The following is a 72,089-nucleotide window of genomic DNA, read 5'->3' as shown; positions in this document are numbered from 1 at the left end:
CCTTCAGCGATACTGTAGAGTGTCAACAAACCAAGTTACATTTAGAGCAGAAGCAGACCCGACTTCACAGATTTCACCAATTTTGGACATTTGACTGGATACCTGTCACCACGCAGCAAAGGGACAAAGCTGTGACAGGACATGCTGTTGTCACACACACAAAAAACAACCAGCAGTTCTGGGTGCCATTGGACTAAGAAGCAGGACAACATCAGTTAAACCAAACTATTGCAATACCTGTCCAGTCCAGTGCTTCATAAAGCAAGGGATACAGTTTTCGGTACGTAGGCAGTACATTACTTAGTACTTTCATACCATACTCCACTCTGGAGGTAAAGGCATTTCAATGTAGCTTTGGTGTGTGCTGAAGTTATCATGTCTGAGCAGGAGCCAGAAGGGCATTTTCATAGCCTGAGGTGAGAAGGGCTACAGAGTCACAGGGTGTGTGTTTTTTACTGAAAATTTGGGGACAGCTATTTTCAGTGCTTTAATCCAGGAAGACTCGGGCAATTTTGGAATTCTGTCAGGCATCAATGGGGCTTGGGTTTGAAAGCTGAACAGGTTTTTAATGTGATGTTTTCAGAGGCAAACGATGTGGAAGCCCAGAGTGCCACTATTATTGTTATTACTACAACTCCAGTTCAAGCAGAGACACATTTTGAATAAACAATAACGATGCAGGAGTAAACGAGTACAGAACAGCAGTTCCAGTGAAAGACCACAAATCCATGACCAGGCACAAATCATTTTTTATGTATGTTAAAGTAATTGGAAGCTCACCTCATTTCTGTTCTTCTGCTTATTAAAGGACCTGCAGCTATGAGGACCTGTGCATTTATTTTTCAATATTGCTAGCACTCTGCACAATTTGCTGGCTGGATTTCACAGTGTGCCAGTAAATAGTTACCTGCTTGTTTCCTGGAAAAGCAAGGATCTCAGACCCTCTTTAGAATTATTTAATCTTCTCATAGGTTGTTTTGCATTTCCATAAACAGGACAGCAACTAGGGCTTGAACTGACACTAGGGTCTGCTGTAGCATTACGCTTCCTGCAGCACTGATATACAGAAACAAGGAAATAAAAGAGTGCAAACACATGACTGGGTTTCTGCCGCTTTGGCACATTACCACATGCCTGATGTGGTATCTATAGCAAAATGCGAAAAACTGACTCAACTTAGCCTATGCTGAACATGTGTCTGAGCCCTAGCAAGTAAACAAACCAATAAGTCATTCTCCAGTCGAGCTGCCAAAGGCTCTTCAATACCCAGGCAGGATTCAGTTGATGCCATGATGCCAGACTGCACTTGCAGCCAGCTGCTAAAAAGAAAAAAAAAAATCATTGCACTTGAGTTCTGGTTCATCTCAGCATGCAGTAGAGATATATTCCTGCAGATTAATTCTCTGCTGGCTCAGTCACAGAAGGGGTGAGGGGGCTTCTTAAAAAAAAGCAGCACAACTTCTCAGGGTGTTAATCATGTGTTTCACCTCGTTCAGCCCGTGAGCTCTCATGGGACAGAATTGCATCCTGTCTCAACCGTGACCTGAACGGGTTGGCCCAGCACAGCAGAAATGCTGTGCAAAAGCCGGCACATTTCAAGAGGTGGCTGGTACTTCTGCACAAACCTCTGCCAGCCATCACTCAAGATTGACTGGGGTCTATGGGTTAGCACACTCTGAGCCTGGGGATACCAAAAATCTACTTTTGCCATGTTCATGGTGAGTACCACTCTGTGCCTGGCTGGAGTCATCACCCATCAGCTAAGCAAAGAGGTATCCCTGAAGTCAATAATTGTTTTTGAGTAAATAATTCAAAAGAAACCCTGTCTGTCTAAGCTGGGCAGCTTTTCCACAGCTTGTGGCACCCAAGCCAAAAAGTGCATGTAGGCTTTGTTTCTTTGCCACAGCAAAGGCACCAAGCACCACTGAGATGCCCTTGGTCATTGCAGACATCTATGTGGGCTGGTAGGTAGGACACAGGGGACACTGGTGGCCTGCTGAGTGGTGGCTAGAGGCCAGGCCAGATGCTCAGAACATCTCATGCAGTGCTAGATGCCTCTTTGAGCCAAGGACTCCACATGCTCATACACCTTGGGGGCTTCATCTCAAGCCAGATCGTGCTCGACTTCCTCTTGGCTCCTTTTACTGCCTCCACTCTTAACAAGCACAAAGTGTTCATTAGAAAGAATAGATGTTTACAGCATATAAGAGTCTTTCCAGATTATTTTTTTGTTTTTCTAAATGCTCCTAACAGCATGACAAATTCCTCTCATAAGTCCTATTAGTGGTTAATAACCGTAGGGAGACATGCACCATCATCTTGCTGAACTCTGCTGAAATTTTCTACAGAGGTTCCCTTTTATTTCTACCCATATTTCATATTTTCTTTCCTTGCCATCAGCCTTTCTTCCCTCTTCATGCCATTTTTCCTTCTTTCCCCTTTCTTAGTGCAAGCAGTGTTTTTTATTACACATGCCTCATTCACAGGATGGGCAAATGGCAGACGAGATGAGCAGATACCATGCGGGATGGCAGGTAAGGGTAAAAACATTCACAAAAGAAACACATTTGTGCAGCTGTATTGACTCTCGCAGCTCTTGGCAGCTGGGTTTGCTGTGACGCCTGACCAGAGGAGAAGGCAGCTGTGTTCGCAGTCAGCGGAGCGAAGGCAGAAGGGGCCCTGGCTAACAACTGGTTTTGGTGTCATGATTGGAAGTAGCAGCTACAGGGCCCAGGGCTTCAGCATGGCTAACCTTGCTGGGTAACCCAGACCTCCTGCCCTGGGAGTCAGGGAGGAGGGGCAAGCAAAGAGGCATCCAGTTGCAAGGGTGATGCCATAGCCTGAATGGACCTGTCTCCACCGCAGATGAGACAGTCCAAAACGGCTGAGATTATCCAGGCATTCAGCAGGCAGGGAACCAGGTGATGCTCGCCACTGCTGGCAGAGAGAAATGCCAGGCAATGATCTATCCTAAAGCAATATATTGTGCACCCGAAACGAGGCAGCGTTGGAGGACTTGGTGCTTGGCAGTGAGCCAGCTCCCCAGGACCAGGGACACAGAGGCTAATTCTGCAGCACTCCTGATTTCCCCTGCAGGGCTGAGCTTCCTCATGTCTTTCACATTTCTTCTGGGCTTTAGGAGTCTGAAATGCAACCCAGTGAATAAAGAGGTATTTTGAGTGGCTTGAGCAACAACTCCCCCGATAATCCTCACCTTTCAACACAAGGTGGCAGGCTGTCCCCAAGATGGGAACAGCCATGGGAGACCAAACTCGCTAGAAATGGTCCTTTGTCACTGTAGAAAGAAAAAAAATGCTGTTTGTTGTCCCCCTCTTAGTGGAGGGATGAAGGACACAGTTTCCGTGGGGCTTGTGCTGATTTAGGGAGAGCCACACTGTGGTGAATGCTCATTGCTGTGAAAGGCTTCCTCCAGTTCTGGCTTTTCATCCAAAATAGCCTACAGGCTTGGTAAGAAAGATGACTGAAGGGCACCCATGGTAAGATCGTTGTGACAACGGGATGCTGCTGTGGATTCATTTCCCCTGTCTTTGGCTGCCTGGAAATCAGGCACTGTAAGGGCCCTGAGTACATCCTCCCTCCTGGAGTTTTGGCTGCTGGGGCTTGTGCCAAGGTAGCGATGGTGCAGCAGAGGGTGGCCCCCTTCCTTTGGTGACCTTTCCAACACTACCAATGTGTTCAATTTGGGGTCAATGTTTGGGTCCCATTTAGGTGCCAGTGCAAACACAGCCTTGGTCCTGCTGTCCTTTCCCAGGTGTCACTCACTGCTAATGTGCATAGGTTGCCCTAGCAATTCACATCCCTATGGTGTAGATGGCTGTTGGGGACATCTATCTGCTCTCCACCACCCTCAGCCTGTACCACCGATGGAGGAGCATTTGCTCAAGGAACATGGTACCCACACTGCAAATGCAAAGCTCCCTGCTAATCAGGCCCTTCCCACTTGCCCTGAAGTTCACAGGGCACTTCAGATTATATTGCAAAGATTGACTAAGTAAGCTCTAATGTGTAGGATGGTGAAAAGAGACAGCCTAACTTATCAAGTCTCACTTCTACAATAAGCTGCTAGCACTTTGTGACTAACATGGTACCTTTGATATTGGAGTCGGAGCCTGAATGCAATGCTATGCTGCACTACTGACTTGATGTTCTGCCTTGCCATAATCCAGCTGAGAACATCTGAAGTTCATTACGCTGATTTGCATACAGATCTATATGAAGTCATTAACAAGTGTCAGATACAAGAATGAAGCTGGATGAAAGCTTCACCAGTGGGAACAATCAGAGGAAATCCCAGTGCTGGAGCTCCAGTTTGTCTCAACAGAGGGGAATTCAATTAAGGGCTGATTTGATTTGTGTAGCTCAGAGAAAAGCCAGCTGGCTGGGTGCTGGACATTTTTTGGCTCTGCATCAGCTCTAAATACCAAGGATTGTTTTAAGCAGACTTGAACAAACGCATTGGACAAACGCACCTCCTGCTGCCAGCTGGGCAGTCAGGATGGGCACCGGAGAGAGGAGGCAGAAACATCCCTCACTGATGGAGAGCTGGTGTCAAACTGCTTCTAGTGGTCATTTTCTCCACATCCCCCTCTCCAAGAGGAGATTCTGCAGATTTCTGCTACACTGGGTCTGTCCTTCCTTCCCAAGCAGCTTATTCATGTGCCCCATCCCGTGCACCCTGCCACACTGTGAATTCTCAGAGACCTCGACTATTCATTGCACTAGAAATGCACCTTCTCACTTCATGAACTCTTGATCTAGCAATTGCCTCCCTGAGGGACTCAAAGATAATGACAGTAATTAGTTATGATCATACTCTGCAGAAGCAATTAGATATCCTGCATTACTCTCTTTATCTTCCTGTTATCATTTTCCCTTCTTCCTTTGAAAAAATATTGTTTGTTAAACCAGATGATTCATCATTTGCAGTGCACTAGACCAGCTCCTGGGGTACCAGGCAGTTTGATTTACTTCTCCCAGGTTCCTGGTTGGGTGGACTGCAGGTGGGTGGTTTGTTAGTGATCCCTCACATCTAAGCCCCCTTCTTGCTGCTGCCTGTCTGCTGGCAGAGGGGTTACCCTAAAGCTCCAGAGGCCTTCAGGGAACCCAACTTCTCTATGAATGCACTGGCAACTTTAGCTCTTATGTAAAAAAAAACTGGTTCACTGGTAAAATTAACTAGAAACTAGGTCCCTAAAGGAGATGGACTTAGTTTAGAGCCATGCAAAGATAAGCTAAGCTTTACTCCAGTCCAGCCTCAGGACCTGACTTGTCCATCCTTCCTCTTGCAAAACCCTAACTCGTGACAAGAGGCTGTCTCCGCCCTAATGCCAGCACCCTTGGTGCCCGCACGCAGACTCTTACTCCTGCTTTCTGGATGCACAGAGAAAGGCGGCAGCAGGGCTCTGGCGCCAGTGCAGCTGAGCTCGGCTTCTCCCAAGCGCTCCCCTTGAACCTGAGCTACAGCTGGAAATCTGAACAAAAATCAAGAGGCCACAAGGTTTGAGATGCTTCTGCTCCTCTCCAACTTGCTCTTCCCCTCCCAGAGCACGGCTGAGTGGTGGGAGCAGTTCCCAACCACTGTCTTCACTTGTGAGATCTGCTACCTGATGGCATCCAGCCCCACAACCCTGCTTCTCCACCTCCCTCCATCCCAGCCCTACAGCTGGTGCAGAGCTCCCCACCTTTGTTTCATGGCATCCCCAGCAATGTGCTCACTGTACACTGGTAAGCGCAGCCTTTACAGCTGAGAGACCCTGGCCTGGGGTAGAGTTTCATCTCTGTGTGCCATGGGCAAAGCCACACGGGACCACCCAAGGTGACTGCCTGCACCTTGGCCACCAGCCCCACTCTCGCTCCCATGTTTATCCCATGCACACTCACCAGTGGGGACCTGTGCAGCTCACACCCACATAAGCGCCATGCGCAGCTGTGCTGTCACATAAACAAGAGTTAGCCCATGGGACTCCCGCAGACCCTGAACAGCCGTCAAAACCCCATCCCTGCTCACATGGGGAGCAGCAAGGCACAGGGATGCCCACAGCTCCGGAGCTGTGTCCGCAGGGATGCCTGCAGACACATTGCCTCCAGAGGCATAGCCAGCCCCACCGCTCGATTGCTGCAAAAAGCACAGGGTGGCTGGAGCAGCCCCAGCTAGCAGGGCGCGAGCGTCGCTCAAAGAGCAAGCAAGATGTTCATTAATTCCCTGAGCACTGCAAGCCTATATGGGGGATTAGCGTTATGACTTCTGTGGCTGGCCCTGGCAGTCCCATCGGTGGTGGCTTCCTGCAGGGAAGATTTGTTTCCAGCACAAGGCAATCAACTGGGTTGCTAACAGAGAGCGTTTCTAAATGCCCAGGGGCCAAAACAGAAATACGCAGCACCCAAAGGGAGCAATTCAGGGATTTAAAAGGATTTGTCCTTCACTTCTTAACAAGTGGATTGGGTGAGATCACGTTAAATGTGTCTGGGCGAGTCTCTTGCTCGAGTCTGCTTGTCTGCATAAAGCATGGACTCATTGGTAGGCCATGAAAAAATTCCTCCTTAAATGAAACATTTAACTGGGAGAAATACACATTTTCTGTTAAAACCTTTGAAACAGAGAAATCCTTTTGGTGTGGGCTTGCTTGCGTTTTTTTCATCTTGCCCGTGACACTTTAGGGCTCGAATAGAGCTAATTATCTGCTTCGTCCTCCCACTCTGGGCCTTGTCCTCTCCTTTCTGCCAGCTCGGTGAGTTGGACCAGCTCTGCAGAACATCTGAGGAGCATCGGATCCAGCGCAGAGAGCATGCGGCAATGGGGCAGGAGCTGCAAGTGCAGCCACGTGTTCTTGTGGCCGGGCGAGCTGCCGCTGGAGCAGCTTGGCTTGAACGCGACGCTCAGTCCTGTGGGAGCTCTTCCACATCTCAAAACATTTCCAAGATTTGGATTTTTCTTTGTTTTCCAAACAAGTAGTTTTCTGCTTCAAATTGTTTTCCGAACAACACTTTTCAGGACAGAGTGCCAGATTTTCTAACAGAAAATGGAATTTTCCCAATGAAATACTTTCCCATTTACTGGCATTTGATTTTCACTGACACATTTTTCTGACTACTCCTTTTTCCTTAAATAACCTGGACGTCTGCAATCCACCTCCCCCAGCTCTGCAATGAGGTTTGTATAGAAAATTCAGACTCTCCCTTTCCTCAAAGGTGTGGGCGCTTCCTTCAGCTGCTGTCGTTCCTGACATCAGTAGCATGGCAAGATGGACGCTTTTTGCCCGCACTAATTTGCTGAGAGCTTTAGCAGGATTAAAGAGTTTGCTGAGCCTCAGCGAGGTGGTCAGGAAGTGGGGAAGCACCCAGGGGCAATTATGCTATTTGGAAGAGCCGTGTCCCCCAAAGATGTCAAGTATGGCAGACAACTTACAGCTCTGTGTCTCAGTTTTCCCAGTTAGAAAGGATGCCAAAAGATGGATGGAATTATCTGGGCGAATTTTTAGTCTGAAACAAAATTGTCAGGATTTGTGCAGTTATTCTAACATAGAAGTTAACAGACTGGGTATCTCTAGCCAACTACAGCAAAAGCAAAACCTGTCTTTTGCAATACTTGGCAAAGACTTCATTTAATACTAAATAAATATTGGAGTCTTGAAACCATTTCCCTTAAAACGAGCAGCCTAGATGAAAGGCTTCCCTGCCTCTCCCAGCTGCATAATAAGCCAAGATTTATTTTCTTGCTCAGCTGAGCAATGCTGGGGTACAACCATACCTCAGGTTTTCCTTCCTATCACGTCTGTTTATCAGAAATTATCACCTGTTTATTCAAGATAAGGAATTCTGCTCATCTGAGGCCTCATAGAGACATCCTATGGACAGCCTTTGTAGTCTGAACTGTACAACGTGAAAGCAACAGCTACACAACCACACAACTCAGGCTCATTGGATTTGCCAGTGTTTTGAGCAAGATCAGCTTGTGTTTTAAGTGGAACCAAGATAAAAGCTGGGTTATGCTCCACATGGAGCAGCTGGTCAGCTTTAAAGCTTTACCCTGGAAGGAGAAAGCAAAAGCTGCTCTTCACCAAATGCAGCAGGGACTTTTCCTGCATGGTGCCTCTCCCATCTGAGCCTGATTTGGGACACGTCTTGCACCAGAAAGCATTAATGGAGAGAGGTCCCACAGTGACAGTAGCCACCCCAGGAGCACTGGGTCAGAGGAGTCTGGCAGGGTCAGAGGGATACATTTCATGAAGTCTATGCTTGGAACAAGCATAGAGGATCTGATCTGTACGGTATGGTTTCAGGCCTCTGAATCTCCCCTGCAGCCTTTTCCTCTCCCCTTCACCCCAGTGTGTCTGCAGTTAGGCTTGAAATTGCAGAGTTGAGGAGCCAGAGCCAGACAGTGAGGGAAGCACTCCTGCAATTTATCACTCCCTGCACCAGAAAATCTGATCACTCAGAGGGTCTCTTTTGGGGCAGAGGACATCACTTGTTCTGGGACTGACAAACAGCAAAAGCTCCAATCCTGCCTGGTGCAGCGGGCAGCGTGGAGTGAGTGCCAGGAGCCTGGAGTGCCTGGAGCACATTCCTCGCATCATGGGGCGATGAGAAGATAAACTGCCTTTCTGGAAGTCCCCCAGGTGACAGTGCTGGGCTGTAAACAACCCCTCCACATCAGACAGGAAAAACGCAGAGGGGCTGTGTCAAACTGGCCGCGGTTTCAGTAAACACAGGCCACGGAGCTACCTTCTGTCCCAGCTCTGCTGCCTCTGGAGCTGGCCAGCGATGGGGTGAGCTGAGAGGGTCCATTCCTCGCTCAGCCAGGGAAAAAAGTGGGGGAAATACAAAGAGCTTTCTCCAAAGACTGGCGGACAATGAGATGTTTTCTACCTTGGCTTTATGCCCAAAGCCTAGACCGCCAGGTCTCCTTGAACAGTTGTGTTCATTTGTCAATATAAATTATATTAGCTCCCCTGCAGAAAGAAGCTTTACCAGCTAATGTGCTTTTCTGCTCCCTCAGAGGCGTTTGCCAGCATGGTTCTCAAGGTCATGCCCAAGCACGAACAGCCTCCATCCTGTGTGTCGGCAGTGCCACATCACGTTGTCCTCTGCTCCGTGGCTCCAGGGCCATGAGGATGGCAGATGTGGAAGATCCAGCAGCATGCTGAGCTGAGTGCTGCACTGAAGATCTGGAGAAAGAGAGAAAATAGGAGATGTGCCATGTTTGTCCAAAGAGGCCCCCCAGCGCTGTGTCCATTTCTCCCTCTGCCAGCAGCCCCAGCTTACTCTCTGGGACATCCCTCCAACATCTATCAGGTTACAGGACATTTTCCCTTCACATTCCTTTCTGAGGTTAGTATAGGGTCAATGCTTTCAAGCATACACTAGTCCCAAGAAATTTATCTGGCCAACTTCCTTTTCGTAACAGGAAGGATAATGGGCAAAACAAAATTGCAGGAAATGGATAAATGACCCAGGCAAAGGTAGAAAGTTTGCTCTGGTTCAACCTTGTCTGTAGAAGGAAACAAGGAGAAAAGCCAGAGATGAAAGCTTGAGGGTCTTCCTCATGAACCATGTTTGTTTGTTCTAAACTGAGAAATGCTGTTTTGTCACAAATGAAAAGTATCATGGAAATGTGTCCACCCTCACAAAACAATGGGTGAAACCCTGACAGAGCTACGTGTGTGGGAAGCCATCCTGCTTTCTCACTGCCTGCGAGTCCTGGCTGCCCTTGATGGTGCCTTCAGGAAAGCCCTGCCTGGCAGAGTCCTCCAGAGCTGAGGCTGTCTTGAATCCCTGCTAAGGAGCCAAGACATCTTAGACACCTGGGATCCTCAGCAAGCAACAAGAACATGCTTCTGAGCTTGGTGGAAGGTTCTCAGAGCCTATGAAAACCCTTGATCCATGGCAATTTGCTCCCAGGACTCAAGTTCTGTAAGTCTGAGTATTTACCAGTTTGGCTGATGGTAAGCTAAGAGGAGAGAAACCACCTGGAGTCATGGCTAAACCTCAGTCTTGGTCCCAGTATTATTTATCAAATAATTAAAATGACATATTTTGGTTATTTCATTTTTTTCCCACTTTTTCCTCTCCAGGAAACACTTTTATAAATTCTCCTTTGAGCTCCCCAGTGGGATATCATTCTTCCCATATGTGACAACTTGCAGTTGAAGGAAAAGTCCAGCTTTTAACCACATTTAATTTCAGCTGTTTTCAGCCTCCATCCCACAGCCACTCAGGTCCATTGGACACTCCAAAAAATTAGGTTGGGGCAAGAGCCTTGCTTATGGTCACAGCTACATCATCCCTTCTACGAGGACCAACCTGCTCGGAGATCTGGGGCTCAGTGAGGAAGAATGTCAGAGAAGGGGGCTCCACCAAAGTGCACGGCTTTGCCAGTCCACAGGTCTAGCCCCACTTTCTGTCTACCTCTGTAAACTAAGAGGAATTACGCTGGTGCCAACGGAATTATGTTGGTGCAGAACTGATGTGCAAGGAAATTCCAGCTGAACATTTGCTGTCCTCTCATTCAGCTGGAACCAGTGAGCAGGTCAATGCCATGCCCAATGTCAGCAACATCAGCTGAGCCTGCCGAGCGCACACCTTAATCAAAGATAAGGGTTTATTTTCCTGAACACAGTCCACTGTTGATATTTCTTCTCCATTTTTTGTGCTAATTATTAAGAAAGAACATCCTTTGTATTGACCTAATAAAAGGGCCAAGTGTGCTGGTGAATAAACAGTCAAAATGATTTCATCCGTAAATAGCGTTTTCAGGATATGTTAATCTGATAGTTTGGAATTACCCAGTCCTGTATTCCCCTTTTTTTTTTCTTGGCGTGCTATTGGGATCTGAGACAAGAATTTTTCTCTAGATCTGTTCTACAAGCAATATTTCTGTAATGGGACAGAATCCCACAGGCTTTCACTTCTAGAGGCAGGATCTGAATGGGAGGAATCACAAAATGCACACACACAGTCCAAGATCTTCTGCTTGCCCAGGAACAGCCTGTGATCCTCAGGGAAGCCTTCGGCAGACCCTTCACTGCTTGAGACTCCACAGTGCAATAGAAAATAACACCACCATACACCAGTGGTCCCAATTCTAGAGATGCTTCTGCTCGACCTTCATTTTTTTCCAATGACAAGTCCATCCAATCTCAATGCAATTATGCCTGTGCCTAAAAATAAGCATGTGCATCAGTAATTTTGTTCCACATAAATAAAGGAGAAAGCACATGGCCCAGATGCATTTTCCCCACCATTGGCATTACTCAGCCATGCTGGTTCCTGAAGGTTTGAAATGTCTGAATAATTCTTTTGTTTGTTATTATTCTCCTTTTGTACTTCAGCTGGAGCCTGACCCAGGGGTATCAGTTCACCCCAGCACAGGTTGTTTCCTGAGCAGCCACCCTGAGCAGGAGATCCCGAGCACCCCTACATGCCATCTCAGGAACTCGCAGCCCTGCAGAAGGTCCTGGGGCAAACTGGGCAGCAAACCCTGCTCTGTCTGCAGAACCCAGAGGGCCTGTAGCTCCATCCCATGCTATGCAAATGTTTTGGCCCTGCTTATCCCCCTGAAGGTGGATTATGTGTGGATGTGGCCCAGGTTGACCTGCTCAGGAAGGGGCCCTCAGAAACCCACAAAACTGAAGAAGGAGCTACCAAGTAAGGGCTTACCTATGGCACAGGGAAGCACCTTCTTCTACTACAGATCCTTCCCTGGAGTCATACATTTGTGCTCCTTTTTGTAGGGTGGGAAATATAGAGACTGCTTTCTTCTTGCACGACTGAAGCAAATTAGCCACGGTTTCTCCCATCACAGAAAAAAATGCATCCCCCACTAAGCACTAAGCACTTGGGTTAAGTTTGTGTCCTGTTAGTGTTTTTTCACTTATACAGACAGCTAAATGTTAGCAAAGCAGGGACCTAAAGGAATGCTTTTTCTCTACCCAGAAATGTGCCCTAACTACCAGGCCACAGACACCTCTCTCTCTCACGCACACAGTAGATCTCATTATAGCTGCTTTGTACACTGCCAAATTCGGTGTGATGCAGAAAAGCGTACCCCACTTTGACAGTCTTCTAGGATTCATGGCTGCTTGGCGTGCCCAACAAGCAGGGCTGCATCGCACCGTGACAGCCTCCGAAACATGCTGCTCCAAACCTGCTGCTGCTGGCAAAGCCAGTGAGTCAGTGAGGGCCTGAAGGAGAAACACTGATCCTTATCTCACTTCCCTTTTTGTCTAACATTTGTCGCTTTGTCCACTATATGAGAGACTCCAGCATCCACACTGACTGTAGGTGCTTTACCCACCATCAGGAACCACTAGGCACCTAGCAGGCATAGGTATCTACAGGATCAGGGAATGGCTGATCAGGGGTTTTCAGGTATTTAATGGGGGTATTGATAAAAGGCACTGAACTCAGAACCTGAAGTGGCAATTAAGTACTCACATTCCTTTGGGTGATTAGTTTTGGCTAGGGAGTTTCCTAATTTCAAAAGCATGGGGACTCTCCAGCAGGGACAGTCATTAGACCCAGCACCTCATACACATCTTTTATATTTCAGAAATACCAACACAGTCTTGAGGCATGCCCAGGAACTGTGAATCACTTGCATGAGGCTGTACCCCAGGGTTTGCCTCACCCGAACCTTTTCCAGTTCAGTTCGCAGTTATGCAACAACATCTAAATCAGCTTTGCATAAGTGGCAAAGTTGCCAAGCATAGCCCACAGGATCTAACTGGTAGGACTGCATACCTCAGGGGCAGGGTGCTGGCAGATGAGAGCACTCAGGGGCTTAACAGAAGACGAGTTGGGAAACTGGCTGCTCTGATCTGTCTTTCTCTATTAGTCTCTCTCTCTTTTTTTTTTTTCTTTTTCCTTCTGTAGAAAGCACAGCAAACTTAAGCCATTAGCCCAACCTAAGCCCCCAACTGTGGGAGAGGCCCCAAAGTGGGGATCCTGAGAGAAGGGATCGTGTATCTAGCAAGGCACAAGAGATTTGGTACCCAAATATCACTGTTTTCTCCTACATTTCACTCTTGGCTCAGCTGGATATGAGCCCCGAGGTGACTGGTCCTTCTTGTGCGCAATGCTGAGCCTGGACGCTGAACTAAGGGCAAAGTATTACAGTAGGAGCAGATGCTTAGAAGTGAGGTGCTGCCTTTTACTTCATGTTGTGTCTCCGTATCTTTGAGTTCTACCAATACAGCTGCATCTCTAGGTACCTTAATACTCTCATAATCATCCCCCAGGGATTTAGATATATAAGAGTAGGGGTTGTGGCCCTGAGAGCACCAGTAAGCTCTGCAAGGTCTTTTCTCTGCTCCTTGTGGCTTGGCTGCCTCTGCCCAAGATCAGCTCTGAAATGGTGCAACTGTGTAACCTAGGAACAGACTGCTGGGAAAACAGCTAAGGTGTGCAAGAGAAGCCTCACTGGGGACCCCCTCAGCTCAGGAGCCACGTTTAAGCTCAGGCCTCTGCTCTTGGTCCTCGGCTAAGCTGCACTTGCAGGTCTGCCTATGCCCAGCCTTGTACCTTGCTGATCCCAATCCCAACTCACTGACCTGTCTTTCCAGCTTGACCTTGGACCTGCACCTTCACTATGGACTTGTCTGGGGGCATGGACTGTGACTGACCCCAGCCAGCATCACTATTTCTGCTCTGCTCTTCTTGTTCAGAGGCCGTGGGACAGTGTCTGTCAGTGAGGGCCTCACTCCCACCTCGCTGCCAGCCTCACTTCTGGCCCACCTGGTCTTGTGGTACAGCCTGCTCCTGCTGCTCCCTGGCAGGGTTGTTCTCCTTTCGCTTTGTGTTAAGCATTCACCTAGAAAGTTATGAGCCAGATCCTAGCTCCATCAGTAGGCACCCTTCCACTGGCTTTTCTGGGAATTTGTCAATCCTTGGGAGCTCTTGTAAGTCTTAAAGAAGCTGTGCTGGAGACTTCCGTGCCAATGGAAGTCACTTGAAAGTTCAAGGTAAAATGTTATCAAGTATTTGAGAATCTCTGTTGGCAGTTCCCACTTGCAAGAGAATTCAGTTCATTATTCAGGTTGTCCAGCCCGGTAAGGAGACCTTTAAGCTAGGAACAATGGGGAAGGAGAGAGTAACAGGGAACACAATCAACAAAACAGGGGGTTAAATGGGGGCATCCCAAGCATTTGCATGCAGTCAAGGAAGTGTCTACAAGACAGCAGTATGGGCAAACCTGTTACACCCTTTCTGGGAAAGCAGCACGCTCTGGTGCCTCTCTGAAGTGCTTGTACACATTAGTGTACATGCTGCATGCAGCATGGGGAATAAACAGGAAGAATTAGAGTCATGTGTGCAGTTGCAGGGCTATGATCTCACTGGGATCATGGAAAAGTGGTGGGATCGCTCACATGATTGCAGTGGTGCAATGGATGGACACAGGCTCTTTAGGAAGGGCAGGCAAGGAGGGTGAGTCGTCCTTTATGCGAGAGAGCAGTGGGAATGCATGGAGCTCTGCCTAAGGGGTGGTGATGTGCTGCCTGAGAGCTTTTGGGTAAGGATTAAGGGGCAGATCAATATGGGTGACATTGTTGTGGGCGTTTGCTATAGGCCACCTGATCAGGAAGAAATAGACAAAGCCTACAGACAGCTGGAAGTAGCCTCATGATCACAGGCCCTGCTGCTCATGGGGGACTTTAACCACCCCAATATCTGCTGTACAAACAACACAGGGCAGGGCACAAGCAATCCAAGAGCTTCCTGGAGAGCATCAGTGACAAATTCCTACTACAGGTGATTGAGGAGCCAACGAGGAGAGGTGCTCTGCTGGACCTCATGCTACGAACAAGGGTGGGCTGGTTGGGGATGTGAAGGTCCAGGGCAGCCTTGGCTGCAGTGACCATGAGATGGTGGAGTTCAGGATCCTGAGAGGAGGGAGCAAGGCAAAAAGCAGGATCACAAGCCTGGACTTCAGGAGAGCAGACTTTGGCTTCTTGAGAGATCTGCTTGGAAGAATCCCATGGGGTAGGCCCTAGAGAGAAGAGGGGTCCAAGAAAGCTCATTGATATTCAAGGATCACCTCCTCTAAGCTCAAGAAGGGTCCATCTCAATGATCCAGAAGTCAAACAAAAGTGGCAGGGAATTTGCATGGATGAACAAGGAGCTCCTGGCAAAAATAAAACATAAAAAGGAAGTATACAGAAGATGGAAGCAGGGACAGGTAACCTGGGAGGAACACAGGAACATTGTTTGAGCATGCAGTGATGGGGCTAGGAGGGCCAAAGCTCATCTGGAGTTTAATCTGGTGAGGGATGTCAAGGACAACAAGAAAGGCCTCTGTAAGTACATCAGTAGCAAACGGAAGACTAGAGAAGATGTGAGCCTGCTGCTGAATGGGGCAGGGGCCCTGGTGACAAAGGACACAAAAGAGGCTGAGGTACTGAATGCCTTCTTCATCTCAGTTCTTACTGACTGGCCTTCAGAAATCCCAGGCCCTGGAGACCAGGGAGAAAGTCTAGAGAAAGGAAGACTTTCCCTTGGTGGAGGAGGATCAGGTTAGCAATCACTTAAACAAACAGGACATACACAAGTCCATGGGCCCGATGGAATGCACCCACAAGTGCTGAGGGAGTTAGTCAATGTCACTGCAGGGCCACTCACAATCATCTTTGAATGGTTATAGTGATAGGAAGATGTGCCTGAGGACTGGAAGAAAGCAAATGTCACTCCAGTCATCAAAAGGGGCAAGAAGGAGGACCCAGGGAACTACAGGCCAATCAGCCTTACCTTGATCCTTGGGAAGGTGGTGGAGCAGCTAATCCTGGATACCATTTCCAAGTGCATGAAGGACAAGAAGGTGATGAGGAGTAGTCAACATGGACTCACAAAGGGGAAATCATGCTAAACTAACCTGATAGCCTTCTATGATGGAATGACTGGCTGGGTAGATGAGGGGAAAGCAGTGGATGTTGTCTACCTTGACTTCAGCAAGGCTTTTGACACTGTCTCCCATAACATCCTCATAGACAAGCTGATGAAGGGCTGACTAGATAAGTGGTCAATGAGGTGGACTGAAAACTGGCTGAACTGCTGGGCTCAGAGAGTTGTGATCAGTGGCTCAGAGAGTTGTGATCAGTGGCACGAAGTCCAGCTGGAGGACGGTCACTAGTGATGTTCCCCAGAAGTTGATACTGGGGCTAATACTGTTTAATATGGTCATTTGTGACCTGAATGATGGGACCAAATGCACCCTCAGCATGTTTGCTGATGATACAATGGAAGGCATGGCTGATACAGCAGATGGTCGTGCTGCGGTTCAGAAGGACCTGAACAGGCTAGAGAAATGGGCCGACAGGAACCTCATGAAGTTCACCAAAGGGAAATGTAAATCCCTGCTCTTGGGGAGGAATAACCCCATGCACCAGTACAGCCTGGGGCCACCTGACTAGCAAACAACTTTGCAGAGAAGGACCTGGGGGTCCTGGTGGGCAACAAGTTGACCATGAGCCAGCAATGTGCCCTTCAAGCAAAGAAGGCCAATGGTATCCCAGGCTGCATTAGGAAGAGCATTGCCAGCAGGTTGAGGGAGGTGATCCTTCCCCTCTACTCAGCACCAGTGACACCCATTTGGAGTGCTGGGTCCAACTCTGGGCTCCTCAGTATAGGAGAGATACAGAACTACTGGAGCAAGTCCAGTGAAGTGCTACTGAAATAATTAAGGGACTGGAGCATCTGTCATATGAAGAAAGGTTGAGAGAGGTGGGACTGTTTAGCCTAGAGAAGAGAAGGCTCAGGGAAATCTCATCAATGTGTGTAAATAAATACCTGAAGAGAGAGTGTAAAGAAGACAGAGCCAGACTCTTTTCAGTGGTGTCCAGTGACCAGACAAGAGGCAACGGGCACCAACTGAAACACTGGAAGTTCTGTCTGTATGTAAAAAAAAACTTTTTTACTGTGACGGTGACTGAGTATTGGAACAGGTTGCCCAGAGAGGCTGTGAAGTATTCATCCTTGGAGATATTCAAAACCTGACTGGACATGGTCCTGGGCATCCTGCACTCAGTGACCCTGCCTGAGCAAGGGGGTTGGCCTAGACAATCTCCAAAGGTCCTTTCCACCTCAACCATTCTGTGATTCTGTGATTATGCCCCCATATAACTTGAATTGAAAGAACCTAATGCTCTGATGAATATCATGGATCAGACACAAAGCAAAGACACTTGCTGGGAGCTATCAGTCATCACAAGGCCATGCTAGTGTAAATGTTCTACCAGGTGATGGATGAGACGAGAAAGATCTTGGGAGGTGGTGGTGTTTATCAGCATCCCCCTGATAAGCAACTAAATTCTGCTAGATTCCTTTTGTTCTACCCAGAAAACAAACAACACTTTTCCTGAATGCTATTAACAGATGGAGTTTCCCTATTTCACAGGTATTCAAGGTCAGTGAGCAAACAGAGGAGTCTGTGTTAGGAGGTGGGAATTCCAGTCATAGTTTGAAGACACATAGCAACAGCTTGTGGAGGCAATTCAGGTGAAAATCCCACCTGCTTAGTATCGGTCTACAAAAAGATCAAGTTGTTTTGCAAGCAGTAAAAGTAATGAAGTTTTTCTTCCTGCTTTATATCCAACATCTGTTACTGCAATATCTCTGATTCCCACCATATTCCTTATAATATGCACCATAACTACACTCAAGCCACCAGAACTTACTGCTGTACCAGCTTCCTTCTGCATCCCCTCTAGGCCTCACTCCACTCCCAGCTCTTTTCTGTATTTCCAACAGTCCTATCCCTTACCTCACTGCTGTGCCCCCCAGTTCCTTTCTACATACTCTGCAGTCCATTTCTCCCTCCCTTCCTAACAACATCAGCCAACTTGCATGTCTCCTACCTCGCTTAGCTTGGCTGTTGGCTGAATGAAAGGTGTCACCATATAGATGGCCAACCAGTAAGTAACTGATGTTTCACTAGTTGGACATCTTTTCCAGCTGCTGTGCAGCTGAACAAAATAGACCTGTCCTTTATGGGAGCTGGTGGGTCTTCTCTGCCCAGCCACTGACATTCAGGAAACATGCAGGAATTTATTATCATGGAGATGATACGAAATGGCAGTACTTCTGTCCTTTGGAGAAACTGTGTGATCACTTTAAAAGGTATTAGGGAAGGAATTAACAAACACATAAATACACAAAGGTCTCATGACTAAAAAACACCCTTAAATTCCTCAAATTAGTGACATTAGCAGTGTCAGGGATCTCTGGCTGTGGAACCTCTATGGCAACAGTCTTCTTTCCAGCAGTAGTAGGAAGAGTGGTCCTTGTCCCAAAGCCACAGGATTTACACAAAGAAGAGTCCAATTTAATATGAAAATAAGACTAGGAGCTGGATCAGTGTGTCAGGGAACACATGATGTTGAAGGGGACTCATTCATGTCTGTAAAGGAGGAGAATAGATCTAATTCACACAGCAAAAGTACCTTTCACAGGGAGTTATATCAAAACACAAAGGTTTCTTTATGCCCAGGAGTTTTTGTTTTGCCTAGTCGTTTTCTATGCAAAAGAGGAAATGACTTGCTGAATGAATGTATTGCTCTCTGTAGGCTGGAATTCATAAATCTTTTTCATATTTGTCTTTCTTCGGACTTGATGAGTTCTAATCATCCATGTGATGACTCCATGGAGGGATCTGGTCTTTGCTGTCTCATCTGGGTTTTGCAGTGAGCAGACTGACATTTAGGGCAGAAGGTTGAGTAAGAGGTAGCTGTATGACCGGAATACTCCTTACTAGTAATCAGCATGATGCATAAACATGTTCTGACCAGGTCATGAGATCACTTTCCACTAGAAAGGCTATGCAAATCCACAAACTAAATATACATGCAACCCACTAATATATATAACAGCCAGCACACTTTAAAGGTGAATCAGCAGTGAAGCAGCTTGTACAGCCCATACTCACTCACTTTGGAGCACCTCACAGTCTTGAATGTGTTATCCTCACAGCGTTGAAGGAGAGCATCCATCTCAGCAGAGCTACTGAAGTTCACAGGTAGCAGAGCCCTTCCTCTTCTCCTCCATAGGAAGTTCAGCAGCAAAAATATTTCTGAGGAGCTTGTCCAAGATGTTGTGCCCTAAGATCATAAATGACAATCATTGCCACAGCAAGGATTTCACTGTCTTCCTAGACAAGTTTATTATCCTAACACCTGCATAAGCCTTCCTCTCTCTTGTAAATAAATACAGTACTTCATTATTAATTTTAAATAAAAGGGGCATGAGAACATAAGAAAGGCAGTACGTAGTCTCTCTCTCCACTATTGTCCCTATCATGCAGACCAGTGGGGGAGAAAAGCTCCCAGGGCTCTTTCCCTACACCTTTCCCTGTGCACCAGGAGGAGGAGCCCACCATTGTTTTGATCATAACCAAACACATCAACTTTCTCACCATGCTGAATTATGTGTCACTGTGACTAGACCTAAAAAGGAAGCCCTTGACCCTGAAAGCACTCCCAGATGGAGTCTTCATGTGGGTCAGGTTATTCCCACATGAAAATCTGAGTACCATTTGAGCTTTAACTCTTCAAGCACTCCCATTTGGGGCCTGCCTAAATCCTGCAGGTTCTACTTGCTACCAGCTCCAAGATATATCCTCTTTCCTCCATTGACAGCCAGGCTCTAACCATCTCGCTGGTGACAACGCTGTGATGATGGCAATGTTCTTCCATCTCCTTCTGCTGGTGTCCACTCTTGCCCTCATTATGTCTAGCCTGAACGTTGTCCTAGTTTGTCCCTTTAACCTGCCAGGTGAGGCATTACCATTCCTTATTTCCTTGTCCTGCCCCATCTGTCTATCTTCAGCCACCCGTTGTCCTACTATTTGGGGCAGGAATTCCATGTCTGTACACATCAATGCAAAGGTATCTGCCTGAGTGCTGGGCTTCTCTGTGTTATGATACTATGACTTACCCTAATAGCTTGTATATGCAGATAACAGCAGTAATAACAGAGATTTCCACAGCACACTGCATTGTATGGAACCATCTAGCTTTGTGTTATGCAGGATGCAGCTTTGCAGAGCTCTGCGCAGCCACATAACACAGGTGATCATTTCTGTTTGGTAACGCACAGTTATAAAGCACTCCCTTCACTGCCCATTGTCAGGAGAAAGGAGTGGAAAATAGGCTATTACCTGGAACCATCCATTTTAAGCAGGGGCCTGCTAACCCAGAGGAAGCTGCTTAAAGTTTCAGAAAGGGATGGGTGGGTTGTGCTTTGTGGGTAGGGACTGCGTCAAAAATCCCTGAAGGAATGGCTGCCTGTTTTCTGTTTGGGGAAATCCAACAATTGCATGAACACAAAGGCTACCCAGATACAGGCGTTTTCCACTTCCTCTATTGGTTTTCAGAAGTGCTCAATGAGTTCTCCATCATCCTGCAAAAGTTCCTACTTTGGCCCGTGTCTCTGTTGTGGGATTTCCTATCAACTATGAAAGCCCTTGGCTGCCTATTGTCAATACCACTTTTAGCACATAAAGCTTTGTATAACCCTGAGAAAATATTTTGTTTAAACCACAGTCCCCTCAAGAATCCAGATCCCTACCTTAATAGTGAAAGAGCTCCAGCAAGTCTAAAGGTTGAAAGAGTAGATCCTGTACTAAGTATGCCATAAACATTAGTAGATGTATCTCTATACTGAGCCCAATAATTAAGAAAAATGAAGGACCTCACGTAGGAAGGTGGCCAGTTGTGCTGTGAATGCATCAGGTATTAGTGAATCCCTTTGCGATTTGCATGAATGATTGTTTGCTGGTATTATTAAAAATGTGGGTCTGCCTTTTAATTTAAATTTGTCCAGCCTCAGTTTTCCACATTTTCTCTTATTATGCTTTTCTCTAGAAGGTTAAAAAGCCATTTAGCATTTTTTGCCTTAGTGTCCTTTTGAATAAGTAAACCAGGTTGGAACTACTGCAGTCTCTCACCCTGAAGTGTGTTCTCCAGCCTTTGTATGTTCTGCATTGGTCTTTTCTGTAGAATCTTTTCCAAAATATGGATAGCAGAAGTACACATTATTCTAGTTGTCATTCTCCTATGATGAAACAAAGCATATGAACATGGTAATTGACCTAGAAAACACATTACAAACCCAAGTCATTTAAATTTAAAAGAAACCCATATAGCTGGAGAATGGCAGTGTACATTTGAAGTCCTCCAAGTATCTAAATTAATTGTTCTATCACTGCAACAAGTTCCTGCTGCTTCACAAAAAAAGGACCTTATTCATCCAGAGTAGTTACAGATGATCACTGGTCACAGTGAGACAGTACAGAACACATCACTCCTATTGCTATGAAACTGTGCAGCCTTCAGCACTACTACCAGTTCTAAATATATTTGTCAAGTCCGATGTATAATGAGACATTTCATTACTTCCTTCCTTCTCAGCAGATTAGAACAAAGTGAGTCGGAATTTGCTGTCCCAGTATGAGTAAAGGTTAAATCTTTGCTATCTGCCAGGATTACCAGGACAACTGAAATAAATAGCCTTTTGCTGCTAAAGGCATGTTGGAGTATTGCAGCTCACTTGATGGTCGTGACACTCCTTGATGACAGGACAGGCTTCTGAGATACCAGCTGTATCACCCTTCTAGTGACCTGTGGAAGTTATGAGTTATAGTGGATATAGTTGTACTGAGATGTCCCAGGCAACTTCAGAGTCTCATAGTCCTTGATGCTGTACAAACTAATTAAAGTTTGCCGTGCAAAGACAGAGCACAGATGTAGGATAAAAGAGGATAGGACTCAGCTGAGGTCCTGCTAGACTTTCTTGGTTTAATTAAAATTAATGCAAACTTAGGTGTAGCTAGGATTTATCCAGGTCTGCTCAACTATACAGGGGTTCAGCCTTTCCTAGATCCATTCAAAATTCTTATGTTCAGGCCAAGCACCAGTCTACACTTGTTGGACAATATTGTTGCTCAATAGCGTTTTACAGTTCTTTCATTACAGCCCAAAGAGCCATCCCACTTTGCACAATATAGTTACATATTAATTGCAGCAGGGTCTTTCCAAAAAGGGTAGGATTCATCTCACTTCACTGGAAATGCCAACAGTGTGGATACCTACTCCTGAGTTAGTTTTCAAGACTCTCGTTAGTCCATAGAGATCATAAGGACCTCTAGTCTGAACGAGTTCAGATACTTCAGCAGCTCTTCTGAGCCACCTAACTAGAATGCCCATTTCTCTCCAGTTCTTGTACGTGACTGATAAGTTTAATAAAAGTTTCCTTCATGACTTTAAAATGATCTTGATGTTGAATGGGAACAGTTCTGAAACCTTGGAAACTACCACCCACCTCAGCAAATCAGGACATAGTTGGGAATAAAACTTAGCAAAACAAGAAAAAAGAATAAACATACCAGAGGGCTTTATAAATACTTTAAGAATAATCACTTAGGCTTTCTAAATGCTTAAAATAATCACTACATCACTAAGCAAAGTACCTCAGCCTCAGCCTTGTTCCAACCTATCCCAACCATCATATTTTACTCATCTTAAGGAGAAGAGGGAGATATATAGAACAAAAAAATTCAGCTCTAGCCTGACAAGAAGAAATGAAACTGCAAAGTCCACTGAAAGGAATCTAGATGAAATTTGGATCATAGTAATCAAAAGCACATAAAGCTTGGGTACATAGTCCACGGCTCCCTCTCTGTCTCTCTCTCTTTTCCTCCTTCCGCAAAAAAAGGTGTATGTGAGTGAGCATGTGGGTGAGGTGCCTTTATTAGTGAAAGGTCCAGATGTTGCCTCTCGCCCTTACAATATGAACTGGATCATGATAGAGTAATTAAAAGGCAATCCTGAGTAGAGATACTAAGATGCTAAGATAAATTCTCACTGTGTCCAGAAATAAGGCTGCCATTAGCTGCAGAGACTGGAGTCCTACAGACAAGGTCTTCATCACAGCTCTTCCCACCATGTTTTAAATGTATTTATTGTTCCACCTCAGACCATTCTCAGAAAGATGGTCCAGCTTCATCCCACTCAGATGCTGAAATAAATAAATAGGGAGCATAGCCGTCCTCGGCTACTTCTACAGTCAAGGAGGAGAAGTAGACACCTCCAGAAAGCACCTTCTATTGTAGCTGAATGGTTTATGCTTCCCTCCACTGGCTGCAGAAGACAATTATGCTTCTATGGATTGACATTGGGCCACAGTGCTGTAGTGTGTCACCTTGCAAGAACATCAGAGATGGTGCAAAACCAGGAGAGAAAAAACCAAGGTGGCCACCAAGTGTCCTCTATTTTCTCAACACATCACCTGCACCAACACTAACAGAGGAGCAACATGAGGCTGCTCTTCCTTTCCTTAAGCTGCCCTTGCACTGGGCAACCCTCCTTCTTCCACCCGCCTCTTGCAGCGGCACAGTTGTTCGGTTAGTGTCATAAAATATCCCTCTGGGAGCACTAGTGCAAGGCACTAGGACCTCTGCACTGACACTGGGGCTTATCATAGCATTAGCCATCTTTCCCAGCCCCTGAGCCTGCCCAGATTTCTTGTGCACCCTGACAAAGGGCTCCTTGTGTTACAGATGAGTCACTGGGGTGTTGCTGAATGCTAGCTCCATGGGGTAAGAAAGACTTTCCTATATTAATTTGTAAAGTATCTCAGTGCCACTTAGCATGAAAGGCACCATAACTGAAAGCCTGAAAAGCACCTACTTGACTTAGGCTCCAGATCAGCCTGGACAGTGGTGACTGAGACCCTCAGTTAATTAGGCAGTTTTAAAAAGTTTACTCTACGAAAAATGACCATTCCTTCTACTTCCACACCACTGATGACCAAAAAAGTGCTTTCATCTCAAAATTACACTCTCCAGCAGTACTGTGCCTACCCCCACTCAAGTGTCCCTTCCATCCACCTCTCCCCCTGCCCCCATGGCAGGAAAATGCTTACAAAATCACAGTTCCCGGGTTGCTTCCTGGCCAGAGGTCACCTCCGTGTTTCAGACCAGCAGGGATTACCGTGTTCTCTGACACAAGAAGCAGAGAAGGAAGATCTGCCCTGCCCATTTAGCACAGCACTTTCAGGCTTGTGTTTTTCAGCTGCAACTCCACCCGGCGCTGGTGGGGAAGGGACCGGTTCCCACTGATCACAGGAAAGGGAGGTTGCAGCGTTTGTTTGATCAAATCACTGCAAGCCAAAAGGTTCTCGCTCTCTCACTCACTGAGAGTTGCTCACAGGCTGTTTTACTTCGTTTCAGAAAGAAAAGAAAACAAAACAAACCCCAAAACCCAAAACCGAGAACACACGTGAAAAAGCAGGTGTGTCTTGAGCTCTTCGGAAAACAAAGGGCAGAGACTGAGGCAGCAGTTGACACTAGGAAGTTTCCTTCCCAGCACAGGAGGACAAGTTTGGAAGAGACTCGGGCAAGACCAGCACTTGTTGTCCTACAGGTAAGGACGATGTGTGTGAAATGTAGCATCGGTCTCTATATGTGGTTTCACAGTTTGGGACAGGTGAAGGTGGCATCAGGACCAGATCCTGATGTTGTAGTGCAGCTTTGCACGACCAGTAAACCTGCTGCAGATTTCCACTGGGAGAACTGCAGTCAGATCATTTTTCATTGTGTGGTGATTAGACAATAGGTTTCTGTAAGATGCTTTTGGCTTCTCGGGGTAAGGATTAAAGTAGTCAGGCTTCTGACAAAGTGTTAACCTCTGGTAGCCTGTCTAGTGAGTTTTAACGGAGGCTATGACTAATTTAGGTTAAACTCAGGGCTGCAGAGGGAAGAGAGGGAGGTGCAAGGAAATACTCTATTCATCTGCTCGGCATTTATTACCTCCTAAAGTACCATGAGGCATGCCAGATACAGTTTCAGAGAAAACAGATCGATTACAATAACGGCTGGACTTTTTTTTTTTTTTTTTTTTTTACTTTATCTTAGGCTTACCATGGGCTGTGGCTGGGTTTTGCAGTGCAGACAACAGGCACAATATTCTTGTCAGGCATGCAAGATGGTGGCTCTGTTTCTTTCAAGTGTGATCTCTTGCACCCCCATTCAGTTTCATGTTAGATGACACTCGCTGACAGGGTAGAGGAATTTGGGGCACCCAGGGCCCCAGGCTGAGGCATTGCTGCAACCTACCTTTGAGTGTCACAATTATCTTGTTTCCGTTCTTTTCTACTTGTGTTTTGAGCTGCTCTTACTTAAATCCAGTTTTATTGTATCATGTTGGAGAGCTGGACTGCTTTTTCCAGTGATCAGTGTCAAGCGGGACGCAGGGATGCTTTCAAATGCTTTTACTTCTACTGATGTAAATAACCCCAAAAGCCCAGATCCATCCAAAAAATCTCTGAGGTACCAGTTACCTAAGTGACTGGGATTCAGAGAAAAATGCAGCCGCTGTGTGACCTTGTACAAGCCTGTTTCTCTGCTCCCTCTCCCCCTCAGTGGGAAAGTGATATACACCTACCTGCACAAAGGGCTGCCAGATTCAGGGAGAAAGGTGTTATTGTTCAAATGTTGCAATTCTCAATTTCAGTGACAATTTTATAGGAAGCAACAAGTTTGGAGGTGGCAAGGAAATAGCAAGGGAAAGGATGCTGAGATCTGAAAGCTAGAGTCTCTGTTTCTCCCTGCACTGTTGCTTGCTGTTGCACAGCGAAAACTACATTTCTTAGTTATTAGACCTCCCTCTCACCCCCAAAATTCCTCATCTGTTTCTGCCCTTAGCCTGTCTTGTTAAGTCTGGCAAACTATTCTGGGCTGAAATGTTGCATAAGAAAATTTAGGGGCAAATCTTTTAGCCCCTGCCTAGCAGTGATACTTGGCTGAATTCAGTACAGCTCAACCAGCTCAGCAGGGAACCCGGTGTGAGTCTTTGGCATTTGTCATTATATAATTTCCCTAGATCTTCTCCTGTAACTTTGCCTCCAGTGATCCGGGTTTAGAAAACAAACAAATGGAGAACATGCGTAGGCTCCGAGAAGATATCTTTGTCCCAATCTGCTTGATTATTTTTATTTTTTAACACCTTAGACAGGCTTAATAAAGCAGTTTTCCAAAGTCTGAATCAGAGACGTGGGAAATTCCTCAAACTAGGCAGAGCTTCCTCGCATTGTTAAAACACAAAAGGGCAGCACAGTTTTACTAGAGTTCCTTTCTTTAACCCATTCATCTTGATCCCCAATGCCTCCCTGCTGCTGTGTTTCATGGCTGCGATTCCTGGTTTACCAGAAGGAAGAAGGGATTACAGTAAGCAAGGACGGATGTGAATTGCTTCATTTGTGAGGCCATCATTACATTTAGTGTACTTCATTTGTACTTCATAACTGAGATAATTTGCTGCTAGAATTGATCTCAGTCTTGTGTAAGGATCATGGCTTTTTAAGACCAGATGGGAAGTCTCTACAGGAAAACCAAACTCCTTCAAGGAAACCATTTGTGGTTTTGCATGAAACAGTCTTTTAGGATTGTCATCTCAAAGAAGGCTCCATAGTGCCATTTACGAGCTGATTCACAGTAACTGCATGGTTACGCAGAGTTTATTTCCCAAATGATCTTTCCTATGGGCAGTTACTGCCCACCAGCTAATCGGACCCAGTGCCTGGCGTGCGTGGTAATGAAGCAGCAGCTTGTTCCCCTTACCTGTGCTCAGCAGCATCCTGCATAAGGACTGAGCTGGCACTGGGGGAGGACAGAAGTCAGAGAGCTGAGATGGGAAAAGCAGAGCACAGCACCGCAGTGCTGCAGTACGAGCAAAGCAGATGAGGTGGAAGGCACATCAGGAGTGCAGGATCAGGGGGCATGGGAAAAGGCTAGTACAAGATAACTTGCAATGGCTTGTTTCTCTGTGAAGGAGGGGTGATCTGCTTCACATTTAAGTGAGGGAAAGGGCAGTTCCTGCAGAGCAGCTAACCTACTGTAGCAGGATGTCTAGTAATTGCAGTACTATATTTGCATGTTTTAACGCTGCAGCAGTGGACTTTGTTAAGAAATTTTTGACTACATTTGCAGCTTACTCTGAGGGCTTGTCTGCTTAAGGTGGTGGCCTGTTACAGAGGTTTCACTGTGATGACCATCCATGACCTGGCATGGATCATATAACCTTAATACATCATTTTTGCACCTAACCTATAACTTCTGTCCAAACTTCAGTTTATCACTGGAAGCCCATAATGAATTCTGCCCCAAGGCCCTCCCCTGTCCATCATAACTGCCATCCCAGCAAGTCAAATAAGATGGGATATCTAGCCCACCTTTTAGAGCTCTAATATACCACTTTTAAATAAGCAGATGTTGTTTTTTCTGAGCCCAGAACAACTGAGTTGTTCCTGTGTGCCATCTCAATCAGCTGATTTACGTAAAGTAACATTTGTTTTAGGAAGAGATCAAAGGTCACCTAAAATTGACCACGTCTGGCATTGAGCTCCTTACTTCTGGCTGAAAGGGGAACTCTGTTTCATTTGCCTTCTAGGTATATCTGCAGATCTTGCTTCATCAGGGTATGTTAGCCCAAACATTGATGGGTTATTCCTGCCCCTACTTCTCTTTAAACACCCTGTTAAGCAGGGAGCTAGTATCATCCTCGTTTGGGAACCGAAGCACAGACACAGCAGGGGTTAATGTGCATGGTTAGCTGCTGTGAACCCAAGCTCTGCTTAAAGAGTCCACAGTGGCAGGAGAGAAGATAATGTGGGAGGCTGGCTTTGAGGATGCCTGTGTGTAGCAGAGCTGTGTGTATTCCCCATTTAAATCTTAATAAGAAATATTAATTTCTAAATGCCTTCCCAACAAATGTAATAGATCTGCAATCTAGTAGGCAATTTACTGTCCTCGGAAATTCCTCAAAAAAGGCAGAGCTTCCCCCCATTGTTCGTGCGCAGAGGAAAAGGTCTACTAGAGTTCCTGCTTTGCCTCACTCCTGTGCCTACAAACTTGGCCCTTGACAACCATCAGACTGAATGTGTAAAAATCATTTTCATTCCAAAGCCACCCCTACGTGCCTTATGACAGGCTGTTCACAGACCTTGCTCCTGAAATCATTTTACTTTTCCTGCTTGAGAGAGAAATTCCTTAAATTACTGGGTGGGGTCTCTAAACATCAGGGGTGACCGATCCTATCAACTAAGATCCTGGATGTGCCTGTGCAAGCCTCAAGCCTCTTTGGCTGTAAAATAGGAATGATGACACTTCCTTCCTTCCTCGCACTGTCTCTCTGGTTTTAAGGCTACAGCTTAAAACATGCAATGACCCTTTACAACCAGTGGCCCTTATCTCAGTTAGGACGCTTGAGAGGTCCTGTGCTACTCATGAGAATCTACCTGAAAAGCTGCCTAGGCTCTTTCTAAATGCCTTATTCCACCTTGCGTCGCATTGGCAGTCTCAGCAGTTTCTAGCACTGTGGTACTGAACCCGGTGTATAGCTAACACATCTAACAGCAGCCAAGGGAGGCTTTCCATGTCCCTAATTTAAGTGCATGTAACTTTGAGGGTGCTGAAGCAGGGGAGATTCCTCCTAAAGTAAGCACTTAGATTGTCTGTATAGCCAGTGGAGCCACAGGTGCCTCTGAAAACTTGCAGTGGGAGATGCCACCAAAATTAGGCACCTAACTCTTCCCGTTGAGGGCTAAGAACCTAAAGAATATTCATAATCCTGATGGGACATTTCATGAAATGTGTGAATTTTACATGCTAGGATTAGGAGAAACAAATGCAAAAGCAACAGTGCAGGAGGAGAGATTGGAATTGTTCTCTAACGCTGAGGCCACTTGGCAGGGCACAGCTCTCCTCCATATGTCTGAACTCTCCTCTGTGCTCCAGAACAAGGTAGCCTAGGCTGTGCTGCTGACTGGGAACAGCCCCTGGCCCAAGCTATCCTTTGAATCAGTCCTGGGAATTTTGGGAGAGAAAGCTAGCTGGCATTGGCTCTGTCAGGGAACAGGCTGACTAGTGAACTCCTAGAAAAACCTGGCAGGAAGAGACCTCAGTTGGTCATCTACTGCAGCCCTACACTGAGCACTATTACAATGAACTAGTCCCATCCCTGCTGGTGATATTCTGTCTCAACCTCACACCTAATGTCAATGACAAAGGTGGAACTAAAAGCTCTGATGATTTCGAAAAGACTGTAGACAAATGTGGCCTTCCAGGAAGTTAAATACTATCAATATATAGTGTTTCTGAGTTACACTGTGCTCTGAAAGACAGACCTACGGAAAAATCAGTAAGGCTGGAAGTGAGAATATTAGTGGAACCAAAAAATAAACAATTGTTTTTTCTCTCAAGCTTTATAATTACAGAAGGGAATTATGAGCTATGGATCACAGAGACCTGGCTTCACTGATCTAGGGGATTTACCTCCACTTGCATAATTCTGTGTGCAATATGTGGATACTACTTTATATTTCTATATTTTTGTTGCTAGGTGTGACAGACGAGGCCATCATGCAGGAAACGCCTGCTGTCCAGGGCAGAGTTATATAAACTCCAAATGGCTGACACCTGCACAACTTTCAGTAGCTTCCTTATGCAGCAGGCTGCACTTGCAGCAATAACAGGAAAAAAATCAGGAGGTTAATAAAATGAAACGAGCAGGAAGCATGCAGTCATCAGACTTTCTAGTATTTCACTCTGTGGAAGTAGCTTGTGGCTGGCCTGACCTAGCAACCTAATCCAAAACTCATTGAAGGTCATGGAAATTTCACTTTGACAGATGTTGTTAGACAACAGTCTTCACTATATAAATATGGCAGTGAGTACATGGAGTTTCCCACCTTCCCTGTACCCACGCACACAGCTGAGCTCCAAATCTCTTGCTTCCTTAATGCTAGATCTGAGATAGGCCTGACACTAATGACTGCAGAGGCTCCAAAAAGGATGAGGAGGGTATGGGAAATTTCACGGTCACATCCCTTCTCCCACTGCAGCCCTTGGAGATGAGAGAACACCTGCTGACGTGTGCTTTTCCACAGCCTTTCAAAACATGGCTCTCAGCTATGCACAGAGCTGGAATAGCACAGCACTGAGCCCACTGACTGTTTCACAATTTCTTCTTTTGTTAACTTTTCCTTTGTTCCTTTTGCACAATTTCCCTGAAACAATGCTCCAGCAGGTGCCTTTGGCATCAGTCTATACACAAATAACAAAAAATAAAAATTAGCACCACAATCCTCCTGAAAACTAAACCTCTGCCCATATCCTAGGCATTCCCCTAGCCTAACCAGCTCAAACCCTTGCACTGTGCTAGGCACAAAACTGGAATAACACAGTTCCTCAAACGTCACAGAAGAAAGTATCTCACAGCCTGTTTATTGCCTGCTTGAGTCCTTATCACTGAGCAGTTGGATTTGGAGTTCTTGATTGATTTGTGTTTATTTTATTTTTGTTCTCACTCAGATGTGTTATCTAAGGTCAGTGCAACTTCCCCTACCCCCATCCTTTCCCTTTTAGCCAACTCTCCCATGAAATATTGTTGTGCCTGGGTGTGCGTTTCTTAAAGTCATTGTTTGTTTCATGTTTGAAACAAACAATGTCTGACCATCCAACTTATTACGCAGTCCTAAAAGGTCATGTTTTATGCACAGAAGGGAAAGCTTTTCTGCTGTGGCTGAGGAAGAATAAACTGGACAGTCACAGAAAATTTCCACTGACACAAGGGCTTTAGCTCCAAAAATCAAATGCTCAGTGACTGTTTAAAAGGATAGACCAGTATCTTGTCTGCTGAGATAAACTGCAGCTCTCTGGAGCTAAAGTCTTACTCCAGCTGCCTATCTCCTCCCTTCATCTCTTCTAATCTTTGGCTGCTCCTGGTTCCTCCCTCCTTGTGTCTTTTACTGCCACAGATCAGCCTATGGCATCATACATTTTTTGTCAAAAATGCCAGAGGGGAAGAGCTATTTAAGCTGCAGGAAAATACTGGCACGGGGACAAATGAGCTTAAAATGGCCAGGAATAATATGAAGTTCAAGAAAGATGTAACACAATTAGAAAGGTGCAGAGAAGAACAACAAGCATTGAAGAGATGAGATGACTTCTGGGCAAGAATGACATCACAGGGCGTCTGCTATAGCCCCTTTTTGATGAAAAGTTATGTGGCTAGAGGGTCCTTCAATCTGACCAAGTGCAGATGTGTTCAGGACATTGAACGATCACTACCCATTAGACAAGCCAGGTAACAGTCTCTATTTTTGCTTTTAAAATGTAGCTTTGCAAAGCTCTAAAGCCAACCAGGGTGGAGAGGGTCATAGCCTCATTAACCAGGGATGTGTCTTACAGGCCTAGGAGAGGGCAAATAGCTAAGGCAATGGATGAATATTCACCTTGGAAAGAAGTCTGCTGTTGAAAAAACATCCAGCCAATATGGTTGTTTCATATCATCTTCCTGCTTCTGGTAGAGACATGTTCACCTCTATTTCTGCTGTCACTGCCATCACTTCCCACAGGAGGGGCCACATTCCCAGGCACAGAATATATAAATGTTTCAGCCAAGAGGAATAGAAAACACTGTCTCAAGAAGGCTACACGAAGATGGATATTTCTGGGTATTCTACACAGCAATATATTTAACTTCATGTTTCACCATACAGCTGCAGAGTGAAAAAATGGAAGCCCTACCACATTAGCTCCTGAAAGAGGAATCATTAACCTATGTTATGCAAGATATTAGAGCACAGATCACAATGATCTCCCACAACCTCATCACCTATAAATCTATGAGCCATCTCTTGCTCATCCCTTTGCAGTAAATTTCTCAGTGCTATGGTCTACTCTAACTTGGCAGGGCTTTGCACCAGGGAAATTATTCCACTGCCTTCTTCACTTCACCCTTGGGGAGCTCTTCTAGACAGCAAACCTCCTTTTGCCTCTTTTTAGTTTCATCTTCTTATATCTGGGTTCACTGCCTTTGCTGCCTGCCATAGTGTTCTCTTCCCTTGAAATCCTGGCTTCCACTTACACCTTTGCATTGATAACCACTCACCAAAGAAGCCACTCCAGGGTGGGTCAGGGATGAGGGCATCAGAATTTAACCACTGGGGCTTAGTTTGGAAAGAGAAAATGGTGGGAAATGTTTGCATCGCTATTATATGACGAGAGCTGAGGCTGGTATCTGAACTGGCTTCATTCAGAAGAGCCTCTAGATGGGTTGCTACAGAACTGGAAAGCACACCTGGAAGAATGACATGGCTAAGACAGCTGGGTATGTAGCCCCTAAGCAATGAAGGAAACCATGGCTGGACTCTCAGTTGAGGGGGGAAGCATTGACTCCAGTCATCCCAGCTCCCACAGAATCACAGAATCGTGGAGGTCGGCACCTCTGGAGATCGTCTAGGCCAACCCCATGCTCAGGGCAGAGTCAACTAGAGCAGGTTGCTCAGAGCCCCGTCCAGTCACACCTTGAATATCTCCAAGGATGGAGACTCCACAACCTCTCTGGGCAACCTCTTCCAGTGCTCGAACACCCTCACAGGAAAAAAGCTTTCTCTTACATTGAGGCAGAATTGCCTATATTTCGGTTTGTGCCCATCGCTTCTTCTCCTTCCACTGGGCACCACTGGCTCCATCTTCTTTAATCCCCCCATCAGGTGTCTACACACATTGATAAGATCCCTCTGAGTCTTCTCTTCTCTGGTCTGAACAAGCCCAGCTCTCTCAGCTTCTCCTTGTATGACAGATGCTCCAAGCCCTCCAAACATCCCCGTGGCCCTTCGCCGCACTCAATCCAGTATGTCCATGTCTGTCTGGTACTGGGGAGCCCAGAATGGGGCACGCTGCCCCAGATGCATCCAGAGCCAGGAAGTCTTCCCAGCACTAACTCTGGTATCAAATGAGAACTCATGTTCCAAAGACTCCAGAAAAGACACAGGGCCAGGCATGGTTCAAGAGGGGCTTTTATTTGTCTGGAAGAGAGAGTGAACATCTGAGAGCTGGACAGAAGGATAAGGTGGAATAGGCCATAACCTGCTGAGCGCAGAGTAGTGACCTGAGCTGGGGAAAGTCATGCAGTGAGCCACAGGGTGGTGAGAGTGTCTAGCTTGAATCTAGAAGCAGTCCAGCCACCAGGCCTGAGCTAGCAAACCCTGCTCCCATTTACAATACACCATGCTAGTGATACCCAGGTATCTCTGCACCACACTACACAGGCAAGGGCATAGAACCCATGAGCTACCTGGGCACCATCTCCCTGCTAGAGACGGAGTTACCTACTCTGAAGGAAATCTACAGAGAGGTTAGTCCTCAGCCAGCCTCTCCTATCCCAACATGGTGAATGGGGCTTTAAGTGCAGGTGAACTTCATTACTTAACCCCACGTGAGAAAAAAGCCAGAAGTCTAGCATTAGTGTGCTTGCTTCCCAGACAAGACAGCTGTACAGCTAACAAGCAACCATGACATGGCTAGCATCTTGTCAAATGTGATAGACTATGTAGCACCTTCCCCCTTCCCTGAGCTAGTGCTTAGCCAATAGTTAGTGCAGTTAATGCTTATTCATGTCAGAATACCCCCACTGCTCCAGCAGATTGTTGTTCTCTGCTGACAAGCAGCAGGTCCAGCTATTAAAAGAGGGCTAGACAGAGGCTGGCTGGTACCATTCAGACAACGTGGAAATGTCCATGATAATGTCTTTCTGCTGCTCTCAGATCATTAGAACTGCTTGAAGGAAGTGATAATTTAGCCATTCAACAGGGCAGTGTTTTCTATTTCTAATTATGTAGCTGAGTGCTTCCTATCCCAGGTGCTGTGCCTTGTGAACATGAGTCTTGTGGAGCTGTTTTCTTCTTGCAGGAAGTCCTGCTTGGTCCCTGTATGATCTGACCCTGTTCTGCAGACAGCTAGAGCCAATTTAATTTTTGTTTTCCAAGCAGACTGTAAAAAGCTCATCACCAGCTCACAAAGAGACTTAGAGAGAAATAGAGGAATTAAAAGTGATAGGTCAAGAAGGAAAAGTCTATGCCTCACAAAAGAAGAATGGAAATGTGACTTAATGTAGAAGACGGTGTGAACCAGAATCCTCCTCTAGAAATATCTATCACCTTGGGGAAGCCCTTGATGGGGATTTAGACATTGTTCAGTTTCTCTGTGCTTAAACCTGAGAGAACATAGTGCTGAACTGGTCCTGAAGAACCTGAACCTAAGATATATATAGAAGAGTCCGAACACAGCTTTGAGTACACAGATCAGTGATCCAGCATGTCTCCTCTGAATCTCTTTCAAAAGAAAACTAGTCCAGAGTTAAACCTCATTCATTGCACAGATATTGAAGCAACTGTAGAGAACCAGAAAGTGGTAATTAAGAGAGGGTCAATAAACTTCTGCATTGCACCCCCTCACCACATGCTCACATGGAGAAAGAATCAAGCGCTCTCTTCCATGTCAGATGTTATTGCCTGTTCTTACAAGCCTCCATTGAAGGGAACTTTGCAGCTACCCTAGGTAGCATAATTCAATGCTTTTCTAGCTTTTACAGTGACACATTTTCCATAATAGTCAGCATATTTGTCTTTGGTTCAGATTGTATGATTCCATGTCACTCTTCATTGAAAACGTTTATATTAGCCCTTTGCAGACTGACAGACTGTTACTGTGTCCTCACCTGAGCATTCTGCTTGCTAAATTGAACAGCCTTCTACCTGTTTGCATAGGTCACACTCTCCTTATCTCTTAGTATTCACATGTCTCTCTTTTGGATGCTTTCCAATACACCAACCTTTGAACACAACACTCCAGCCAAAGCCTCAAAAGTATCACGTAGAGCAGACTAGTTACCTTCTAGGCCTTAAATTCAAAATGCTTGTTGATATATCTCAGAATGAGATTACCTTATTTGCAACAAATTACACTGACTGGATTTAGGCAGCCATTTGCTCTGACTTCCTCTAGATCTTTTTCTGAAAGACTGCAGTACTGAGGTAGGTGAAACCATACAAAGTTACCTGAGGGGGCAAGAAATGAAGCCCGAGGCATTGCCAGGTTCACCCCAAACCCTTTTGTCTCAAAGAAAATCTGCCCGTTAGTTCCAATATGCTTGGGATTCAATCTGTCCTTCTGTTTGTAAAACACATCTCTCTGAGAGGCTGACCATGCAAAATTCAGACTGAAAAATAAAAACACCATGAGAAAAACATCATGAGAACCTGCAGTGTATCAGGCCTCTGCAGGGTGGTTCCTTTCTTGCATTTATGTGTGTTGCATCCAGTTTCAGCCTGGCTTTGGTGGCTTTTTCTGAGTTTGAGATAAAAGTAGTAATGGAATATGGTTGCACAAGCTGCTGAGATGCCAGTTAGATCCTAGAGAGGAGATTTACCACAGTAGGCTTCCTAGCTACTGAAGTGTTAGTGGCCTTCACAGGACTGCAGTGAAGGTGGATGAGTTTAGAGGGCTGTATCTTATTAGTTTCATTTCTAAATTGTTTCCAAGTCTGCTTTTGCCTTGAATAGTATCTCTCAGATTGCATCTACATGGGAACATTACCATGGTCTGGTTTGCTTGTACCAGATGAAATCTGTCCCCCTGCCTTTGTAATGGCACATTCTCAGTGAATTACAGGGTCAGCATAGCTCTGCCTTGTTTTGGATGAAATGCTCCTAGTTCAGAGCAGATATCCTGTAACACACCCTTCGTATGCTCTCTGACCTGTTCTGGCTCTCAAAGTGCAGGCTCAGATGTTTAAAATGCAACTGCTCTGGGACTGGAATCAGGATAATAAACACGGGTGATTTGTGCCCTGATGGGTATAATTGATGGCAGAAGTATTTCAGGACCAGTGTCAGGCAGGCTAGGGGGAACACCCTGTAGCTGGTGCTCAGTTGTCATGCAAACCCCATGATGGATGTGCTTTTGGCATGGTGCAGGGAGGCAGATTTTTCTCCATTGCTCTCTACAACATAAGAACAGAGAGCTATTCCCTGCCAGTGGCCTAACATATGCCCGGCCTCCAGCTACCTCTAATGGACCAGTCAACACCACCACTGGTTCTGCATTTCACCAGTGTTAAGCTCTGTAAGGCAGAAATTATTTTTTTGTTTGTACAGTACCCAGGGCATTCTGCAACCTGCTCACCTGCCACTGCTTTAGAAATGTATAAGCAACAACAACAGCTAGCTTAGAAGCAAGTTTACCTCTGGCTAAATCCAATTCCTTCAGCTGGTGAGATCTTTTTAGGCTTTCTCCTAAATATTTGCTAAACCAGAACTCTAAAATCCAGAAAGTTCACAGTTTCTGGTGACATGAGGGTACCTGATGAATGAATAGAGGAAAAGCACTCAGCAAGGTGATTAGGAGATTCAGTGATTCCTCTGTGCTCACGTATCATGTTGATTATGTACCTAATGCTCTGACATTGCACAATTTTCACATTTTCCTGCAAAGCAAATATGGATTTCTCGTACCTTTTAGGCTGCAGTTTGAGGATATACACTGTCTCCAACTGAAACCCTATTTTAAGGTGTCCCTTTCCCTTGCCACCATTTTTTCCCCATTCCTACGCCCCAAGGTGCTGATGGCTAAAATTTTTGAAAGCTACAGCACCAAAAAAAAAGTGTGTGTGTGTGTGGGGGGGGGTTAAATCACAACAGTTCTCTCATCTAAGACTGGTACTGTGGATGGTGTGGATCCACCACAGCTAAACCTGTCTAAGCCAGGGATGTGCTAGTCCTGCCCTCCCCTGCACCCCATTCTCCGTGAGACACTGCCACTTGTCTGGACCTGCAAGGAGGCAGCTGCTGAAACAACACTGGGTGAAAACTATTTAGCTGTTTCTGCGGGTGAAAACTATTTAGCTGTTTCTGCAGGGATAAGGCATGGCCTCAAGTGCAGCTGAACTGCTTGCTAGGGCAGAAAGGAAGAGGTCCCCTGCTCCTCACCCTCCTGCCCACCTCCATCCCTCCCTTCCCCTTCCCTTGAAGCCACATGAGCTGCTACCCTGCTTGCTCTGGCTCTGGCACTCGCTGAGCCCTTCTCTGAGCTGATTAAATTCACTCATATGAAAGAAAGCTAGATGCCTTTTTGCTGTGTTAGTTTTCTGCAGGGACAGTGAATTAAATCACCTCACAGAGGGGTCTGAAAAGCACTAGAGCTAGTATATGGTTAGCTGTAAAATTCCCTCCCAGAGACAGAGGCGGTTGCATATACTGCTGTAGATGTAGCCTTGGTTTTCTGCTTGTTTAGATCCCCGATCTAAGGGACCTCAGGTGGGCATCAAACAAGACCATTGCCACTGCAACACTGGGTCAGGCCGCAAGGGCAGGGTGACATCAGCTGTGCCAACTTAATCAGCTTAAAACTGCTGCCGAACGGCCGAGTGCTGACTCACCACAGTGCAGGGAGCAGTGAGCGGCCAGCTTTGTGGGAAGGGGAACAGGAATAGGCTGGTGTTGCTGCCAAAGCAATATACCCTCAAGCTGGCTTATCGGGGAGAAGTTTACGGCCACACACCACAATATCCTTACAAATGCTAGCACCTGCAAAGGCTGCAGGGCAGACTTCACTAAACGCATTTTGCTTTTAGCAACTCAAACACAGCAAGGGGCAAATATGGTGTGATGTGTCTCAGGGCTGTTAGAAATCAAGCAAGAAGCACACTCACCACAGACAGCGGATGCAAGGATGAAGACCCATTCTGAGTTCACTCTGAAATAAAAATCACCACTGCTGCCCTAGGCGGTTAATACCAAGGGCAAAACAAAAAAATGCACAATGCTATGGTGACAGCCAACCCTCCCATCCCAGTGCTGCTAGGGTCAACATCCTTTATCATATACTGCCAAATTCAGTTGGCAACATGACTTTACTATAGCTTCTGGAACCAGCCCTGGGGTCATGACCCCTTAATTTGGGAAGTACTGCAGAAGTGGGAAAGCTATGTCACCTTAACAGGGATCTTATAAACTTTTTTGACTCCATTATTCTGCAGTGCAACAATGAGTGACATTTATGGCTTGACTCAGTTGCCTGCCTTTTGGGATGCCCTGGTGCGTCCCACCTGGCCTTCAGCTGCCGCCTGGTGGCCCTGGAGATCCTGAAGCACCTCTGCCTGCCCTGTGAGTATACCACCCCCCTACCAGGACTTCTTATGAGAAGTCAAGATCTACAGAGGGACCATTCCCAGTCTGTGGGGGAACAGGAGCTATCTACATAGCCTCATCTGCTGAAGAAACTGCTGCTTAAAAAAAAAAAGAAAATCCCGTATGATCTTAATCACAAGTTCTTCTAGACAAATTGCTTGAGTTCAGCAAGTCACTGCCTCACATGCAACACTACAGGTACAAACCCCAATGATAAACTGGTTGCAATCAAATACTGTAGGGACAAAACTCCATTGTTATTTGGACAGGTGTCCTGTGTGTATGCAGTGGGCTCCTGGCTCTTGAATTTGTTCAAGGTAGAAACACAGATAACAACTCAGAGCCCCCACCTAGTCTGGGGAATTTCCTGCTCTTCATCGTCCACCACAGTGGCCTTCAGAGCCCAGGTCTGAGTCTGCGCAGCTGCTCTGAGGGCACTGGCACACGTCCCCAGAGCCTGCCAGGCTTAGCCCACTTGACTGCAAGCCTGACAAGCTGAGCATGCTGCAGGCTCATGTAGGAAAGACTTTTTTTCCTTCTTTGTTTTTTTGAATCAGAGCCCACAAACATTTTGCCCCAGCTACATAAACAGAGTTTTACTGCTTACGGTTCTCAACTCCCTCTTTCCATTAGAACAAAGCAGGTGAGTAACAGCAGTGGAACAAGTTAGTCCACGTGATAAAGTAATTTGCAGATAAGACACTGAAGGACTTAGATCAGCTCAGGGGGAAATAATGCAACTACCTGATAAATGGTATCAGGAAATATCTCCTCTTAAAATTCCTGGTGTGCTTTTTGCAGCGGCATCTCTGGTCAGCCTCACACTTGAAAATCGAGCGCAGACTCTAGAGACAACATGTTCTCCAGGCAGTAATAACACTCAGTTAATTGTACAAGCTCCTATGACTTGTATTCCATTTGAGAGAGATCAAAGCAACCTGGGCTGTTGTGGAAAGGAGAGGACTTTTACAATGTCATGGATCTAACTAGAAGACCTTCTCTTTGAATCATCTGAAAAGGTAAACCATATTATATCTCTGGGTTTCTTCTTTATTTTCTAAAACATACAGGCTGGTATCTTTTGTGCTAGGTGGATTTTTAAGACATGGTGTCATTATTTTGCAACATTTATGAAAAAGAGAAACTAAGAGAAAAAAGAATAGAAGGTCATGTATATCATCTATGTTTTGGGTTAAAGTGCGACTTGGCTACTTAACTCTGTGGAATTTTTTGTACTTTAAAGTTAACTTTAGATAACCTTTTTTGGCCTGAATGCTGTGGAGAAGAAGACATTTGCTAGCAAGCCTGGCTTTCCTTATTCTCTTGGGCTTTTTAAGTCTATGGTACTTATTGCCTCTCAGGAGATGGTTTGTATCAGGAATGGTGAACATGTCCACATAGCTTCTGATTTTCCAATTATGCGTACATAGATAACGGAGCAATTACTTGCTAAAAAGTTTCCATCAAGTCTTTTTTCAACAAGAAATTAAATGAACAAAGGGAACAGCCACATAACTTGAGAAGGAAATTAATATTTTCTCCCATTTGCAATTTGATTTTTGTTTGCTAATTTTCTGATTTTCCAGATATTGGTTTGAGACTTTTGGATTCTTAACTAGCTATTGAAGCTTGAGTAACAGCACTGCATCATTTACATGAGTTATCTTCTATATGGTTTATCATGTGTACAATTAATGGGCTGCTTTGTCTCAGCTACAAGGTTGCACAAAGGGTGTATTTCAGAATAGAGAGTAACCCACAGTATTTGAATATGAATGCAAGTTTCTGAACATTGGAAAGATACATGCAAAACTATTCCAGCTGCTATAACCTCTGTTTTTTAATGGTCTTTTTTCCTTTCTATTACCTATTTGTTTTATCAACCAGTTATCACTGAAATACAAGTTCTTTGTACAGATTAAGGTACTGCAGTATACATAGTGTGTATATGCCATACATACAAAGTTATCATAAATCTCGTTCTTCTTAGTGTTTCTATTACTGAGTCACATCGCAATCTCAAGGAGTCATTTCACTGCTTCTGGCTTGGCAATGTTGCCTCTTGATCCATCTTGATCTAGGGATCAGCCAGATCCATGGAAGTCTTGATGTTATCACAAGTGGTTGATGTCTTCCAAATAGCAAAATAGTCTCTTTCGTGGAATTCTAGATATTGATAGAGATGCCTTGGGAACTGAGGAGATATTTCCTTTTCCCTATATTTTTTTTCAGTTCTGTCCGATATTCATATGTTGTGTAAACAAAGACTTTAATAATCATTTGTTTTAAGGATATGTATTTTGGATACAATGAATTAGTGAGATCCTTCTCTTTCTGGTTAATTCTATATAGGAGTATAAGAGCAGTCACACTGAGTCAGCTCAAACGTCTAGGTAGCACAGTATCTTGTCTCTGATATTTTTTACTTAAAAGAATATTAAAAGCAGGGCAAGTATGTAATGTGTCACAGAATACATGATATCAGGATCATTCCTTTTGGGGTACCCTACCTTATATTTATCAGTGTTAAATTTCATCTCCCCATTTCATGGGGTCCCTGTGCAGATCTTCATAGACAGAAGGTTTTTGTTAATCTCAGTCACTTAATATTGTCCACAGTGTTCCCTCATTAATCACTGCCTTTTCCTTATCATTTGAGAAGAGATGGTAAGACACAGGTGTACACATATGTTCCTATGGAGCTCTGGTAACGACATCTCTCCATCGGAAAAACTGATCCCTTCTTCCTACTCATCGCCTATCTTTTAACCAGGTCTGTATCTAGGTGAAGTGTCACAACAAATGAATCTCTCTAAGAACCACCTTTGCTGAGGAACCATGACAAATGCCTGTCAGTGAAACCCAAGTCAGTAATTTCAAGGCTATTTTTTGGCTATAAGCTCATTGCTGTCCTCCCTCCATTCACAAGGTGACATCACAGATCATGTTTACATTTATAACTTTTTGTCACAGGGCCTCCTAATCAGCAAAGCACCCTGTCTGCTTGGCAGCATCAGCTCTGACATGCAATGTAGCGGCATGAGGCACCCACTGCCAGTGTTCATCATTGTCTCAGGAGGTGCTGATTTGCTGTTCAGTGCTATTCTTAAGAATGTTTCCTCAGTACTTGCATTTCTTAAAATGATTTTTGTGGTCTGCTTGAGTTCTGCCTTTTTCCATAGCTCTCTATTAGCTGTTCATTCTGGAATTAGATAACTGGTCTGCTAGGGATATTCAGAAAGTACATATTCATAGCAAAACACAAAACTTGCAGTATTCTTCAGCACCTTTTCTTCATTACGTCTTGGTACATAAAGTGTGTCAGCACCTTCTCTAAGAGTCCATGCATGGTTTGCCTGCCCCTTTATGTTTCCTTATCCAGTCTACTGCATAAGTAAATCAGCTTAGGTAATACTGATATGAAAAAGGTTCTTTTTTTCTGGACTTTGATTTCAGGCACCACATTACATTCTTGTATGTCAGTACTCTTGTGTTCTAGGTTATTTTCTTGTTGACATCAGTGTTGTTAATGGAGGTGTACTCTAAAAAACTTAAATTACACATTTTTCCAGGAGATAATGTCAGGATGTCTGTGGCAGTGAATTCAGATTGTCTCTTCCTTATAGACCTTTCTGATAGTTTTAGTGTTTACTTCAAACTTCACACAAAGATCATTTGAAAATGCTTAAATGCATTGAACTGGAAGGGATCACTCCATGCTGTAGGTGTAGAAAGGATCACTTTACTAGACTTTACGTGTAATTTAACACAAAGCACAGAGATGATGTGGCTGATAAAAATATTTTAGGTGAAATCACAGAATAATTGAGGTTGGCAGGCACCTCTGGAGATCATCTAGGGCAACTCCCATGCTCAGAACAGGGTCAACTAGAACAAGTTATTCAGAGCTATGTCCAGCTGGGTTTTGAGTATCTCCAAGGATGGATATTCCACAGCCTTTCTGGGCAACCATTCCAGTGTTCAACTACCTTCACAGTGAAGCTTTTTCTTATGCTCAGATGTAATTTCCAGTATTTCAGTCTTTGCTATTGCCTGTTGTCCTGTCACTGGGCACCACTGAAAAGAGTCTGGCTCTGTCTTTACCCCTCCATGATCAGACGTTTATACACATTGATAAGACCCCCCCCCCGAGCCTTCTCTTATTGAGGCTAAACAGTCCCAGCTCTCTCAGCTGTTTCTCATATGACAAATGCTCCAGTCCTTAATCATCTTCACAGCCCTTTGCTGGACTCACTCCAGTGTGTCCATGTCTCTCCAGTGTTGGGGAGCCCAGAGCTAGACCCAAAACTCCAGGTGTGGCCTCACCAATGTTGAATAGAGGGGGAGGACCACCTACCTCGACGTGCTGGCAATGATCTTCCTAATGCAGCCCCGGATGCTGTTGGTCTTTTTTGCATTCCTGGCCCACATTCAGCTTGTCCACCAGGCCCCCCTGGGTCCTTCTCTGCAAAGCTGCTCTCCAGCTGGTCAGCCCACAGCATATAGTTATGCAAAAGGTTATCCCTTCCCAAGGGCAGGGCTTGGCATTTCCCTTTGTTGAACTTCATGAGGTTCCTGTCTGCCCATTTCTCCAGTCTGTCAAGGTCCCTCTGAATAGCAGCATAACCATCTGGTCTGTAAACCACTCCTCCACATTTTGTATCATCTGCAATCCAGTAACTTTCTCTCAAAAGGGTGGATAATAAAAAGGGACAAATGATGAGAGTCCAGGTGACAAAGGGTTTAATTACATGGTCTTTTCCAGGCAGGCCCAAGTAAAATTCCTCTATTGATTTACCTTAGCAGCTATGCTGAAAGCTGAGGTAGTTCAGGAGCTGCAGTGGAGCAGATGAGACACCCCTGTTCAGGAGGCAGGGATGTCCACGCTCAGGCTGGGGCAGGAGGCTGGGCGTGTAATAATTTCAGCCATCCAGTTTTAATACACAGCTAAAAGTCTGCCAGGTTCATTAACACTGCTAAAATTTTAGCTCCTACTGAAGCAGTCACCCTTCACAAGAAATTAGCAAATATCAGACAGCCTTAAGGAGGGGATTTCTCCATCCAGTTTAGGTGCCTAAAGCTATGCACATGGGGTCTCCCTTTGAGAGACTTTGCTGACTCTACAGAGACCTTAGGAGCTTTACTTCAGGAGGTTTTTCACGAGAAGCCTAAAACTAAGGAAATAGTTGTTACAAGTTTGGCTGTATCCACAGCCACCCTTTGTTGTTCCCCTTGTTAGCCAAGGGGCAACTAAGGGACAGAAATCTCTGGCTGAGCCCCCAGTTTTACCACAGCCCTCTCCAGGGTGTGACATCGCTGGTAACAGAGCCCTCCCTGCTGCAATGGAGCAGGCCCTCACTAATGGCAACACTTCTGACTATTTCCCCATATTCTGGCTGTGCATTTGCTAAGTGCCACTGGGAGGAATATTTGCAAAGCCAAAATCAATTTTTATCGTGGGAGATGAATTTCTGTCACCTCCCTTGTCCCTGTTAGAAATCTGCTTGGGACTCTGCTTTCTCCAAGCCCTATATTTCTCCCTCCATTTGGGGTAGGCACAGCCACATGAAAAAAAAGGAGATATGAGAGAAACAATCTGGTGACAGTAGCAGGGGAATAATTATAGACCCTGTTCCTTGCTATGTCTTGTACAGAGCAAATAGGCCATGTGTACTGAAATATTTTGAAAATACTGTTTTTGTAGAGTGTGCTGATGCTTCCTACTCTGTGAGTCAACTGAAAATCTTCTCATCTTTTTGCTGCATTTTCCTTTCAGACTGTACAGCAAAGGCACTGGACAAAATGCCATCCTGGAGTACTGCAGCTCTTTGCTGCCTATTTCTACTTGTTGCAGAAAGGTGCCAGACATCACAGGACTCAGACTTTGACCCATTCATCCAATATGTAGTGAGTATCCTTTCCCAGACCCACTGGTTTTTACTTGCTCTCTGCTTGTAATGCCCAGCTGCCATAGCTCTCCTTTACATCCACAAAATCTTAAAGGAAGTCAGTGGAAGATCAGGTGGGGAAACTGAGGCCCCAAAAGTTTCCCCAAAGGTGTAAAGTGAGTAGAAAAGCCAGGAACTGAGTTCTTCTTGATTTCCACTCTCCAAAAGCAACTGAGCAAACCTGCAACCAGCGCAGGTATGCTTACAGGTGCTTACATGAAGGTGACAGGAGTCTCACTGATGTCTTGACCATGGGACATGATACAGATGAATAAAAATGCCGCTCCTGACTGACCTTGTGTTTAAGATGCTGAACTTGGACACAGACTTTACTCCAGTTTCCTACTTTTTCAATAACCTTTCTGGGATACTGATTCTTTTCTTTTGCCTCATTGACACCAGTAGTCTGTATTATGGAAATCTGTTTGTGCTCAGTGCTGTATATATATTTGGTAGAAGATAGTTTCTGCACAAATAGTCCTAACTAGAAAGGACAAAAGAGGAACAGAGAAACAAAAGGACTGACTCAATATGAGTTCATAATCTGTTAAAGAAAATTAGTCTACAAATCTACCAAGTTCTAGTCTATCAGTTATTAGACCAGAAAGTACTTCTGCATTATAAATCCTTTCGAGCCAAAACAGTCCTAACTGCATCTATGTACCACAGGGCCCTTAACCTTGGTGGACTTAACAGAAGACAACTGCAAAAATAAAATGTGTATTTGTAAGCTGCATTCCTGCCCTGATCTGGTTCATGGCACCATGCTATGGTTGTGTCAGCACAATCAAGTGGACAATGAGCTTATTTTGATCAGGCTGAAAAGAGGCAAGGAGAATTGGAGAGGAAGGTGGGAATTCAAGCTGTTACTGCCACCATCCCTGCCTCGGCAAACCAAGACAAACTGGTTCCTGCAGCACCTTCCATCCTACCATGGATGGTTAACAGGGACTGAGTATCTTGTTTGCTCTGTGTTTTCAAACTGCTTCCAACTCAGCAGTTAGGCATTTTCATGAAAAGAGCAAAAACTTATTTCTTAGCATCACTGATGCATGATACACCCTGCAAATGAGTCATTATTTACTGGTGTGAAATATGTCTCGTGTGAATATGGTTTAAGTATTTAACAACATAAAAATACTCTGCAGTTTTTTGGGAAAACAATTAAAAAAGGAAACCACCTAGTCCAAACGTGGAAGAAGAAGTGGATCACAGAGGGCTTTTTTTAAGCTATTCCAGCTGACCTCTGAGCAAGGTGAAAGGTAGTACCCCTGGCTGTCTAAAAATGCCAACACTCCTTGGGATCTCCACTGCCAGCACAACTGTGATATGAAGCCCAGCTCTAATCACACACCAGATGGTTCCTTTATGTAAAGAGATGACTTAAGAGTTGCCAAGCTATTCACCCTTTCTGTAAATAAAGATTTCAGTAGGGTTCAAGAAACTGGCAAAGCTTCAAATTTCCTGCCTGTGTCTCTGCTTGTTCTTTAGCCTTTATTTCTAACAATGGTGCCAGTGTATTTTTAGTGTATGGCTGAAAAATAAGATGGTCTGCATCTCATTTGGCTGTATCCTGCATGAACCCAGTCACACTGAAATTGTGCCACCACTGCCCTGATCAATCATATGTTAGCAGTGGCCCACGAAATAGCTGTTAGACCTAACGCCTGAGCTGGAGCCAAGGTATTTCAATCCCCTTTCTGCTCCTACGCCAGCTGGCTTTGCTGCTGCAGAGCTGGAATTTCAGAGCAGAGAGGATAGCAAAGGGCAATATGAGTTCACTTTCTGGATGCAAAGACTAAGTGGAACTCATGGACCCAAAGTCTCACAAGCAGTATCTTCTCTCAGGAGGAAATATGCCTTCCAGGGCAGCAGCATAGGGATCCATCCAAATCTGCCCAAATGGGGTGCAAAGGGGAGAGAGTGGGGAGAAGGGCCAGATGGCCTCCTGAGTGGTTTGCAAGGCTGCCAGAGAGAGGGAGCGCTGCGGGCAGCCCTGCAGGCAGTTTGCAGGTCTGCCGAAGAGGTTCTGCTAAGCTCAGGCATATTGCCTTGTGGAGATATGCAGAGAGGCAGATGCAAGCTCAGTACACCCCTTAGCTGGTGTTTAACATTTCCCTGCTTGGAAGATATGAATATTCTATTTAAAGAGGATGAGTGGGGGGAGAACAGTGGAGGGAGCATTCTTATTTATGCCTGCATTTTCTTCACTATTTCTCTCACGCTAGCAACAGCAGCTAAAACTTTCTTTTGTCTTCTCCAACAGATTGACAGTACGCTAGAAGAGGAACGTTTCTACCCAGAGCGGCAAAGGCAGAAGCGAAATGGTATGTGCACAAATGTGTGGTATCAGAACAGATTCTAGCAAGCCAAGGATGAAATGACTATTGGGGACAGCATCTCTCTAGGTAGTGAATTGTCATCAAAAGGGGGGAGGTAATAAAGGCATAAACCACAGAGGTGGAAACATTAGCTGGTCAGAGATTGAAATATATGAGCACAGCTTTCTACGCAAGATGAAATACATGCTGTAGAAAAAAAAAAGGCAACTTTTGGCAGGACAAGATCACAAGATAATCCCATACAGCTTCAGTCTATGGCTGATGACCTATCTGCTGAGTTGAAGGAGAGAAGGGGTGAGGCAGCTTTTGTCAGCATATATTATGCCACTTATATCAGCTTCCTATTGCTCTGAGTCCAAAGAAATCTGTTTTTTGTCAGACATGCAGCAGATAAGATACATGTGTGGAGTATCTACTGATTAGGAAATGGGAAGCAGAATACCACATTCAGCTAACATTAAACAGCAACAAAGAGCCCAAATGCTGACCTGGAAGCTATCAGCTTATGATTTACCCTAACACATAGCTTTGCAGTCTCATCCTATTTCTCTTTCAGTGCTTACTTTTGACTCTCCTGCTGTGGAGTATACCGTTGACATTGAAGTAAGCCTTACAGATTCATCCTTTCTGGGGCCAGTCAAAGAGTATTTCAAGAACCTTAGCCTTCCAGTTTCAGCAAATGTTTCAAATGTAGAGATGACAGTTTCAAGCATCAATGTTACAACAGGTGGGTTGGTTGTTTTTCTTGCATTCTGGTAAACATGCTTGTTTGTCAGTATTTGATCTCTCCCAGTTTTACCGCCCACCTCACTTAGACATGAGCAAAACTGAACAGTCTCTGACACCTACTGAAAGGCCCAGGACTGAAGCTTTAGCACATAACATAAGATCATGTTGTGTTATCTGCATCCCCGCTGCTCCTCTTTACATAACGTTGGCATTAGGAGTAGCCTAGAATTCTTTTCTCTTTTTAAGGAAGAGACAGAGTGTGAGAGAGCCTGAGCCAAAGGATTTTGCTCCAGTTTGAATAACAAGTACTCTGAGTTACTGTAAAGTTTCAGGAATCTGTAAAAGCAATTATCAGAGTGTTTACTTCCCTCAGACTTGCATTTGGAATGTAAATTACAATAAGAGGCTCTACTCTGTCCCCAACAAAGACACGCTTCATGGGATGCCGTCTTTTCCTGATGTAGCTCTCTAACTTATTCTTACAGGCCAAGATATCAGACAGGTTTTATTATCTGAGCTGTGGTTGTGCAACATCACATCCAAATAATTAAAAAATAGTAGAGAATATATAAACACACTAAGGATTTACAACAGTAGAGGAGGGGGCTGTTTTGTGCTTTCTTATCACTGGACCGAGACCAGTGAAAGGAAGTCTGAAAACAACATGCAAACTGATATTTTAAGGGCCTTCAGGATCACATGCAATGTGCAAAAAACATTTTGTTAATATTTTATTCTACTTCATTGAGACTTAAATCATTTGAGTAGCCAATGGCACATTAAGAGCAGAAAAACTTACTGTGAAAAGGGAGTTTTTTGATTAGAGAATGTATGTCTTCAAAGAATGTCATGATAATGTTGCCTTCTCTCATGTAGCACTCCAATGTCGAGATACACAATGACAAGATGTCAAGATACAGAATGACACAGCATCTCACTAGCCACCAAGACCTGAAAGACCGTTACATTCTTTTGAAGGCTGTTATTACAAGCTTGAAAAGCATATATGATGTTTACTTTTAGGCCAGGCAATATATTAAATATCCAACCTTAAAACTATCATAGGACCCTGGCCAATATGCCAGGGAAATTTTTAGGATCAGGCTTCACATTTCCATTCATATAACACTTACAGAGAATTGATCAGACTTCTCCTTGTACAAGTCTAGTTCCTCTTTTTGGTTAGTCATTTATGATTAGTACAGTAAGATCTGCAAGGCATCAGATCATCATGCTTACATCAACTAAGTGAACACACAAGAAAAGCAACATTTAGTTAAGATCACTGGCATAAAGATATGGGGGGGTAAATACATATCATGCAATATGTTATGCCTCATTTATCATTCTCATATACTTCTCTGTCTGATGCTAGTCTGTCTGCCCACTGGTGAGAACAAGAGCTGTTGCTCCTGCGAAAGTGGATATGCATGGCCAAGAGCAGTTTGCAGTGATTTGATAACCTGCCCTTCTGCCAGTCTAGCACCCGAACAGTCCTGTGGCTACATCAAACAACTGCCTTTCTATGGACCTTACTGTGAGCCTCAGATGGGAGGTAAGGAGAAACAGCGCTGAATTTCATCACTGTACAACCCACACGCTGGTTAGAAGAAATATGGGATAGTGCTAAGGATGCTATCTAGCAGTTCCTCTGGGTAGAACTGGCTACACATTGCCAATGAATGTGCAAAGTCTGTAGAGATGCTCTGGAGCTCTTATTTCACATTGTGATGTGAGCCCAGCTTGAGCCATGTACTCAGAAATATTTAGTGTCCATGCTGGAGCCCCAGCTCAGTCACTTGCCTCCTTGAGACTTTCAGCTTCTGCTAAGCAAAGAAAGTTTTGTATCCTCAGACTTTCAATAGAGGAACTTAAAAATGTGACCAAATTCTTACAAGATGAGATGGAACAAAAAAAAATAGCATGTATCTTTTATTTGCTTTTATTTCATGACTCTTGTGCCAAGCTGCCCATGACTTTTTAGGAACCTGACTGATAACTGGACATCTAGGCTTGCCAGTGCTGGAGTGGAGCATTACCTGTTGTCTCCACAGTCCAGGACAAACCCCATGAGGGTTTGCCTATGAATTGTGATGGAGCAGCATGCAGAGATACCCAGAGGCAGCTTCAGAGGTGGAAGCATTCCAACACTGTCAGTATGCCCACTCTAATCAATGCTGCTGAGAGGCAACGCTTTTATTCCAGGGCAGCCCCTTGCCGATACAGCTATACTGCTTCCAGGACTAGAGCTAGAATCTCTGTGAGGCAGCCCACCACATGGAAATCCCAGCTCCCTTGAAAGTTTAGGGCCCTAGGCACCATGCTCCATTGCATGATATGGACATGTCCTTAAATGGATCCGGCTCAGAAAATTCCCATAGTTTTCCAAGCATTTTACATTCTCTTGTGCCCATTGATAGCTCTTGACTCAGATTTTACCCTCCTGAAGTCATCAAGGATTTTTCCATTAATTTCCATGGAACATAGACTGGTCCTATGGAGGAGATCCATCCCATCTAATTGTAGCTGTGTAGAAGTTAAGCATCTGGTCAGAGTTAGTCATCTGAACTTCCTCTACAACTGGAACTCTTTAGTGATAATTCAACCATCGTAGGAAAGCTGTCTATCACCTTCTGAATGTAGCTCATTCTGGAGGTTATCTACAGCTTTGCATCAACTGAAGAAGAAACACAGACATCTAGCAGACACCAGACCTCTCAGATAAAGACAGTAGAATCCTACTTTTCCTGTCATACGGTTGAATCAGAGCAAGTTGTAAGATTTGGGCTTGAATAGAAAGTGGATTAGGTTAGAAATCATTCTGAAGTAATTGTTTTTAATTATTTATACATTCATTTTTATCCTTTTCCTTACAGACTCTTGTGGTATGGGAGAGCCACTTGTAATAAATATGTCAGTCAGACTCGACACAGTCTTTACAAATGATCTCAGGGATTCTTCTTCTGAATTATACAAAAAATACAAGGCTGACCTTGAAAAAGCGGTAAAGACTTTTTTTTCCCATCCCTGAAAGCACCTAGTCCCCTTAGAAATATGGAATTTATCCTAAGTATCAGTGTCTTACCTGTGAAATAGTGTGTACTGTCTCTGTCCCAGCGGGGAGCTGTGAAGCATGCAGCAATGGTAGCTACAAAGAGGGCCAAAGCTAGTCTCTACTGGAAGGCATTAACAACATTCCCATTCATTTCAGTATGCAAATAGGCAGGGAAGTATTTAGGAATATTTCATATAAAAAAGCATGAAAAAAAATCACTATATTGGTCCCAGTTTAAGTCCCCATGCAAGCGGTACAAATATAGAATGAGACTGTCAGCACAAATTTATCCCAGTGAAAGGGAGAAGAGCACCAGGCCCATTATACCAGCATATATATGCTATACGCTTTTAATCACGTCAGTGTTGAATGGAGAGCTTCCTATTTTAAGCAGCCTAGAGTAAGATATAGAGGACTCACGCCATGTAATATCTCTTTGCAGTTTAGTGAGAGCTACAGATGCTTACCAGGCTTTGTATTGGCAACAGTAACCAGTTTCAGGTAAGGAAGCAATTTCTTTCTTCTGGAACAGGCATCTTTCCATCCTATCTCCTCAAGGAGACATAGTTAGGAGCAGGTCAACAAAGACTATATTCACTGAGTTTAGAATTTCACAGTTATGTGCCTACTGAATAAGAGTAAAACAGGAACAAAGGAAAACTGAACTATTAGCATGAAAATGGGATTATGGTAGAAGTCACTGCTGTGCAAAAGTTCATGCAACATATTAACTTTCCAGCTGGATCGAAGCCTTTTATGGGCTTTCTGAAACAGCTGAATTCCATCCAAAAGGCAAAAGGATGCAAGTAAAGCTACAGGAACATCTCGCAGGCCATTGGGAAGATGAATTAGTACATTGACTCTGAGTGTAGCACTGGATATGGATACAAGAGACATTACTTAAGTCAACACATATTTAAATGCAGCTGCATTTTAGGATTTCTAAGGGAAGTTTACTAGAAATAGGCATCCAGGTCAAGGGGATGGCCCTTATAAGTGTCCTGAGTTGGGGAAGAGCTGTAGCACAACCTTCTTGTACACCAGAGCAAGTCTTGTGTCACAGGAGGAGCTTTCATGGGGTTCACATATTCCTAGCCATGCAAGATGGGTCACCACAACAAATAAATCCACTAATGCAAGGTTATTTATTTCTGGTCGTTCTCTCATTCTTGTATCTGTTCAGGCCTGGAAGTGTTTCTGTGAATTATGAAGTAAAAGCAGCATCAGCAACCTTCAACCAGATAGAAAATTCTAACAGATTTGTACCACAATATCTAGACACATCGTACAGGCTAATCCCCACCTCCTTTATCACAGAAATAATGAGTAAGTGTAAAGCTCTCTCAATATTTCCCTTTGACCTCTTCTTAGTATTGCTAAACTTATCCATGCAGCTGCCTTATACTGTTGATTACTTGGTACTGGGCCTTCAAAAATTGTGTATTGCTCTGGCTGTTTCATTTCATCTCATCACACACCATCAAAGCTGAGGAATTACATGAGATAGCCAGCCACCCAGTATCTCCCACTGAAAACCAAATCCTTCCAGCAACTCCACTGAACCCTGATGCAATCTCTCCATGGGAGAGAGACTGAATACCCTTGAGCTCACTTCCAGAACTGTGACAATCCTTAGCATATCAGGCTGCCAGCATTTCCCTCTTCTTTAAACAAATCAATAAATCTCTTTCACTTTACATAAGAGCGGGTTCCTTCTGGTTCCCTTAGCACATTTCCATGCCACTGCTGGAGGATGGTGTGCCACACCACAGTAGCCTGACCAACTGCCCCAGAAAGTGCTGTACGCTCCATGCACTGAGCACTGGACTGTCTGTCTCAGACTTGGAGGATTACCTCAACCTGGTTGCTTCTCTTCTCAGTTTCTCTACTTATAAGGTAGAGGTGGTGATAATATTTCTGGGATCTATGGCTGACAAAGACAGTAAAAGAATCTGTCATGGGAAAATGACATACCTTGCACCAGAGATGGTGCCATGTAAATGATGATGAGTATGTATAAGTTGTTAAACACCTATGATTCCCATGAGATGAAAGATGCCATACAGATGTGAGCTGAATGACAATAATACTGAATGCTGCTCTTTGTCTTCCCAGATCAGACAAACTTCACTGTGAGTCCTGTAGATATTTTTGAAGGTGATACAATAACACTGATTTGTGAGACAAATATAGCTTCTGAGAATGTGACCTGGTATCATTCTGGTCAGATCATCTCAAGCAGCAACCGGCATTCACTGTTGATAAAAGTTACGCATGGAACCTCAAGGACAGTTCTTAAAATTACTGAAGTTACAACAATGGATTCTGGTATGATTTTCTCTCTGTTGTTAAAACAGCAGATGCAAATCTCTAGTGTGAGTAGTTTTCTATAAAAAAAAACAAAGAAGAATGCAGTGACTGCATTTCCCTAGAGTAAAAGTATAGTGTCCCTCATAGTTTTTGTATTTGTTCTTTCTTTAATGAACCATCTACTCACTGGCAATGCCAGGTAGATGTGAGGTGACCGAAGTGACTACATAGGCCTGGGTCTTCTCAGTGTCAGGATTCACTGCCATATCACGGGAGACAGCGGTGGCTACATAGCTGTGCAGCCTTCCCACCCTTCCAGTATAGTGACTCATCAAGCACTTCTGCCCTTTGCAAACATAAGCTAACTAGTAAGCTTGGAGTTACAGCGTTTTTCATGTGTTCATGTTGAGGGCTGTTTCAAAATCAGAAACAGGTAAGTTGGTGGAATTGTGGTGGGAGGAGTTCTACATGCACTGTCAGAGTCTTGACTCAAGTTCCCACTCAGTTCTTGAGTTTGGACCATGAATTTTACATCCAACTTCAAAAAGCATGGGTGCTATGATGCAGGATAGCCTGTGACATTGGGAGGTGGGAGTTGTGTGTTCAAACCTCCTTGGGCTAAGATCAGCCTGAATCTTGGTGTCCCCACTCTTGTGAGAGTAGTCTACTCACAAGGCCAAAAGGGAGAGACCTGTGTGCCTAAAATAAGGAGGAAGGGCTCTGAATGCCTGTTTCAAAGTGAAGCCTAGCTTGCATCCAGGGGACAGATGACTAAGAAAGTGGCCAGTAAATACCCTGTTCTCTTTGACAGTACCTCCTGAGCAGCATAGGTGTCTGCGCTCTGAGTGCCAGCTCTTGTGGAGGGTACCTTAGGCACCTATCTCTCATTCATTCCCTGTAGGAACCTTTTGCACAGTCTTACTATTTTCTTACCATGACATGCTGCTACCACCTGGATTTGGACTCCAAATATCACCTTGGCTAGATTTTAAGCATCGCACCCCAGACCTGAGAGCAAATTTTGACTAGCAATAGTAGAGTCACTACAGTCACGCTGTATTGCAGCATGATGGGAGATGCGAAAACTGGGAGAGGAAGTGGCTCCCAGCTCCGAACTCTAAATTTAGGTGAAACAAGAGTAAAACACATTCTCAGATACTGCCTATGCTTTACAGGTTCCTATATGTGCATTTTCACAAACAACAGTCTGTACTACAAGCTGATGTATAAGGCCATAAAAGCAATAGACATCTCTCCACTACACATCATTTCACACTTAAATGACATTGATGTTACGTGTGACAGTCCTGAAATGCAGACAAACGGTCCTTTGCTGTTCTGCTGTATTGACAGACAATTACCATCACTAACTGGTGACTGGAAAGTAAATGGGCCTATCAACATTACAGGTAAGATTAACAAAAGATTGTCTTTACCCTGCCTGGTTGGTTTGTTCTTCAGAGGCCTCCTATTATTTTGTAGCAGCTCCCCCCAAAAGGCCAAGTCCTAGGATAAATATTGGGTATGTGCTCCAAAGCGGGGACAGAGTGGTTCATTTGCATTGTCTTGGTCCCAGTGGGATTTTGGGCATTTCCATGCATTACGCAAGCACTGCTGCTCAAAACTGTGCCATCCTGGTTGGAAGCCTCTGCCTGGATCAGCACCATACAGACTTTTTCCAAAAGCTTATTTTTGCATTCTCTAGTTTCGAGAGCAAGGGTGGTGGATCAGCCTCTAGAGATATCTCCAGAATCACCCTTGGTGTGTGAAAAGTCTCTGAGTACCATGTACCAAGATCTGGCAAACAAGGGGGCAGGTGGTACAACATACCCGCAACATAGCAAAAAAATGACTCTACAATTTCCCTTTCCATGTGTAGTTGTGATCGAGCACATGCCTATTCAGTCAGACTTCCTGTAAGGCTTTTTCTATAATACAATCATAAAGAGTTAATACAGCTCCAAGAACAATGTGCTAGAGATGATTACAAGATAGCCTGAATAGAAACCATCATAAATGTCTATAAAACATGGTCATAAACAATCTACTGCCCTACTGGACTCTTACATATTTTATGGCTATGGATTAACTGTTTATTATTAACTGTCTGTTATAAATGAAGCTTCAGCAGAAAGTGGGACAGCAAACAGAGAAAACCTTCGAAGTTCATGCACACAGTCATTTCTACAGAGGACAGCTAATGGTGTGCAGGAGTGTTTGCAGAGAGAAAGGATGAAATACTGGCCTACTGTAATCAGCTATTTTGCTCTTAATTCACTGTGGCCAGGTTTTCATCCATGAACTTCACTCATAAAGCAGATGCACACTCAGCTTTAGCATGGGATAGCTTTAGCAGTTTCGTCCCCTTACAGCTAAACCTGCACTCTTCAGATTTAAAGTTGAATGCCTGTCAAGATCCTCACAATGTTTATTTCAAAATAAGATTACCTTAAAATCTGCAGTATTTTCTCTTATTTTGCTTATCTTACTCATCCTATATATTACAGGTAATAAGGTTAGGCCTGAACGACAACATTCTTCATTTTGACATCCCGAGGCATCCAAGCAACACTGTTGTTCTCAATGGGATTGTTTATGGCAGTAGGTGCCCAGCACTAGGCTGAGAGCTGGGCTTCTGGCCTTTGGAGATCTCTGTGAGCGCTGCCAGAGTAAAGGGTGTGCATGGATTTTAGCACTGATGAGTTGAAAGTGCTACACTACCAAAGATTACATATAAACCCACAGGGTTTTCCTTAGCTATTGCGATTGCTTGTGATTTTCAGAGCCCAGGTATTTTCGGACATCCATAGCCCCTCAAGGATTGTTTATTTCACTCTAGGAGTCTCCAGTTTCAGTGGAAACTGCACTGAATACAACCTCACAGTCAATGCATTGCTATGCCCACCTGAGAAGTCAGGTACAGTGACAACATACACATGTGAGCTGCATACTGGACACGGTGCAAGCACCAGTCAAAACATCAGAGTGATGTATTTACGAACAGGTAAGAATCAGGTAGCATGTAACACAGACCATAAGCTCTTTGATGCCCAGGTGACATCTATGGCACATGGTATTTGCAAATGACTGACTATAACGAGTGACCGTCAATAACATGTCATTTATCTTGTGTCATCTCAGCACATGTAGCCATAACTTCAAGCATAAAAGCATCTGTTTCTGCGGGACGTTCATTTACTCTAACATGCACAAGTGATGTGAGCAATTATGACAGCGTCAGTTGGGAAATCCAGGACAGAAATAACACAAAAATTATAGACTGTGCTATGTGCATCAATAGCAGCAAATTCCCAGCCAAATCTGTGCTGAATGTGAGCACTGCCACTGAGGACTGGAGCGGTGAGTGAATACAGTTTGTATTGGCTACAAAGGCAATGAATTCTCTGTACCAGATCATTTACAGCATCCTTAGTGTGGCAAATTACTGTGATGCCTGGCCACAGAAAATAAAAGAATTAAAATCGAAACTGCTGGAGGACAGCAAGGCATGGTGCTGCCCACAACTCTGTCCTTGTTCAGTATTGGGGCTCATGACCAGACAAAAGCTGAGAAGCCCTTATGTTGACTGAGACATAGTTTTTGTGTCATTGCTTTCAGGCACCTACATCTGCACGTTCTCCCAGAAGTATCTGAACAGTTCTGCCAACATGACAATCACCGTTGTTCCCTTGCCTCTGAAGCAGAACATCCTAGTAGACCCCATCACGGCATCTATACAGAACAACAAGGTGCAAGCCCTTACATGCTGCATAAATGCTAAAGCCAGCGAAAATTATGATGTTACATTTGTGGTTCAACAAAATGAATTTCAAGTTGGTAAGAAACAATAAACTTGTTGAATTAACAGTTACACTGAGCGTCACAACCCCAGTCTGTAGGATTCTCTTCATGATCTCCACAGTTAGTGAGTTAACAGCTGTAACTATTTTTCACATTTTTGGGGGGTTATACACATTAAATTCCTTTCCACCCTTACTTATGTCCAGTTTCTTCCTGTTTTATCGTTGTCCATTAGCTGATTCCCCTTACTACTAGTCATCAGAAAGCATCGGATCTTTACTTTGACCTATGTAGACTCAGTCAAAATGTGATTAATGTAATGTTTTACAGATATTCTTAGAATCCTTCTTTATTCTCACCAGTGACTTCTACTGACCTTGTCATCACTTAGATACTTTTGAGTATTTTATTTTAGTGTCTCAGGGTTGGGTTTTTTTTTCAGCTGAGTCCAAGTAAGCAATTCATACTTATTGCTATTATGACCACCAACAAGGACTCTCAAGTGTATAAAAAAAAAGGAAATAGACTTTTTTTCTGGGGGGGTGGCTGCAGTGCCTGGGGAGCATGGCTAACATTAATTAGAAGAATATTAAAGTCAGCTGCTGTAGTGATAAATATGAGTAAATTCAGTGGTTTGGTGTGCCTTGCCAGGCAGTGAGAATAAGCATCCTCATCACTGTTCAGATTAGAAATTGGTGAATTCTGTTTATTTGCTTTTATCTTCCACTCTGACATTTTCTGAATTCAGTACTGAGGAAATGTTACTTAGGAAGAAGATCTATTAATTAATGAAAAATGTAGAATAACATACTAAGAATGCAATTCAGAGAACTATACTATATTCATCAAGGATACAGGTAACATATAATTAACAACACAAAAACCTAGGCTTCTATGTCTTAAATTTAAGGCAGTTCTGAAGCTTCCTTGGTATGATTTATATGCTAGGAGTTGTCAAGTGGCTCACAAAATAGCTAGATTAGAAAAGAGCACAGAAGAGCCACCTAAACTAACTCAGAAAACATGTAGGAGTGCAAAAACAACAGGTTGAAGTATAAGGCAGGCAGAGACTGGATCTTTGAGCTGCTAAGAAAAAATGCGAAGATCCCTTTGAAAGAGATTGCAATCAGAGACTCTCAGGCACACTGAAAAACAGTGGGAGTGCAGGGCAGATCCTGAGTTTGAAAGAATCATGTATGGACAGAAAAAAAATTCTCAGCCTAAATCAAATGTTTGTGGTAGAAGCAGAAGCAGGAAGACCATTCACCAGAAATGTTTCTAAGGCAAATTTTGGTTCCTGCATAGAAAGAGGGTTTGGGCAGGATTTGTTCATACACCAACAATTGAAAAGGATGCTGATCCCACAACAGCTGCCAGAAGATTTACTTTTTAATAAATTTTTTAACTTTTTAATAATTTTAATAAATCAGCAACAGACAGATCAGCATACACAGACTCTCCACAAAGACAGCTTTCCTCTAAGACACATGGAAAAAAGTTTACAGAAGCTTTCTGCTCTCTGCTAGCTGATTGACCCCAAGTCTGTATTAACCTATCTCAATCTTTCCATGCAGGGAAAAAGAAAGAAGGAAATCTGTTGTGCTATTACACAACGTACAATTACACAGAATCAAAACCAGACAGCAACACACCGCCCCTCCAGGCATATTGTAAGTTTGTTAATCGCATTGGAGATGAAGTCAGGAGTAACAATATAATACTGGAGCCAGTATCTGGTAAGAAAATCCTACTATTTAAAGCTGTTAAACAGGAAATCCCCATAACTTTGTTAAGTCAGAGGCCATAAATTTATTACTTGTGACACGTAACAGGAGCAAGTTCGTGTTAGCCAAGAATATTTTGTCTCTTTTTAATGGGAAATTTAGAAATACAAAGGAAAGAATGGGTTTTGTTGAAATTAAAAAAAAAACAAAAACTGTTTTCTCTGTATTTGACAGTGGCCCAGTACGTTCCTGAGCTTTCATAGCTCAGTCATCTTCTGTCCCCGCCTCCCTCTGGTGAGGCCTGCCCTGCTGCGCTCTGTCTCCCACGTTGTAGTGTGGCCATAAACATCTCAGCTTGCACCAACAATTTAGCAAGGGTAAAAAACTGTGGTGCCTCAGGAAGAAGTTTTCTAGCTCAGGAAGTCAGTCTGTGGGAGAGCATATCCACCTTAAACACACGAGTGGCAACTTCCCTGAAGTGTTGCAGAGAGCTGGGCCGGCCCAGTTTCCAGTCAGCTCTGGAAGAAATACTGGGTAATTGGAATTCCACATTCCTAAATCGTTTTAATGGTAAGTTTTCTTCTGACCAGAGTTTGGATATTTCAGCTTCTTATTCTGAATCAGGAAAAAAAAAAAAAAAAAAAGGACATCTCTATGGTGCAGAAATTCTCTTTCTTCCACAGTATAAACAGTGGTGCCTACCATGGACTCAAATGCATTTGACCAGATTTCAGTCTCTTTGGCAATAAAAAGTGTGCCTTAGGATCAGTCTGCAAACACTTTATTTACTTTAGTCAGCAGCTACTTACTGGTATGACTAACTTTAAGCCAGTTAGATTATTTGCAGGACTCACTGTTCATGAAAAAGGTGTTGAGGCCTCACTATCAAGGTCTAAATGAATTTCTTGTTAGTGCTGCAGCAGCCCTAAGTCCCTTAGCAGAGTAAGATAACCCCTGGGCTAGAGACGGCCAGGTACATACAAAGAATTACAGTTCACATAGTGGTCAATATAATCCCACCTACACCCCTATTTTCCAATGTAATCTAATAGACAAATTCTAAAAGTTTGGGTGTTGGTTTTTGGGCTTGGTTCAGTACTCAAAAACAAGTGGTTTGACTCAATTTTCTTTTTAATTTCATGATTCCAAAAAAATTGGACCAGGAATTTAAAAGGAGTTTGGTTTTTGTTTTCAGGTTTTAGGGTTTTTTTTTCACCAGGTTTTGCTTCTTACTTTTGTTTCAGCTGCAAAAAGTACTGAGTTTCAAGCAGCTTGCTTCTGGTGCCTGACAGAATCAGCAGATGCTAAGATGCCTGTGAGAGAAATGAGAAAACATTTTACAGTGTCCCAAGAAAAGTCTCCTAACCCTTAAGAAAGCTCCTGCTCAGGCTTCAGAGAAGATTTGAAGAGACAAATATTTGCATTTTATTCTTATTATGGAGAGTAGCAAAGGCTTGGAAGTTGTTGAAAAATACAGCTTCCAAGGCATATACACACTCAAAAGTCATAACTACCAAAGATGGCAAACTGAAATGCTAACCTCTGACGGTTAAGGGTTAAAGACCTCTGAACTTTGGGAGCTCACAGGTCTGATGAGGGGTATCTCTCTGTTTCTCAGTTTTCCATCTCTCTTTTTTTCTCAAAACAGATGGGAAAGTTCACTGCTCAGGCAGTTTGGGCACTGGAGAACAAGGGGCCACAATAACGAAGCCGTGCACTGAGTTAAGCAATGCAGATGGTTTCAACCGAGGCAATGTAACTTATGTGTGTTCCAGCAACTCCTGGATAGTTGCCAGAAATGACTGCCTTTCTGTACCAATAAACAACTTGCTTCTCAGTGCTGAGGTAACATTTATGAGTTTTTCTGAGGTTTCAGGGGAGGGGGTAGCTTTAAAAGAGAGAACAAAAATGGACTTTTTGCTCAAGAATACCTAAAATATATGAAGTATTAAAAATAAAAATATTTAATTACATCTATCTGTTAAAAGACACAAAGAACGATTGGCTATATCTATACAAGTCAGTAAAAGAGGCCAGCTCCCTTTCTCTGGCCCAGAGGCACACGGCACTGCATGGCTGACATACATACACTTTAATGCCCTCTCCCCAGGCAAGATGACCTTATTCTTAGCGTCTACTGGGAAAAGTCCCTGGCCTTTGGTGTGCCATGAACCACACTCAGGCATTGCCTGCAGGAATGCTCGTTGGCACAAGCCAGACCATGCCACCAAGTACACTAACAACAAAACAGTATGGACAACTATGGGCCACTGCCTGAGCCTATGCACGGGCCCTGTTTAGCATGTCCCCTCAGCCACTGCACCTCCCAGATAGGTGCTGGGCTTAGGTTTTTGGGGAGGGGTAGCTGTCCTATCATATAGCGCAGTTCACTCCTACAAACCAGCCACAGCCACCCTTTTCTCTGTGAGGTTAGATGACAGAAATCATCTTTCTTTCATTAAACACTGGCTATGTTTATTTTAGTAAATTAGACATAACGAGGGTCCAAGCAGAGGTACAGCTACTCAATCATTTATTTTCTTAACTTTTTCCTAGGATAGTCCCTGGTATGGTTTGGGCCCAGCCCAACTATTTTCTCCCAAATAATTCCCAGAATATTATACTATAATATTAATATAATATATATTAATAGAATATATCAATGCATAATGCATATTATTAATATTAATTTATTAATTAATATTATTAATATTAATATATATTATAGCACAGGCAACAAACCATTCTCAACAGGCAGTCTGGATACCCCACTCTGGAGGGACAGAGGGCTCAATACTATCAGCATGGGCAGAATGGGCCTGGTTCTGTTTATTTGACTAGTACAGGTACAGCCATTATGAAGGAGGATCAAACTCCAGGCAAATTGCATATATGTAATGCGGTGTCATCTTCCATTCCAGTCTTTGGTCAACAGTCCCACTGCAAGAGAAGACCTACCTAAATATCTTGAGGAGCTTCAGAGAGAGACAGAAGAGGAGCAAAGTGCACTAAATCAGTCTGCAAACCTAGGTGCAGTTGTTACCATCCTGGATTTGGTCTCCTCTATCCCAGCACATGCAAATACTGCCACTATTACAGTAAGGTTTTATTTTAAGTCTTACCAATACTTACAAAGCCCTTTGGCCTCTGTGCCACAGAGGAAGAAATTCTCCTCAAGAAATTTAACAGTTAGAGTCATGAGCAGGTGGGAATTAAGGGAATGAGATGAAATGACAGAAAGATACAGAAGAGCTTATGAAAAACCAGGATGACGAAGACCAAGAGCCTATGCATGAAAGAGCACAACAGAATTTAAGCACTAGGAAGAAAAACTACTACATGCTTAGCAAATAGAAATGTTCTAGGGATCCATAAATGTCTCTGGTACTAAACATCTGAGGAAAGGACAATGAATGATGGACTAGGAGCAGGAATACAAAAAAGGAAAGAGTTAAAATAAACATAAGGAGAATTAACTCCAGGGGCCATGATCAAGTGAGGAAAATCAACTGAATGTAACAACAAATAAATGGCAGAACATATCTTAGAAATGCTTGAAAGCCTTAACTGTGAGGTATAGAAGAACAGCACTGCTTTTCTGAACAGAAAAGTGCCAGAAGACTTGATGTTTTGTAGCTGCAGAACCCTAAATGAGAGACAGAGGAATCAAGGATCGCACAAAGACTGAGGCCTCAGACAGAAGGCTGGGAAAGAGAAAGTAGTAACTAATATGACAAGAAAAGCCAAGCAGCTTAACTTTTCAAAACCTTGACTTGAAAATAGGGCATGCAGAGGGGTAATGACTGAAGGTTTCGTATGGCCTGGGAAAAAGAGGAAATGCTGGGCTTTTGCAAAAGGCAATTCTAGTACCATACAGAAAATATCACCAGATATAACAATGATTTGTATGAGATTTCAGTAACACCATTACTCTGTTGTCATTACAGAATTTCCTGTCTACAGTGGACACGATTGTTAATGTTTCCAAAAAAAAAACTTGGGAAGCACTGGATAAGCAGCAGCCACATAAAAGTTCTTTGTTACTGCTTTCAGTAGAAAGATTTTCAGAGCACCTCCAACCAGTTAATAATACCATTCCTTCTGTCAACACAGATACCATTCAGTTAGATGGTATAGTAGTGACAGAAAACAGCAAGGCAGACTATAGTAAGAACTTCACCAGTAAAACAAACCTCACGGTTAATGTACTAATAGGTGAAGCTGAAATTCAGACTCTGCCGCAAAACTCAACCGTTGTCAGTGTGGCCTACTCAACACTTGGACATATTTTGCCCCAGACTAAGCACATGCTCGTGAATGGCTTACTGCTAACAACAACCATAAGCAGAAACAGAAGCCAGAACATCTCTATTAATATGACTTTTGCAAAGCAAAATACTTCCCTAAAGGACCCACAGTGTGTCTTTTGGAACTTCAATCCAAATAGCAGCGGCGATTGGAATAGTAGCGGTTGCACAACCACAGAGGTAGGAGCTGATGTCATTTGCTCCTGCAGTCACTTGACATCATTTTCAATTCTGATGTCACCTGATGAATCTCGTCAGGGAAGCACTGAAGATTATATTACCTACATTGGCCTGGCCATTTCCATCTTGAGTTTGGTGGTCTGCATTATAATTGAATCTTTAGTCTGGAAATACGTGACGAACAACACAACCTCCTATATGCGCCATGTCTGTATACTCAACATAGCTATGTCACTCCTGCTTGCTGACATTTGGTTCCTTGTTACTGCTTCCATTCATAACAAAAAGCATATCTGTACAGTGGTCACCTTCTTCATCCATTTATTCTACCTCAGCGTCTTTTTCTGGATGCTCAGCCTGGGCCTCATTCTTTTCTACCGACTGGTCTTCATCTTACACAACACAAGCAAGACCACTCAGAAAGTGGTGGCATTCTGTCTGGGATATGGGTGCCCCTTTGTCATTGCAGTCATCACCATCGCTGTCACTCTGCCAAGGGATGTTTACACCAGAAAGAAAGTCTGCTGGCTCAACTGGGAGGACAGCACTGCTCTCTGGGCCTTTGTCATACCTGCCCTGATCATTGTGGCCATTAATTTGTTCATCACTGCAGTCGTCATAATAAAAATACTGAGGCCAACCATTGGGGACAGGACAAACAAGCAGGAGAGGAACTCTCTGATTCAAATTGGCAAAAGCGTGGCCATCCTGACACCGCTGTTAGGCCTCACCTGGGGATTTGGCCTTGCCACCATCATCAAAAGCAGCTCTCGGACATTCCACATCCTCTTTGCTCTGCTCAATTCTTTGCAGGTGAGTTACACATGTGCATGGTTTTGTTTTCTCTATGACCATTTAACATGTAGTAACATTACTGTAGTGCTGTGCTTGGGGAGAATAAACACAGTTTGGAAAAGTTCAGGTTTGTCTTACCCATCCTTATTCCCAAAGGGCTCTTTGGGAAACCCATTCCAGCACCATCAGGTATTCTCAGCTGCCTTAACAGATGATCCTTACAGATAAAGCTAACACAAAGATAACTTCTGACTTCGCCAGTTGCTTAGGGGAGAACTTGCATCCTGAAGATTAAGATAACCCTACTATATGCAGGTGGGCAAGCTTCAGCATGTCTGCTCTCATTTACAGTGCATCTGGAAATATCATAGGATGTTCTCATGGGTTGAAGTAATGAGGGAGTATAAACAGCAGGGAAGTCACCAAAACCAGCAGAGCAGTACTAAGAAAAAAGAGGATAACTGACCAAAACTCGGATGATTGATTGTTTTCAATCAGTGAGATTTTTATAATAACACATTTAACTGGCCACCAGTATCCAGATATAAAAGGCTTTCTTACAGACACAATGGTTACATCTACTCTGTCTCTTAAGGATGGCTTCAAAATTGCACATTCCAGACCAAACTCACTTGCCTTTTATATTGTGAGCCTTCTAGCTTACCTTGGGGGCACAGGTAGGGCATGTCTTTCATAGATGAAAGTCTATCCTACCAAGTATGCTTAATGCTAGGAAATTACCTGTGTCACTTCTGAAGACCAGATATACCTATGGCTTAGGCAGGCTAGGCCTGGAGACCTCTACCACATCAGTGGTCTGTTAAGTGAGATGCAGTAAGAAAAATGCCCTCTACTAAAGACATCAGAGTTTAAATAGTCAACATGGACAATGTTTGAGATAACTATGAGGTACTGCACTTAAAAGGTTGATGTCATCAAGGACTGAATGTAATTATCTGTCCCCTAGGGATTATCCATTTTGGTGTTTGGGACTCTCTGGGACAAGAAGGTAAGAATTCAAACTACTACTTATATTGCATGAAAGATATTGTTGGAATTTGAACATAATCACTGTATTTACAGATTGACTTTTTTTGAACAAATAGATACAAGAAGCCTTGCTGAAGAGGAATTCACTGTCCAGATGGAGTTCACAGCAAACAAAGGTTAAATCTTTTCCCTAACAATGTATTTCTGAGTCACTGTTGAATAGTCTAACACACTCCTAGTGTCTTTTTAGTCAAAAGCACTTTATATTACTATCTATTAGAACTGGTCAGTGAAAGACTGCTCAGAGAAACTAACAACATAACTCCGAAAATACTCCCTCCCCCCTTTTTCAAAGTTATTTCACCTACGGTTCAAAAACGAGAGGAGGTTGGTGGACATTTGATCATAAACAATATATAAAAAATGCACTAAAATCTGTAAGAAAAAATGTAACTGAAAGTTTTCTTAAGTTAGAAAAATCAGAGAATTTCAGTGGCACCATTAATATTTGCAACCATACCAGAAATGCAAAGGGAACTTCTTGGTAAGATGCCCTTCAGCTATGGGCAGGAAAGGATGGAGCCTCTAACCCTTGGGACTTCAAAGACAGGTTAGCCCACAGTTCATGCTGAGAACAGAGGATGGGAGGAAGTAAGAATCTCTTGTCAAAACTGTGTCCAGCTGCAGCAAAGAATCAGACTTCACAGAGCCAGAAACAGCACGTACACACACATGATTTTGTAACCAAGTCACCTGGATACACTCCTAGAAGATGAGAGATTTGGGTTCCAGGCCCAGCAAACTCCTGCATTTAGAACAGAACAGTCAGGGGCTAAGAAAAAGTATTTAAAATAGTGTGGGGAAAAGGGCCTGGATCCTTAAGGTAGTTCCTGTAAGGCTACTCTCACATGGTTGGTTGTTATTGTCTTCCTGCTTCTGGTAGAGACATGTTCACCTCTACTTCTGCTGTCACTGCCATCACTTCCCACAGGAGGGGCCACATTCCCAGGCACAGAATGTATAAATGTTTCAGCCAAGAGGAATAGAAAACACTGTCTCAAGAAGGCTACACGAAGATGGATATTTCTGGGTATTCTACACAGCAATATATTTAACTTCATGTTTCACCATACAGCTGCAGAGTGAAAAAATGGAAGCCCTACCACATTAGCTCCTGAAAGAGGAATCATTAACCTATGTTATGCAAGATATTAGAGCACAGATCACAATGATCTCCCACAACCTCATCACCTATAAATCTATGAGCCATCTCTTGCTCATCCCTTTGCAGTAAATTTCTCAGTGCTATGGTCTACTCTAACTTGGCAGGGCTTTGCACCAGGGAAATTATTCCACTGCCTTCTTCACTTCACCCTTGGGGAGCTCTTCTAGACAGCAAACCTCCTTTTGCCTCTTTTTAGTTTCATCTTCTTATATCTGGGTTCACTGCCTTTGCTGCCTGCCATAGTGTTCTCTTCCCTTGAAATCCTGGCTTCCACTTACACCTTTGCATTGATAACCACTCACCAAAGAAGCCACTCCAGGGTGGGTCAGGGATGAGGGCATCAGAATTTAACCACTGGGGCTTAGTTTGGAAAGAGAAAATGGTGGGAAATGTTTGCATCGCTATTATATGACGAGAGCTTAGGCTGGTATCTGAACTGGCTTCATTCAGAAGAGCCTCTAGATGGGTTGCTACAGAACTGGAAAGCACACCTGGAAGAATGACATGGCTAAGACAGCTGGGTATGTAGCCCCTAAGCAATGAAGGAAACCATGGCTGGACTCTCAGTTGAGGGGGGAAGCATTGACTCCAGTCATCCCAGCTCCCACAGAATCACAGAATCGTGGAGGTTGGCACCTCTGGAGATCGTCTAGGCCAACCCCATGCTCAGGGCAGAGTCAACTAGAGCAGGTTGCTCAGAGCCCCGTCCAGTCACACCTTGAATATCTCCAAGGATGGAGACTCCACAACCTCTCTGGGCAACCTCTTCCAGTGCTCGAACATCCTCACAGGAAAAAAGCATTCTCTTACATTGAGGCAGAATTGCCTATATTTCGGTTTGTGCCCATCGCTTCTTCTCCTTCCACTGGGCACCACTGGCTCCATCTTCTTTAATCCCCCCATCAGGTGTTTACACACATTGATAAGATCCCTCTGAGTCTTCTCTTCTCTGGTCTGAACAAGCCCAGCTCTCTCAGCTTCTCCTTGTATGACAGATGCTCCAAGCCCTCCAAACATCCCCGTGGCCCTTCGCCACACTCAATCCAGTACGTCCATGTCTGTCTGGTACTGGGGAGCCCAGAACGGGGCACGCTGCTCCAGATACATCCATAACCAGGAAGTCTTCCCAGCACTAACTCTGGTATCAAATGAGAACTCGTGTCCTAAAGACTCCAGAAAAGACACAGGGCCAGGCATGGTTCAAGAGAGGCTTGTATTTGTCTGGCAGAGAGAGAGAGTGAATATCTGAGAGCTGGACAGAAGGATAAGGTGGAATAAGCCATATCCTGCTGAGTGCAGAGAACTGACCTGAGCTGGGAGAAGTCACGCAATGAGCCACAGAGTGGTGAGTGTCTAGCTTGAATCTAGAAGCAGTCCAGCCACCAGGCCTGAGTAGTACTCCAGATGTGGTCTCACCAGTGCTGAATGTAGAGGAATAATCACCTTCCTCAACCTGCTGGCAACACTTGTCCCAGTGAAGCACAGGAGGCTGTTAGTTTTCTTTGCCTCAAGGGCTGGCTCATGGTCAACTTGGTCTGCACCAAAGGCCCCAGGCCTTTTCTGCCAAGCTGTTTTCCAGACAGTCGGTCACCAGCCTGTACTGGTGCATGGGGTTATTCCTCCCCAGGGGCAGGACTTGGCATTTCCCTTTGCTGAACTTCAGGATGTTCCTGTTGGCCCACTTCTCCCGTCCATTGAGGTCCCTCTGAATGGCACTACCACCATCTGGTTTATCAGCCACTTCTGGTTTTGTATTATTTGCACACCTGATGAGGGTGCACTTTGTCCCATTGTCTGAATCATTAATGAAGATGTTAAACAGTATTGGACCCCATACTGACCCCGTCGTTTGTCCCCTCAAGTGACATGCTGAAGGCCCAGAAGGAGGCAGCCTCTGATCAGCAAGGCAGAGCAGCAGTGTAATTTTTAGATGCACCAGCCCTTTGCTGCATCAAGGCTCTGGGTCAGGATGAGACAGGGATGATGAAGACTCTGCCTCACTCTGCTTGGTCTAGGATCCCCAGAATCATCCAGCTATTTTTTTTTTTTAACTGGCACTACAAGTATTCCAGCCATTTCTGCAGGAGTATAAGTGCTGGAAATATGGGACTGGGAACATTCCCTAATGCATCTTAAAGTGCCGTTCCTTCTCTATGGTTTGAAAATGGCAGCTGCTGGATGTGGTGCTATTTGGACTGTGGGAATATTTCCTTTTCTCCACGAAGCTGGCTTAAGTCATTCCCAACCAAGAATAAACAGTACAACTATCAAATAAGCATGTCAGTTTCTTCATTTCCTCCTGTATTGATACATCCCGCAGAATAAAGTAGAGAGAACAACTTGTTAAGTCATAGGCCCCAATTCTGAGTTCGTTTTCAGTAAAATCTTCTGGGCCAGATACTTTCAACTGTTTGATGCTGCTCAAACTGATTCAGGCAGTGCGCCTGTTTTCCTTGGCTGTTCTGCTGATAAGGAACAAACAAAGCACGATCAAAATCTTTGATCAAACTTTTAAAACATGATTTATTTCAGCTGTGATTTATTTATATTCTTCCTCTATCACCTTATGAACTAGGTGACAGTGCACAGAACTAATTTTCCACACCACATTGTAACCTAATGAACAGCAAAGAACTGAACAGAGATTTGTTTTTCATACTTTTTTTTTACATATCTCTTTCAGGAATCCCAATAAATTCTCAAACCTGATGGAATCATTTCAGAATCAAAAAAGAAACTTCGTTTTCAGTAGCAAAAGCTCATTTTTTTCCTTCCCATCTGGACTGTACAAAGCTGTGTTCCATTGCCCTCTAGTGGATCAAGTTAAATTTGCCTCTGATTATCTCAGCCTATTGGCCTTCTATGACCATCTCCAAAAGCATAAAAACCACATTTTTTCTGGCTACCTTAATGGATATTCTCCCTCAGATGAGGAACTAGAATTCTATGCTGTCTGGAATGACAGATCCGAAGCCTAAGCCATGTTCCCTGGCCAACAGTTAGATACAGCCTGTTCTTTTTATGTCCTGTATTTTATCTCCTTCATTGCCATTACGAACATGCAAATGTATGATGCTCCTTTTTGGACTGCCTGCTTGTACCACTGACCAGCACTTTACTGTAGCTACTTTTTTCCCTTAAATGTGACTACAAAGAAAGTTCTAGGCTTTTGACAAAAAGCAATTTCTCTCTTACAGTCAACATCCCTGATCCTGGTCACTCCAATGTTCGCTATGAGCTATCCATTTTCAAGAACTTTTAACAACTTATGTGGCAAAACAGGTATGTGATGATAGATTTCTCCTGCTGAAGTTCAAAAGGGATTTTGCCTGAGTTCTGATTCCCAGGGTCTGTCTGTCCCAATATCTATCAATCTATTCCTCTATCCATCCATCCATAGATGGCAGTTTCATCTTCTAGTATGAAGGAACTGTAATAAGTCACTGGAATCTGTAGCATAATTGTATAATACTAAAAGGAAAATTGGACGGTAGCATGTCTCATCAACTCTAAAACCCACTGACTAAGCTTTAAGCTTTGTTTTTAACTCAGTGATCTCATGACACAGTGCTCCTCAGTTTTGTGTTCCTGTACTCCCTACCACCTTGGAACTTATAGCTGTAGCTATTCAAAGGTTCCCTAGTAGTTATTTTATGGAGGTCACCATTTCAGGTATGACTTTATTTTACAAGAAGCAGTGATGAAAATATGAATAACTTAATTCCTAAACGTGATCTTTGTGTTCAAACATTACTCGGAGTAGATGGTGAGTTTGGTCAAAGTGGGGGATATAAAGGAGGTTAATATAAAGGTAAGCAACTGCTTTTTAAGAATCTTGTTAAGAGTTAGATACTGGAACAAGTAGTCTGTCTCTGACTCTGCTACTGAAAGTTTACGTGAGCACACTAGCCAGGTATAGAAAGCCTCTCACCACAGGAATAAGACTTGCCTACAACTGCCTCCCATGCTGCTGTGCCTGAAACTCCCATATTATCACCACTTGGCCATGCTCTGTGCATCAAGGTCTCAGTTTAGAGCCTCGTCGTCACAGGAGGGAGAGAGCTGGGACTCACCTGAAGAACATATGTTCTCTAGATGGGCCCCCATGCTCAAGGAGAAACACTCAGCTGCTCTATTTGTGTGAGTAAATTACAATCCTATGACATGATCCTCATTTCAAACTGACAGATCTAGACTGTGCTACCAAACACATTGATCTTTTTATTCTCTGGCATTGCTGTAACCCAGAAATGGAAGTTAGTGTCAGGGCTGCAGGGCAAGTCAAGGCCTCTAGGGTCATCAGGATGAGTCTCTCTAACTGTCCTTATTTGTTATTGCCAGCATGTCTCACACTGCTTGTCCTCATGTCTAATTGTTTTGCTTTGCTTTGCAGGAAAATACAGAGTATCTTCTTCAGAGCCATCCACCTCTTCCTCTGAAAACACTTCCAAGGCATATTCTTTGCTGAACTGAGGCACTGCAAATACTAAACAATGTACCCATAAAAGGAGCCTTGCCCTTTCTGAGTCGCAAAGAAAAAAAAGCATCTGTGAGTCACCAGGAAGCTAACTGCTTCATATTGACCAAACTGTGCCTTGGTGCATACTTCTGGAATAATCCTTTCTGGTTAATGTGTAAGGCAAGCAAGCTTTGTGAGGTGGAATTTTGCATTCTGCCAATGCCAGAAGAGATTACAAGACATTTCAAATTTGGAAGGATCTGAAGGCCTTCAAGTGCCAATAAAGACATCGGGATTGAAGAATTCTACGAGGGTGCTTAGCACTGTGCAGTACTGAGCCATAAAACGCAGTGCTATCACAGCTGTTACCAGCGATTTTAATATTTCCCGTTGCCAACTCTCTGAATGATGTCAAAAGCCTATGTAGATACACAAATACCTCATAGCTTCTCAACCACCCTCCTGTTAGAGTCTGGAACAACCAAAGGGTATAGCGCTCTGCATTTTCTATTTAAGACTTTGTGGAACCAAAGGTTCACAGCTGAGAAGGTCCATTTCAGATCTTCACTTTTGAGTCAGCTAAAAATGAAGACCATGATGATTCCTGCATGGTTATCTTTGAGATGGGATGCACTGAAAGCTCCATGTGGCACATTTTTAAGAAAAGGAAGCAAGCTTTATATCCCTAACTACAATTCTCCCTCCCTTGATACGTAACGTGATGAGAAAGATGGTTGCTGCCCTCTACCTCAGAGGGGGCTGCATTTATTTAGTGTTAAGTACACAAGGATTCTCTTGTATAAAGTCTATATCTTCTGTTGCTCACCAGAAGAGACTCACACTTGGAGGGCACAGAGAGTCAACTCTGCAGCGAACAGAAACCACCTTGTGCCAGGCAGGATGAAAGGTGCTATATATAAATTATTGCTCTCACGTTACACTTGTGGAATCAGTTATTTCCAAGCCTCTATGCCTTTAAAGGCAGGGTTCAGATGTCTTAAGCAGAAGGTTATGAAAGTGCCTGCAAAGTATTTGTAGCACAGACAAATGTTAAGAAATCTTAATGCAAAATACGATAGAAGAAGTTTCACAAATCATGAAGATTTAGATTTGGGGCCAATATCAAATACTGCTGTTAGGTGCTGCAGCCCCATTTGGTTCCTGGGAAAACCAGGCCTATGCTCAGCAGTGGCAAACTCATTCTGTGGACTTTGGAATGGGCCAGAATGGGAAACTGTTGTTTTCTGTTACGGGGATATGTGGCAGTTTGAGATGGGCAGGTGTTGATGGTGATGATGACTGAAGACAATAAACAAGCATCAATCAATTGTATTATTTATAGAGAAAGCCATTTTTGTTTGAAATTGTGTATGTAATACTAAAACACAGTTACAGATTAAGAGGTACTTGAAAATCTGTATTGACAGTGGAAACTTGAAAATCAGACCTTCGCCTTTCCAGAAAGGCCATTTATTATTCCAAGTAAAATTTGACTTTGGACAGCCATTTGGTCTAACCCACTCCAGAAGCAGCTTGGGCTGGCCAGTGTGTGTGCTTCTTACACTGCCCCAAGAAACTTATATTCAGGAAACAGCTGCATTTCAGAAAAGTCAAATTAGGCAGGAATAAGAACACCTCATGTTCAAGTTGCATAGTCTTTAAGGACTGTCCAACAGACCACAAGTGGACTGGTCAATCTCATGAGCAGAAGAAATAAGTAATTTGTTAAAGGTTTCTGTCCTGTATCCTCCAACCCCCTTTCTCTTCCAATCACCCTGGCTTCCATGGTCTTCCTTACACATCCATTCTCCCTGACCCACAGAGCTTTGATCCTCCCCAAACTTCCTGCCCTGGAGACGCAGGGTGTTTTCTGCTGACTCACTGTCCCTCACCCACTTCTTTGGCCAACAGCTGGTAGGAAATTGGATGTGCTGCAGCAAGGGCAGAGCTACAGAGATGCTGAAAGTCCAGCTGGGGCACACAGCCGACTACGTGGCTCACTATGCCAAGAGAATGAGTAGTGGTCACATCCTGCCCATTTCTCCCTTGGTGGAAACTTTAATGAGCTCTACCTGACCATCAATACTTGTGAACTTACAAAGATGCTACTTGTGAACTTTTTTGGTCTTTTTGGTTAAAAAAAGGCCAACAGGATTCAATGCTATTGAGAAGCAAGGGGTTGGCAGGCAGGCA

At 44.1% G+C, this 72,089-nt stretch overlaps 1 protein-coding gene across 3 annotated transcripts; it reads left to right on the top strand.

The window, feature by feature from the left end:
- The first annotated feature begins 24,033 nt into the window (after positions 1 to 24,033).
- On the top strand, positions 24,034 to 71,228 carry ADGRF5 (adhesion G protein-coupled receptor F5). Of its 3 annotated transcripts, XM_026108703.2 has the most exons (23): positions 24,035 to 24,425; positions 37,881 to 38,007; positions 38,833 to 39,050; positions 43,808 to 43,938; positions 46,246 to 46,306; positions 46,878 to 47,048; positions 48,426 to 48,605; positions 49,927 to 50,054; positions 50,548 to 50,606; positions 51,289 to 51,431; positions 52,221 to 52,433; positions 53,591 to 53,824; positions 55,255 to 55,419; positions 55,557 to 55,775; positions 56,034 to 56,252; positions 57,791 to 57,952; positions 59,589 to 59,785; positions 60,862 to 61,038; positions 61,888 to 63,240; positions 64,190 to 64,231; positions 64,329 to 64,388; positions 68,635 to 68,719; positions 69,831 to 71,228. In XM_026108703.2, the coding sequence occupies exons 4-23, from the start codon at positions 43,834 to 43,836 to the stop codon at positions 69,908 to 69,910; spliced, it is 4,053 nt and encodes a 1,350-aa protein (XP_025964488.2). In that variant the 5' UTR covers positions 24,035 to 24,425; positions 37,881 to 38,007; positions 38,833 to 39,050; positions 43,808 to 43,833; the 3' UTR covers positions 69,911 to 71,228. The 3 variants fall into 3 exon arrangements, with proteins under 3 accessions (XP_064364398.1, XP_025964488.2, XP_064364397.1); XM_064508327.1 differs by lacking the exon at positions 37,881 to 38,007; XM_064508328.1 differs by lacking the exons at positions 37,881 to 38,007; positions 38,833 to 39,050 and having other exon boundaries at positions 24,034 to 24,425.
- Positions 71,229 to 72,089: the final 861 nt, after the last annotated feature.

Source organism: Dromaius novaehollandiae, chromosome 3 (genome assembly GCF_036370855.1).
Source record: "Dromaius novaehollandiae isolate bDroNov1 chromosome 3, bDroNov1.hap1, whole genome shotgun sequence".
NCBI lineage: Eukaryota > Metazoa > Chordata > Aves > Casuariiformes > Dromaiidae > Dromaius > Dromaius novaehollandiae.
This window is presented reverse-complemented; position numbering and strand designations above follow the sequence as displayed.

Coding starts and splice junctions, on each gene's coding strand:
- ADGRF5 (XM_064508328.1), top strand. CDS start 43,834: ATGCCATCCTGGAGTACTGCAGCTCTTTGCTGCCTATTTCTACTTGTT. Junction 50,607..51,288: donor GCAACAGTAACCAGTTTCAG/GTAAGGAAGCAA, acceptor GTATCTGTTCAG/GCCTGGAAGTGTTTCTGTGA. Junction 55,776..56,033: donor TGCCACTGAGGACTGGAGCG/GTGAGTGAATAC, acceptor CATTGCTTTCAG/GCACCTACATCTGCACGTTC.